We start from the raw sequence: 72089 nt of genomic DNA, 5'->3' as shown, positions 1-72089 counted from the left end.
TTGAATTTTACATTACAATTGTCCCTTTTTAATCCACCCCCAAACTCATTTCTTTATATACTTGGGTGGTAAATTTTTTTTTTTTTTCGCAACATGATATGATTGCTAGCCAATTTTATGTTAGTACTTCTCCCACTTGATTGTTATATACCTTTTTTTTTTTTGCATATCTATCACTTAAACAAATTATTCTCAAGAAGGGTAGGTAAGTATTTAGGTTTATGGCTAGGTAAATTATGGGTGACAAGGAAATAAGGGGTATAAAAGAAGGCTCAAATTGGTTTCAAAGGAAAATTTTTAAAGTGAGGTTGGTTAAGGCTAAAAATGTGGGTTTAAAATTCGAAAAATGCCTTAATCATTTCTCTTTTCAAGTGAATGCTAAAATTTCACCTCGAAAGGTCTAGAAGACTTGTTCTAGGATTGGTGAGACACAATTAGTTATTTCTTACTCTAGAGTTTTCTTTAAGCACTCAAAACTCAATGTAAATAATTGGGTGGCTCTTGGCTAATAAGATATAAACCTAGATAAGAATCTTATAACCTCATACCAATCCGGAACTTTCAATCCATCAAACCCATCTAGAGGCAAGCTCAATTGCTTTTCAAAATGATTCTCAATCATTTAAGAATTAGGTAAAAATTTATTTATGCATGATTCCTAAAATGAATGCAAAAATTAAATAAAAATAAAAATAAAAAATGAAATAAAAACTATACGTGATCTATAAGATGTTTATATGCAAGTGTATATATTTACATGGTGTAGGTGTATGGTGTAAGTGAACTAAGTAATTAAGTGTAAGTGAAATGTAATTTAAGTAATGTAAATAAAAAGGATTAAAAATTTTACAAAAATTTTGCCCTCCCCCAAACTCAAATTAGACAATGTCCTCATTGACTTAATCAAAGTGGCAGAAATATCAATGAAATCAATAAATGATAACTTGGAGAGATATAAACTAAGAAAGAGTGGAACGGAGTTACCATATAGAACGTACATGCCTAGTGCTGAATGATCAGAATATGTACATGAGGCATGTGAATTATAAGTATTGGGAGCATGAGGCATGTTAATCAAAAAGCATGAGGCGTGTTGAAGTAAAGGTAAATTAGCATGCCCTGTGCCAACTACTAAGGAACTAATATGGGGTATCAACATGGGGCATGTTATGCTCCATGAATATTTCGGTGGGTTCAAAAATTTTGAAAATTTGAAGTAGTGCAAATAGCTAATAGGGGAGCATGGTCTTTAACATGAGGCATGTTGAAGTAAAGCAGTGTCAACATGTGGCATATGAATGTCGAGAAGTTACCTTAGAGGCAGAATTGAGAAGGCTAAGGGAATAGCAGTTGCTGTATTGTCAATAATTTAGTTATATGACTATTAAAAAGCAATATTAGTAATGCTATTACAATAGTCAATTGAAACTGAAATTAAAGAGAATGATCAATTTAGTAGGAATCTGGATAACAAAGATAGTGCAAGTATCACAGCAGAAGAAACCAAAGTAGCCAGCAATAATGAATAAGCCAACGTAAAATTCATGAAACAAATAGAATTAAAAGAAACAAAAATTAAATCCTTTACAAATATATAAAACATATAAAAGTTCCAATAACCAAGGAAATTAACAGTTGGAAAAATAAAGCAGACTGACCAATGTGCGCAATTAAAAACTAAAGTTACAGAAACTAACTAAAATTAACAATAAACAAAATTCTAAAACTAGACAGCTGGTTGGTCTTCTTCATTGGTGGATGGCCCTGGCTCATTTGTTGTTGCAAGTACTTGTTCAGTAGATTTCTTAGAAGCAGTATCTAGGTTTTCTACCATAGCCTTCATTTCTTTAAAAATGTCTTGGCCCCAATTATACAGCTGGTTAAAAGAGGCTGCCAACTTGTTGTAAATGTCAATCATTTCTTTGTCATGGATTTTCTGCTTTTTCTTGAATGCAGAAAACTTCTTTTTATTCTTTTTCTCAAGCTTGGCTTGCTTCTGACCAAGGGTATCAATCTTAACTTCTAAAGCTTTTAACGCAATCACAATATCAGAATTAGCATCAGAAATAGGCTGCTGTGCTGCACTCATTCTATCAATTTGCTTCCAAATCCTTAAGAAAAATAAGCAAGTCTAATTGTCCAGCAGTAGGTGGGTATGAGCTAAAAGGACCAACATCAATATGTTGTCCTATACCCTGTGACTGCTGTTGCTCTGTACCCTCATGTTTCCCATTTACCAGCACATAAACATCACCCCTTTTTACACAAATTTTCATTTGAGTCATAGTAATTCTATCTAGAAAAGACTGACCAACCATAGACACCCTAGCATATTGGTCAGGGTTAAAACTAAATGATTTTGCAATTACAGTCACCATCCCTCCAATAACTATACTGCCAGCTGAATGCTTAGAGACTATATGTTCCATATGAGAGCAAAGAAAATAAGCACCATTCATTTTTTTCTTCTCTTTCATGCACCATAAAAAGAATAAATCATTCTTTCCTACAACCCCATTACTGTACCCTCTACCTTGTATAGTGTAAGGCATAAATCTTTGTAAGTATCTCAGGGAAGGGTCTTGAATAGCTGAGGCCTTAGCAGAACTAGTGTTGTAGTACCTCCCATATGGTGCAATGGACTTCCAAAATGTAAGGGGATCATAGATGGTTCTTTGCCACTCTATCACTTTTTCTCCATCATTACAAAAACCAAATAGAGCATTTACTTGAACAGTGTCAAGTTCTCTGTCCTGACCCAAATAGCTAAAGGAAATGGTGTCCCTATGGTTACTTTGCATAGGCTGGAAGTCCAATTGCAATGAGCTTAAAAATTCAATTGTCAATTCCCTATAAGCAGGTTCTTGAATCCTAGTAAAATCACTCCAACCTATATTTTCCAAATATTCACTAACAGATTCATAGAGCCCTATCTCCCTTAGGCTGTGTGCATCAATGTACTTAGTGGCTAAAATTTTCTTTTTAGCAAGGGCCTCATAATTTTTCCTCATTTCAAAATCCCTAAAAGTCCATGGGTAAGATGAGGTTACTTGACTTCCAGATGGAGGAATAGCTGGAGAGGTTTGAGACATTGTTAGTGAATGATGCGGGGGTGATTGGACCCTAATTGGAGTAGAAAAATCTTGTGGTGAGATAGGATTTTGGGTAGTAGAGTGGGTTCTGGAGCTAACTGTTCTTAGGGAGTCAACTCTAGGTTGTTTTGATGGAGCAGATGAGGGAAGAGTTAATTTCTTTCTTTTTTGTGTTTCATATACTACTAAAGGGGTGTCTTTGTTGGGTTGTTGGGAGGGAGGTGTGGCATCTTGGGTGGCATTGTCGGGATTAGGGGTGGGTTGAGAGGATTGGCGAGGTGGAGAGCTAGGCTTCGTATCGGGAATTTGGGGATTTAAGGACGAAATGGGTGTTTCGGGTTGAGCATTGGGTGGTGTAGGGTTTGGTGTTGGGTTTGAAGAGTTACTGTTGGCAGCCATTTTCATGGCTCGCAGCTTGGGTATGTGAGTGGATGGCTGTTTGGTGCGCACCATGGAAGGAATAGTGAAGGTTTAGGTCGTGTGATTGATGAAATGAAATGGGATAGAATGGCTAGGGTAAAGGTTTAAATAGTGTTATACCTAGTGTCTAACATGAGGCATGTTAAGAATAGTGAGGGGTGACATGCCCTTTGTGATTTGGTGTAAGATGAATAACATGAGGCATGTTGGAATAAAAGGGAAAAATGACATGCCTCGTGTGATTTTACATGAAGTGCTACATGAGGCATGTTGGACCCCTTGAAACTCTCGGCAGGTTTTACATTTTCAGCAGTTTAAAGTGCCCAGAACAGGTTCTGGTGGTAACACTACCCTCAGCATACATCATGTTGAACCTAGTATTAAATGATCTGATGAAAATCCCAGAAATGTGACCCAAAACACACTAAAACCAAACCCAAAACACAATTTGCGCAGAAATTTCACTCAAAATTGAATTGAAACCCAATTAATTTCTAAGAACAATTAAAATCTATCAATCCACCAAACACAAACTGAAACATTATTCAAGTAATATTCACATTAATAATCACACTACAAGTAATAACATCCAAATTCAACCCCAAACTCATCATTAAAAATTCATGAAAGTTGAATAAAATTTTGCTGCAGACACTGTTTACATGAGTAAATTTCTGTAGAATTGTATTATGAAATTTCACAAAATATACAATGGCAAATATGTCAATTTCAGTACACTACATCAAAATTAATTACCTAAAAAGTAAAATCAAAAGCATATTGCTATTGATTACCATGAAAGTTCCTATATTTCTCACCAATTTCCTCAAAATGCTGCAACTCAAATGGCCTTTCACTCCACCATGTTGCTGCAATCAGACATACAGCTTAAATTAGTTCATATTTGACTTTGTTGAAAACAATATTCATCATGGAAGACAAATATAAGGTTCAACAACTTCTCAGACATTAATTCTTTCAATTCAGCATACAAATTTGCTTGAAAATCTTCACTAACCAGCAGAAAGAAATTTTAATGTCAAATTTGAGTTCAATGGGATATAAAATGAAACAAAATAAAAGAAAAATTAAGTATAAGGAAAAATTTTGGAGGTGCCTCCCAAAGAGTGCTAATTTTAGGTCATTAGCTTGACCCTCTTTAATTCAGTGAATTGGTGGATCATCAAGAAAACAACTTATTCCCTTCTCAATGGGCTAGCCTGTGAGATAAATCTTGAGCCTTTGACCATTAACTTTAAAAAGACCAAAATTTTCACTCCAAATATCCGCAGCTCCATGTGGATAAACCTTGATGACCTTGAAAGGACCAGACCATATTGATTTCAATTTTCTAGGAAAGAGTCTAAGTCTAGAATTATACAATAAAACTATATCACCTTCTGATGTGGCCCACCCGCAAGTGCACGGGTCGTACAAGTAATATAGAAAAGATATCGTTCCCACGAGGAGTTGTGTTAATGATTGAATTTTTGATATAAAAAGTTGACTAAATTGAACTATTCTTGAAATTAAAGTAATAAATTGATGGGTATTTGAGTATGAAATCTATATATACAAAATTAATAATCTATCCAACAATGTATTAATTAAACTAAAATTGCATCAATTTGAAATAAGCAAGTTGAAATCTATATGGCAAAATTAAAATGGCAAGCAATTAAATTCGATTAAAAATTAACAATTATGAAAAGGCGATTCCGGAGTTCGGGATTTCATATTCGAGCTATTTTGGGATTTTAAATTAGTTATCCAATCTTGTGGAACTTACGAGTTTTAAGGAGATTAATTCTTAAATCCTTTGAATACCCTTTCGAGTGAGACAAAGAGTGCCTTAATCAATCTAATCCTACTTTCGTGGAGTTAGAGTTAATTAAGACCCATTAAGTTCTTTAATTAATCTGTAAATCCTCTTAATCCTTAGTCTATTTCTAGAGCTAAGTTAATTAAGTCCAATTTCTTGATTATCTATCACAAGGCCTTCTCCTTTCGGTGCCTCAACCATGGATTAAGAACATTACTCAATGAGATCCTACACTAAGCATGTCATTAAGCACACAAGAAATGAATAAAACTCATTAAGACCTGAAAATATGGATTACCCAATTAAAATCCACAAAATATCTCAAATATTACAACCCTTACTCCAGAATCTAATTAAAACTACTCACTATCCATAATGCTTACAAGATATATTGAGTTTAAATGGAAATAAAGCTTTAATCTAAGCTAAGAAACAAGAAACTAAACATTAGAAATGTAGGAAAAATGTAAGAAAGGAAGAAATCTGCAAATATTGGTTAAAAATGGTGTGGAAGGTGAAAATGACTCTTCAGCTGCTGCCTCTCCTCTTTCTTTCCTTTTCTGCTCCCTTCTCTCCCTTTCTAAAATGGGAAATGGGACTATTTATAGCATTTTCTGACATGGAGCCCTAAAATAGTGTGTTTGAGGAGGGATTTTTGAGGGAATCTTACGCGACTCATTAATGAACTCTTTATGGGATGCATAAGTGGATCGCATAAGTCATGCAGTCCCTTATGCGATTTTACTGTTTCTGGTTCACTTATGCGAAACTGCATGACTTGGTGCATAGGTTATGCACAATTCCGTGAAAGTGCATAAGGGAGGCGTGAATGTGCATAAGCTATGCAGTCTCCTTATGCAGATTTCGGCAGGTATTGGAACAATGGTTTTTCTCCTTATGCAGATCTGCATAGCTTATGCAGCAAGTTATGCACAATTTGGTCAATGCATATTTCAGCTTGAAAACTTGTTTTTGACATCTTTGGCTGTAGAAGTCACTCCTCAATGGCAAAATTTCTCTTCAGTCCTTCACAAACACCATTTTTCCTACAAAACAAAGTAAAAATTACAAATTAATGCAAAATTGACAACTATGAAAAACTAACTAAATAACTAATGAAATTAGCTAAAAATGACTAATAATAAAATAAAATGGCTATGAAATTAGACCTAAATGACTATGCAAAATGTATGCATCAAATACCCCCAAACTCAAGCTTTTGCTTGTCCTCAAGCAAACTTTAAAATGTGATGCAAATTTTAGGGGTGCCTTATCCAAAGAGCTATGAAAATCACTATTAAAGTAACTTAACACACCTTTAGCCACACCAACAATCCATATACCCATCCTTCAAAATGCAAAGAATCTAATGCTTATCCAAGCTTTCACCGCTTAGCCATCAAGTCAATTATCGTTCAAAATCCCCAAACCAACCAATCAAAAGAGAGAGTCATGCTCAAAAGGAATTCTAGGACAATCAATAGGCAAAGTGTCTCTATATAGAATGATGGAATTAAATGAATGAATGGATAATTTTCCAATCCCATAGGCAAATTCCCTACTCCTATCTCCACTAATGTAACAAGTACTATCAAGAGATCAAAGGTCTTTTTAGGGATGTAATGAGGCCATGGGGTTCAAAATGAGGCTAAGAAGAAAGATGGGTAAAAAAGATTCAAAGCATGAGAATATTTTCAATCTTGACAACAAAAGGTAAACTTCTTATTTTATTATATTTTTTTTTCTCTTTTTTTTTTTATATATGGAGGAGAGAAATACACAATGAGAATTGTCAAGTGCTAGCATAGTTTACAAAACACATAAAAATGGAGGGACATTTTGATACTTTAAACTTGTATCTTGCATTTTCTTTTGATGATTGTCCCTAAAAATGCCACCCCCAAACTCATTTCTTTTAATACTTTGGGTGGATTTCTTTCATTTTGAATGACAATGGTAAAAAGCACATATACTAGCACCTTTTTTACAAGATGACAAGCATTTCTTCTCCCTTTTATTGTATTTTTTCTTTTCTCTTTTTTTTTTTATGTACCTAATATTATGAATAGTTATTCTCATGAAAAGGGTTGGAGTGTTTGGTTCATTGGCTAGGTAGTAATAAGGATTTCAAGAAAAATTAGGGATAAAAAAAAAAAGCTCAAAGGGGTTTGCAAGGGTAAATTTTAATTGGGAAAAAGGGCTAAAGGTTTAAAATAAGAAGGTTTTAAATCAAAGAATGCCTAATCATCTCTCTCTTCAAGTACAAGCTGGTATTTCGCCTTGAAAGGTTTAGAAAATTTGTTCTAGGATTGGTGAGACATCATTTGACTACCTTATATCCAATAATTCCCTCTAAACACTTCCATCTCCAAATGACTAGTTGGGTGGCTTTTTGGCTAAGAAGATATAGGCAAGGGATAGACACTTCAAAACCTTGCACCTCTTAGGAAACTTTCAATCCACAAACTCAACTAAAGGTAAGTCAAATCACTCTCATAGGCAACTTTTCAATACTCAAGGGATTTGGCAAAAAATTTTAATGCATGATGCATGATTCCTAAAAAATGAGTAATGCATTAACTAAATGGAGGAAATCTATTTGTCTATTTGTGTGCAATGTGTATAATTCTAAGTTGTGTATAATGTGTGTGTAAATGTGTAATGTATATGTATGTATGGATGTATATGTAAAATATTTACAGTATATGTAAATGGAATGGGATGAGATGCTCTTATACTCAAAATGTGAAAACTGAAGCAAAAATCAAAATGCACACCCCCAAACTCAAAATTGGACATTGTCCTCAATGTCTCAAGCAATGCAATATCAAAACTCAAAGCAAAGGGAATAACCAGGATTAGTGAAAATTAAGAGCAAAAAGAAAGAGTTACCTGGTATGGAGCAGAGGAGAATTCAAGATATAAAGGGATGCATAAGAAGCTGCACAGGTTATGCAGAGTAAAGTGCTGTCCAGAATATGTGCATAAGTAGGGTGCATAAGCCTTGCGGTTCTGCATAAATGGCAATAAGGGCTGCATAGGCTATGCAGGACATTTGCATAAGGGGATTACAGCCTGTGCAGTTCTGCATAAGTGGCATAAAAGGGCTGCACAGGCTATGCAAAATATTTACATAAGGGAATTCACAGCCTGTGCAGTATATTCAAAAGCTGCTGCATGATGCTGAGCAAGGACAAATGTGCAACCACCAGTAGAAGCATGCAAATATAGACAGAATATGGACAAATATGCACAAAAAGGGCAATAAGTGCAATGAAAATCAAAGAAACTAATGTAATAGCTATCCAATAAAACTTTAAGAAAAACAGAATTCAAAACAAACTAATTCAAAACAAACAAACATAATTCAAAACAAACTACAATTGTTTGAACATATTTACAAAGAAAAGGTCCTACAAGTTTGAACAAAAGTAAAACAAAAACTAGTCTAGTTCTATTGTTTTGCCCTTGTCCATAGATGTTGCTAAGGGGCTGGTTGCATCTGGCTACTGTCGAAATGATGGTGCTGGAGGAGGGGATGGAGGTGGAGGTGGCATTCCCAGAAAAATCATGAGTTTCTTCATCATATCCTTCAATTCTTTCTGCTTATCCCTGGTTTCCATGACAAGGTCAAATAGGTGATCATAACGATCCTTGAGAGTATCAAGACCAGTGTCAAGCTTCCTATCCACAAAGTATATATCATCACTAAGCCTTTCAAGATAGGTGAATAAGGCTTTAGTGTTGAATGCAGGAGGGGCTGTGGATGAGGAGGGTTCAGCTGTAGGAGGGGGTGGGGTAGGTTCAGTAGAGTGCTGTGGGACTGATGGGACAGGTTGGGCTTCTGGTTGTGCAGTGGGTTCAGTTTCTGCTGCTGGTTGTGCAATATCAGAATGTGGCAAGCGAAACTGTTTTGGATAAGTGTGCAGCATCAAAATATAAGGTGTCCACAAGTGCTGGTATTGGGTGCTCTTCAGGATTAAAACCAAAATGCTTGGCTATAACAGTTATGAGCCCACCCAAAACAATGTCACCTATGGATTTGGTGGCAATATGCAGCACATGCTCACAAAAGAAATAACCAGGAGAAACCTTGACCTTGTGAAATGCACACCATAACATAAATAATTCAGATTTCCCCACAGCACCAGAACTAGTCCCTCTGCCCAAAATAGTGCTAGCAATCAGCCTATGAATAAACCTAAGTGCAGGGTCAAGTATTTGAGAGGTTTTTGATCTGCCAGCAGAAAAAGTCTGAGGTTGGTTTGTGATAATTCTCCAAAATTGAGCAGCATTCCAAATACCCTTGTTTGCTACCTCTACCCCTGTATATGGCACTCTAAATAGCCCATCAATTGCAAAACCAAGAATGCTATGAAATTGATCCAATGATAACTCTCTATTTTGCCCCAAACATCTAAATTTCATAGTTGGCTTAAAATCTACATCATGCAATTTCAGGGTGGCAGAGAATGAGGAAATAAATTCCAAAACTAAAGCTGGGTAAACAATTTCTTGCTTGTGCACAAATTCCATCCAACCCATACCATCAAGATAGGCAACTACATTGTCAAATAAACCAAGTGACTGGAGAGAGTCCACAGAAATATACCTAGTGGGTTGCACCTTCCTTTCCTTAAGTCGTTTAAATGTTGCTTTGTGAGTTGCATCAGGAAGGGACCAAGGGAGTTTTGAGACCTGTGAGGTTGCTGACAATTGCTTTCTACTGGAAGAGGGTGTGGAGGCTGAAGTTTTTGGCTTTTTGGGTGGAGGCTCTGACCTTGGGGTGGTGGGTGGTTCGTTGCGCTTTGAGAGAGGAGGTGCAGAGGACATGGGCCTGGTTGATTTCGACCTGATTTTTCATTTATACGTGGCTGTGGAGGGTGGTGGGGGTGTTTCTTGTGGAGGGGAATTAGGGTTAGGAGGTCGCATCGACAATGGCGAGACCTCGAGAGGAGAAGCTGGAGGAGAGTGAGGAGGCGACTCCATGGTTCCCGATGGTGAAGATGGAGAAGGTGAGGGAGAAAAGAAAAATATGCACGGGGTAGTTAGGGCTAGGGCGACGGAAATGGGTGTGGAGAAGAAGGGAAGGAGGAAAATGTCGGGAGAAATGGAGGGGAACGGACGGTTGTGAACAGAAAAGACTGGAGGCGGGAGAAATGGGTGCCGACGAAAATTTTTGGATTTGGTTGTGTAAGACTGCATAAGGGGATTAATGGGTGTGCATAACTTATGCACCCTGCTTAATCATATTTCAACTTGTTTTGGACTTCAGAGAAATAGCTCATACACAAGTGCATAAGTCATGCACTGTCCTTATGCACTATTCGGCAAGTTTTGGGATTTTGGGTTGGTGATCATGCAGTTGTGCATAAGCTATGCACTCTGCTTATGCACCTCTCGGTGGGTTTTGGTTTTCAGAGTTTTCGATTATGCAGTAGTGCATAGGTTATGCACTCTGCTTATGCAGGTCTCGGCAGCTTTTGGTGTTTGGAAAATGTGGTCATGCAGTTGTGCATAAGCTATGCACTCTGCTTATGCACCTCTCGGTGGGTTTTGGTTTTCAGAGTTTTCGGTCATGCAGTAGTGCATAGGTTATGCACTCTCCTTATGCACCTCTCGGCAACTTTTGATTTTTGGAGTTTCTGGTTATGCAGAAGTGCATAAGTCATGCATCCTCCTTATGCAGACTTCGGCAGAGAGAGAAAATGCAGAATTTGAAGTTATGCAAACGTGCATAAGTCATGCACTCACCTTATGCAAGTTTTGACAGATATGAAATTTGACAAAATGAGGTTATGCAGAATTGCATAGGCTATGCACTCTCCTTATGCACTTGCAATAAAGGTGAAAAATGGCAAGAATTGTGGTTATGCAGGATTACATAAGCTATGCAGTTGCTTATGCACAATTCAACAAGATTGAGATTGCAATGGAAAATAATTTGCAAGTGTGAAAAATACCCTAGAATGAAGAAATATAATTCTATTAAGCATAAATCATGAGAAATTCTCACCAAAAACACATCAATATATATACAAAATCCATTAAAATTACATCACACATGCTTGTAAAAGTGAATCCTGCATAAAAGGTATTTGTGACCCATTCCATATTGACTCAAATTCTGCAAATCAACAATTGGCACATAAAACTCCATAAAATCTGCATAAAGTTGCATCTATTCACAAATGATGAAATGAACTTTCCAAGTTATGCCAAGAAAAATGCAGCATTTCCACCTTGAATTCCACAACCCAAATAAGCTCAAAACAACAAAGGTGACTCACTTACCACCATATTAACATTATAAGCACATATACTAAAAAGTTACACACCCAACCTCACCAAGAATATAAGCCATCTACTGCAGACCCTTCTTTGCTGCAGAATTTCTTCTTCCTCTCTGCATAAACTAGGTAATGACCCACACGCAGTTATGCAGCAAAAACCAATCAGTTTTTGGGAGAGTTTGAAGGACAAAATTTTCAAGTTAAGAATCACTCCCCAGCAGTTCACCAACCTTCCTCCATTGAAATACATCTACAAGGGATAAAATTCAACAATGTCAAAAATTGAATTTGGGGAGATTCAAGATAAAAACAAAAGTAATGAAAGTAAAAGTAAATCAGCAAAAGCAAAATAAAAGGACGTAGGATGCCTCCCAAGAGGGCTAATTTATAGTCCTTAGCTGGACTTTTCATGCATTTCAGTGAAAAGAGGTGAGGGATTGGAGAGCTTGTAACAGCTTGCTCCCTTTATTGGGTCTCCAGTTATGTAATGTTTCAATCTATGCCCATTGACCTTAAAATTCCCAGATTTTTCACTCCAAATTTCAATTGCTCCATAAGGGAAAACCTTAGAAACTCTATATGGACCAGTCCACCTTGATTTAAGTTTTCCAGGGAACAATTTCAATCTTGAGTTGAACAATAAAACTAAATCACCTTCTTTGAATTCCTTTTTCCAAAGATGCTTATCATGCCAAACTTTAGTTCTTTCTTTGTAAATACGGGCACTTTCATAAGCATCCATCCTCAATTCTTCAAGCTCATTAAGTTGCAATAATCTCTTTTCACCAGCTTGCTTAAGATCAAAATTCAAGGTCTGAATGGCCCAATATGCTCTATGTTCCAGCTCCACAGGTAAATGACAAGACTTACTATACACCAACCTAAATGGAGTAGTTCCTATAGGGGTTTTGTAAGCTGTCCTATATGCCCATAAAGCATCATCTAATTTGATAGACCAATCTTTCTGAGAATTGTTCACTGTTTTCTCCAAGATATGTTTGAGCTCTCTGTTAGAAATTTCAACTTGTCCTGAAGTTTGAGGGTGGTATGGGGTAGCTATCTTGTGCACTACACCATACTTCCTAATTAAGCTCTCAAATTGCTTATTACAAAAATGTGAACCCCCATCACTAATTACAGCCCTGGGAGCTCCAAATCTACTCAAGACAAATTTCTTCAAAAATTTCACTACCACTCTAGCATCATTAGTTGGAGTTGCAATAGCTTCCACCCACTTTGACACATAGTCAACTCTAACTAGAATGTATTTATTACCAAATGAAGGAGGAAATGGCCCCATAAAATCTATTCCCCAGACATCAAATAATTCTACTTCAAGAATACCATTTAGGGGCATTTGATCTCTTTTTGACAAGTTTCCACTCCTTTGACATTTATCACATTCCAACACAAATTTCTTCACATCCTTAAAAAGATTTGGCCAAAAGAAACCAGCTTGCAAAATTTTGCTAGCTGTTTTAGAGATTCCAAAATGTCCTCCATAATCAGAAGCATGGCAATGATGCATAATACTCTGTGTTTCCTCATCAGGAATACATCTCCTTATTAAACCATCACAGCATCTCCTAAAGAGTAAAGGATCATCCCATCTATAAAATTTTACCTCATGCAAAAACTTTTTCTTTTGTTGCCATGTCATACCTAGAGGTAAAACTCCACAAGATAGATAATTCACAAAGTCTGCATACCAAGGTAGTTTAGCAACAAGAGAGAAAAGTTGTTTATCCAAGAAAAACTCATCAATAGGGATTTCATCCAATTCTTCATCATCCAATTTCAGCCTACTAAGATTATCTGCAACTACATTTTCAGCTCCCTTCTTATCTCTAATCTCCAAATCAAACTCTTGTAGCATCAGAATCCACCTAATGAGCCTAGGTTTAGCCTCCTTTTTACGGAGTAAATACCTGATGGCTGCATGATCTGAAAATATAACCACCTTTGAGTCAATAATGTAAGGTCTGAACTTTTCCAATGCAAAGACAATTGCTAAAAATTCCTTTTCAGTTGTTGCATAATTTGTTTGAGCCTCATCCAGTGTTCTACTAGCATAGTAAATAGCATAAGCCTTTTTGTCCTTTCTTTGACCAAGAACAGCTCCAATTGCATAGCTGCTAGCATCACACATAATTTCAAAAGGTAGGCTCCAATCAGGTGGTTGCATGATTGGTGCAGTGATAAGAGCTTGCTTCAACCTGCAAAAGGCATCCAAACACTCTTGGTCAAATACAAATGGTGTGTCATTACTTAACAAATTAGACAAAGGTTTGGCTATTTTAGAAAAATCCTTGATAAAGCGTCTGTAGAACCCGGCATGTCCTAGAAAACTTCGAATTCCTTTGACATTGGTAGGAGGAGCCATCTTCTCTATCACTTCAACCTTGGCTTTATCAACCTCATTCCTCTGTTAGACACCAAATGTCCAAGCACTATCCCTTCCTGAACCATGAAATGACACTTTTCCCAGTTTAACACAAGGTCAGTATCCGCACATCTCTGCAAAACTTTAGAAAGGTTAGCCAAGCATATGTCAAATGAAGATCCATAAACAGAAAAATCATCCATAAAAACCTCCATTATATCTTCAATGAAATCTGAGAAGATTGCCATCATGCACCTTTGAAAAGTGGCTGGTGCATTACACAACCCAAATGGCATCCTCCTATAAGCAAAGGTTCCATATGGACAAGTGAAAGTGGTTTTCTCTTGATCATTTGGATGGATAGGGATTTGAAAAAAACCTGAGTATCCATCTAAATAGCAAAAATAAGAATGCCTAGCCAGTCTTTCTAACATCTGATCAATGAAGGGAAGTGGAAAATGATCTTTTCTAGTGGCAACATTTAATTTTCTGTAATCTATGCACATTCGCCAACTAGTCACTGTTCTGGTGGGAATTAATTCATTATTTTCATTTTTGACCACTGTCATTCCACCCTTTTTTGGGACAACATGTACTGGGCTCACCCAAGTACTGTCTGAGATAGGATATATGATCCCTGCATCAAGCAACTTCAAAATTTCCTTTTTAACAACTTCTTTCATATTTGGGTTCAACCTTCTCTGATGTTCAATAGATGGCTTACAATTTTCTTCCAAAATAATTCTGTGCATGCAAAAGTGTGGGCTTATTCCCTTAATGTCATCTATGGTGTATCCTAAAACTTTTCTGAATTGCCTCAACACTCTTAACAACTTATCAGCCTCTAAGGTACTCAAGTTTGCATTTACAATTACTGGATAAGTGTTATCGGTGCCAAGAAATTCATACCTGAGCTGAGAAGGAAGTTGCTTAAGTTCTACCTTAGGTGCATCCTCTTCCTTGAATGATGGTTGCTTAGATTCTGCTTTTTCCTTTTGTGTGAGTTGAAAAACTGGAGCAGAAATGAATGGTGGACTACCCTGTAAATGTTGAGCACATACAGCCACATGAGGGTTGTCATAGTCTATGCCTCCTCCATGAACCAAACAATTTTCAAGTGGATCTTCTGGATATCTTTTTCTGAAGTGTTTTTCAACCAGCTCATCAATGATATCAACTCTTAAGCAAGTATCAGCTTCAGAATGATGTTTCTTCATAGTGTTATTAATGTTGAAAACCTACTGATCTTCACCAACTCTAAGAGTCAATTTTTCTCCCTTAACATCAATTAATGCTCCTGCTGTAGCTAGAAAGGGTCTTCCCATGATAATTGGAATATTAGAATCTTCCTCCATGTCTAAGATGACAAAGTCAATAGGTATATAAAACTTTCCAACCTTCAGAGGCACATTCTCCAAAATCCCTTCAGGATACTTAATTGATCTGTCAGCTAACTGAAGAGAAATGTGGGTTGGCTTAAGATCTCCCATGTTGAGCTTCTCATAAATGGAAAGGGGCATAAGGCTAACACTAGCCCCTAAATCACATAAAGCTTTTGTAGAACATGATTCCCCAATGTGGCATGGAATTGAAAAACTCCCTGGATCCTTGAGCTTTGGAGGAAGTTTCCTTTGGAGGATAGCACTACATTCTTCTGTCAAAGCTACAGTTCCATGGTCTTCAATTCTCCTCTTATTTGAGAGAATCTCTTTTAAGAATTTTGCACAAGAGGGCATTTGTGAAAGAGCATCAACAAAAGGCACATTGATGTAAAGCTTCTTCAAAACCTCTAAAAACTTCCCAAATTGCTTATCAAGCTTGGCTTTTTGAAATCTTTGTGGAAAGGGAAGCTGTGGCTTATAAGGCTCAGGAGGTATATACTTCTCTTCCTTCTCTTCAATTTTCTCTTTACATTTTTCTGCACTCTCTTGTCTTTCACTCTCATGTTTTTCATTCTCATCAATTTCTTTCTCATTTTCTCTCTTCTCACTATTTTCACTTTTCTCATCTTTTTCACTCTTCTCATTATTTACAACCTTCCCACTTCTTAAAGTAATAGCTTGACACTGCTCTCTTGGGTTTTCTGGTTGACTTGGAAGTTTTCCAAAAGACTTGGTACTTGAGGAAGATGCTTGTTGTGCAATCTGATTTTCCAGCATTATGTTATGTGTTTGCATCTGTTCTAGCCTTGCTTTCATCTCTCTCATCTCTTCATCATGCTTAGTTTGGTTAGCAAGAATCTGTTGCAATAAAGCTTCTGTGGTGGAAGTTTGTTCTTGCTGTTTTGGTGGAGGATTCATATTTTTCTGCTGAAAATTAGGCAATGGTTGCCTATTTTGCTGATATGGAATTCCTTGTTGCTGTTGTGGTTGAAAATTCTGATTTGGAACTTGACTTTGCTGATTTCCCCATGAAAAGTTGGGATGATTACTCCAAGTTGGATTATAGGTTTGAGAGTAAGGATTCCCCATTTGTTTGTTTTCATAATTACCAACATATGCTGCTTGCTCTCCATAGTCTACTCCACAGCTGGTAGTTCCCTCTTCATAAGCCACTTGTTGTGAACTTCCAGATGATGATGATGAACTAACCAACATACTTAAATCTTCCATCTTCTTAGCCAAAACATTTGTAAGTGCATCAAACTTTGCATTAATCATGTTGAACGGATCAAGATCATACATTCCAGCAGCTTGCCTCCTTTGAGTTGGAGCTGGTCCTCTTGGACTACTCCAAAGATGAGTATTCTTTGCAATCATGCTTCATAATAAATTCTCCTCCTGTTTGAGCATCAATAATCCCTCTAATTACAAGAGTGACATTTTTATAAAAATTATGATTTATCATCCATTTTGGAATGGCATGATGTGGGCATTGTCTCTCTAATTCCTTCCATCTCATCCATGACTCATATAGAGTTTCATCTTCTCTTGGTCTGAAAGCTGTCATTTGATTCCTCAGTTCTTGAGTTTTTCCAGGTGGAAAATATTGTGCAAGAAATGCATCAGTGAGTTGCTCCCAATTTGTAATGGAGTTGTGAGGTAAAGAATCAAGCCAATCCAATGCTCTATCTTTCAAAGAGAATGGGAATAGCTTCAATCTTGCTGCATCATCAGACACTCCAGGTTGTTTTTGCATGTCACAGATCATAGCAAACTTCTTCAGATGTGTGTGTGGATTTTCGGAAGGATGTCCTCCAAATTGAGAATTTTGAATCATTTGAAGAACTCCAAAATCCATCTTGTAGCTATTTGCATCAATCCTTGGTCTTGCTATGCTTTCTCTCAAGTCATCAAAACGAGGAAAAGCATGATCCATCATACTTCCCCTAGGCACATTAGCATTAACAACTTCTTCACCTTGGGCTACATTTTCATTGTTTCGATCATTTCCAGCATTACCACCAATTCTAATTCTTTCATCAGCCATGTGTGCTTCTAATTCAGTTTCTCTCAATGCTTCTTTTCTTTTTCTGGTTTCTTTCTTGTTGGCTTTGCAAAATTTCTCAATTTTAGGATTGAACAATAAGGATGTGTCACTTGTGCTTCTAGCTCTTCTCATAAAAGATTAAAAGTACCTGAAAAAGAATAAACAAACACAAAAATGAAAAGATAACAAAAATAAAATTAAAAACAACTAAAATAATCAAGAATTCAATCTTAAACAAACAACTCCCCGGCAACGGCGCCAAAAACTTGATGTGGCCCAACCGCAAGTGCACGGGTCATACAAGTAATATAGAAAAGATATCGTTCCCACGAGGAGTTGTGTTAATGATTGAATTTTTGATATAAAAAGTTGACTAAATTGAACTATTCTTGAAATTAAAGTAATAAATTGATGGGTATTTGAGTATGAAATCTATATGTGCAAAATTAATAATCTATCCAACAATGTATTAATTAAACTAAAATTGCATCAATTTGAAATAAGCAAGTTGAAATCTATATGGCAAAATTAAAATGGCAAGCAATTAAATTCGATTAAAAATTAACAATTATGAAAAGGCGATTCCAGAGTTCGGGATTTCATATTCGAGCTATTTTGGGATTTTAAATTGGTTATCCAATCTTGTGGAACTTACGGGTTTTAAGGAGATTAATTCTTAAATCCTTTAAATACCCTTTCGAGTGAGACAAAGAGTGCCTTAATCAATCTAATCCTACTTTCATGGAGTTAGAGTTAATTAAGACCCATTAAGTTCTTTAATTAATCTGTAAATCCTCTTAATCCTTAGTCTATTTCTAGAGCTAAGTTAATTAAGTCCAATTTTTTGAGTATCTATTACAAGGCCTTCTCCTTTCGGTGCCTCAACCATGGATTAAGAATATTACTCAATGGGATCCTACACTAAGCATGTCATTAAGCACACAAGAAATGAATAAAACTCATTAAGACCTGAAAATATGGATTACCCAATTAAAATCCACAAAATATCTCAAATATTACAACCCTTACTCCAGAATCTAATTAAAACTACTCACTATCCATAATGCTTACAAGATATATTGAGTTTAAATGGAAATAAAGCTTTAATCTAAGCTAAGAAACAAGAAACTAAACACTAGAAATGTAGGAAAAATGTAAGAAAGGAAGAAATCTGTAAATCTTGGTTAAAAATGGTGTGGAAGGTGAAAATGACTCTTCAGCTGCTGCCTCTTCTCTTTCTTTCCTTTTCTGCTCCCTTCTCTCCCTTTCTAAAATGGGAAATGGGACTATTTATAGCATTTTCTGACATGGAGCCCTAAAATGGTGTGTTTGAGGAGGGATTTTCTGAGGGAATCTTCTGCCAGCTCATTAATGAACTCTTTATGGGACTGCATAAGTGGACTGCATAAGTCATGCAGTCCCTTATGCAGTTTTCGGCTGGTTTCTGGTTCACTTATGCGAAACTGCATAACTTTGTGCATAGGTTATGCACAATTCCGTGAAAGTGTATAAGGGAGGCGTGAATGTGCATAAGCTATGCAGTCTCCTTATGCAGATTTCGGCAGGTATTGGAACAGTGATTTTTCTCCTTATGCAGATCTACATAGCTTATGCAGCAAGTTATGCACAATTTGGTCAATGCATATTTCAGCTTGAAAACTTGTTTTTGACATCTTTGGCTGTAGAAGTCACTCCTCAATGGCAAAATTTCTCTTCAGTCCTTCACAAACACCATTTTTCCTACAAAACAAAGTAAAAATTACAAATTAATGCAAAATTGACAACTATGAAAAACTAACTAAATAACTAATGAAATTAGCTAAAAATGACTAATAATAAAATAAAATAAAATGGCTATGAAATTAGACCTAAATGACTATGCAAAATGTATGCATCACCTTCTTTAATTTCCTTTCTTTTAATGTACTTATCATGCCAAAATCTAGTCATTTCCTTAAAAATCCTAGCATTTCCATATGCATCCAACCTTATCTCTTCAAGTTCATTTAATTGAAGTAACCTTTTCTCTCCAGCATTGTTTAAGTCAAAATTCAAAGTTCGGATTGCCCAATATGCTTTGTGCTCCAAATCAACTAGCAAATGACATGATTTCCCATAGACTAGCTTAAAAGGTGTAGTTCCAATGGGTGTCTTGTAAGCTGTTCTGTACGCCCATAATGCATTATCTAGCCTCAATGACCAATCTTTCCTTGAATGATTAACAGTTTTTTCTAGGATTCTCTTTAATTCCCTATTAGATACTTCAACTTGCCCACTAGTCTGGGGATGATAAGGTGTAGCTACCTTATGAGTAACCCCATATTTCTTCAAAAGATTTTCAAACTGTTTATTGCATAAATGAGATCCACCATCACTGATTCTAGCTCTTGGAGCTCTAAATCTAGTGAAAATAAACTTTTTCAAAAATTTCACTACTACCCTTGCTTCATTTGTAGGGGAAGCAATGGCCTCAACTCATTTAGACACATAATCCACACCTGCCAAAATGTATTTATTCCCAAAAGATGATGGGAATGGTCCAATGAAATCTATACCCCAAACATCAAATAACTCAATCTCCAAAATTCCTTGTTGCGGCATTCATTTTTCCTTGAAATATTCCCCACTATTTGACATCTGTCACATCTCAAAATAAATTCTCTCACAATTTTAAACATGTGTGGCTAATAAAATCCAGCTTGAAGTATTTTACCCACTGTTTTATCCACACTAAAATGACCTCCATAGTCAGAAGAATGACAGTGTTCTAGATTGTTTCCTATTTCCTCTTCAAGCATGCACCTTCTAACTAGGCCATCATTACATCTCTTGAATAACAATGGATCCTCCCATGTATAAAATTTCACATCATGCAAAAATTTCTTTTTCTGTTAATAGCTCAAATCTGGTGGGAGAACTCCACAAGACAGGTAATTGACAAAATCTGCAAACCACGGTAATGCAGCAATAACGACTAGCAATTACTCATTTGAGAAAAAGTCATCAATTGGCAATTCCTCTTCATTTTCGTCCTTACTTTCTTACTTAATTCTTGATAGATGGTGTGCCACAACATTTTCAGCTCCTTTTTTGTCTTTAATTTGTAAATCAAACTCCTGTAGCAATAGAACCCATCTTATCAGTCTTGGCTTTGCTTATTTTTTATTCATCAAATATCTTATGGCTGCATGGTCTGTATAGACAATCACTTTCGATCCAACCAAATATGATCTGAACTTTTGCACAACAAATACCACAGTTAAAAATCTTTCTCAGTGGTGGCATAATTTACTTGAGCATCATCTAGAGTTTTTCTGGCATAATAAATTACATAAGACCTCTTCTCTTTCTTCTGACCAAGTACAGCTCCCACAGCAAAGTCACTAGCATCACACATAATTTCAAATGGCAATGACTAATCCGGAGGTTGCATGATAGGGGCTATTGTTAGAGCTTCCTTCAACCTATTAAAAGAATCAAAACAAGTGTGGTCAAAATTAAAAGGAACATCATGATTTAACAAATTAGTAAGAGGTTTAGCAATTTTTCAAAAATCTTTTATAAATCACCAGTAGAACTCAACATGCCCAAGAAAACTTCTAATTCCTTTCACTGAAATTGGTGGAGGCATTTTCTCAATCACTTCTACTTTGGCCTTCTCCACTTCAATTCCTCTATGTGATACCAAATGTCCAAGCACAATGCCTTCTTGCACCATAAAATGACATTTCTCCCAATTTAGCACCGAATCTGTGTCTTCACATCTTTTAAGCACTTTAGAGAGGTTAGATAGACAGTTATCAAAAGAAAAATCATATACAGAAAAATCGTCTATGAAAACTTCCATAATTTCCTTAATAAAATCAGAAAAAATGGCCATCATACACCGCTGAAAAGTAGCTGGTGCATTACATAAGCCAAAAGGCATCCTTCTATATGCAAATGTGCCATATGGACATGTGAATGTGGTTTTCTCTTGATCACTAGGATGTATTGGGATTTGGAAAAAACCAGAATACCCATCCAAATAACAAAAATATGAATGTTTTGCTAACCTCTAACATTTGATCAATAAAAGGCAAGGGAAAATGATCTTTCCTGGTGGCACTATTGAGCTTCCTGTAATCTATACACATCCTCCACCCTATGACAATTCTAGTAGGTTTCAATTCATTATTTTCATTTTTCACAACAGTCACACCTCCTTTCATAGGAACCACATGAATTGGGCTAACCCAACTACTATCAGAAATAGGATAAATGATCCCAGCTTCAAGCAGTTTCAAGACTTCTTTCTTCACCACCTCTTTCATATTAGGATTTAGCCTTCTTTGATGTTCTATGGTAGCCTTAAAATTATCTTCTAAAAGAATCCTATGCATGCACAAGGTGGGATTTATACCTTTTATGTCATCAATGGTGTAACCAATGACTTTCCTATGTGCTCTTAACTCTCTCAACAATTTTTCAACTTGTACATCACTCAAATTTGCATTAATAATGACAGGATAAATTGAATTAGGTCCAAGAAAAGCATAACTTAATGTAGATGGAAGTGGTTTGAGGTCTACTTATGGTGCGTCCTTCTCATCTAGCAAAGATGGTTTTGCAACTTCATATTTCAATTCTTCAACTTGCAAAACTTGATCTCCTACAATTTCTTGAGTAGCTTCCAAGATTTGAGCAAAAGCTGATACTTCAGGATTTTCATCCTTTGTTGTTCTACTATGTACCAAACAATTCTCCAAAGGGTCCTCAGGATATCTTTCCTTAAATTCTGCTTCCACAATTTCATCAATAACATCCACCCTTAAATAAGGATCAACTCCGTGATGTTTCTTTAAAGTCTGATTCAAATTAAATTCCACCTCCTCTTCTCTAACTTTTAATGTCAATTTGCCATTCTTTGCATCAATTATAGCCCGTGCTGTGGCTAAAAATGGCCTTCCCAAAATGATAGGTATGTGAATATCCTCTTCCATTTCAAGAACCACAAAATCCACAGGAATAAAAATTTTCTAACCTTCAATGGCACATTCTCCAAAATTTTCACTGGATATTTGATAGATCTATCAGCTAGTTGCAAAGAAATGGTGGTGGGCTTCAAATTTCCTACCTTCAGCTTTTCACAGATGGAGAGTGGCATCAAGCTTACACTAGCTTCAAGATCACACAATGCTTTTTCAATACTAGTATCCCCAATGTGACAAGGAATAGAGAAACTTCCTGGATCCTTCAATTTTGGTGGAAGTTTATTCTGTAAGAGAGCACTACACTCCACTGTTAATGCCACAGTTTTATAATCTTCTAATCTCCTCTTATTTGACAAAATTTCTTTTAGGAATTTAGCATATGAGGGCATTTGAGAAATTTCATCTGTAAATGGAATGTTGATGTATAACTTCTTCAAAACTTCCAAAAATTTCCCAAACTGCTTATCTAGCTTAGCTTTCTGAAACCTCTGAGGATATGGCAATGGTGGCTTGTATGGTGGTGGAGGCACATACTTTTCCTCTTCTTCTTTTTCAACTTCCTTCTTCTTGTTTGCTTCCTCATTAACTTGCTTGTTTTCCTCTTCTATCTCATCTTTCTCTTCTTCTCCCACAATTTTCCCACTCCTTAGGATCACTGCCTTGCCATGTTCTCTAGGATTCTCTAGTTGACTTGGAAGTTTTTCTTGTACTTTGCTGGAAGAGCTTGCTTGTTGAGCTATTTGGTTTTCCAACATCCTGTTATGAGTGGCAAGCTAGTCTATCCTTGAAGTTAATTGTTTAATCATTTCTCCTTATTTCTGTTGAGCAGTTAAGAAATTCTCCGTCATAGACTTAAAAACTGAATCTTGGTCTGAAGACTGAACTGGTGGTTGTGGAATAGGTTCATTTTGATTCCTTTGTGGTGGAAATCTAGGTGGTACTCTGTTTTGCTGAAAATTCTGCTGTTGTTGCTAAAAAATAGGAGGTTGTTGATAATTCTGTTACTACCCTTGTCGACCTTCCTAAGAAAAGTTAGGGTGATTCCTCCATGCTAGATTATATGTAGTAGAAAAAGGATTACCAACTGGTTTCTGATTGTAGTTCCCAACAAAATCAACTTGCTCATTTCCAAACTCTTGCCCATAGGAAGGAAAATCATTGATACAATGCATATTTCCTGCACCAACATCTTCTGTATGACTAGATCCTCCAATTGATGAGTCAACCTTCATGCTTAACTTATCCATTTTTCTCGTCAAAGCATCAAATTTGGCATTGAACATACTCATGGCATCTAATTCATATACACCAGCTGGTGGCTTCTTCATTTCATTTCTTTCACAGCTCCATTGATAATTATTGTAAGCAATTTTATCCAATGCTGAATAAGCTTCATCTTCTGACTTTTTCATAAGATCACCTCCTGAAGATGCATCAATTATACTTCTAATTGCTAGAGAAACACCATTGTAGAAATGTTGAACTAGCATCCATTTAGGGATTCCATGATGTGGACATCTCCCTTGAAGATCCTTATATCTCTCCCAAGCTTCATAGAGACTCTCATCATCCCTTAGTCTGAAAGAAGTTAATTCATTTCTCAATTTTGCAGTTTTGGTAGGAAGAAAGTATCGAGCTAAGAAAGCTTGTGACAACTTATCTCAAGTAGTTATTGAACCTAGAGGTAATGAATGGAACCATTCCCTAGCACGATCCTTCAAAGAAAAAGGAAATAATCTCAATCAAATGGCATCACCTGACACTCCATTTATCTTCAGCATGTCACTACTCTCAAGAAAATGTGCAAGGTGCACATGTGGACTCTCAGTAGGACCTCCCCCAAACTGTGATTGTTGAACCATTTGACAAAGTGAGGTGCTTCAACTCAAAGTTGTTTGCTTCCACTCTAGGCCTTGTAATACTCGGTCTAAAATCTCCAAAATTAGGAAAAGCATGATCCTTAACTGATCGGTTGTTGTTTGCCATAGCTTCTATTACTTGTTGCTCTTGATGTTGCTCTTACTGTCTTTGAATTCTGAGTTCAGCTTTTCTTCTTTTTGACTCTACCTTTAAAGCTTTAGCTATCTTTTCAATCTCAGGATCAAAAATTAAATCAATTTCTGCACTTTTTATTCTTCTCATATAAAAGATATGTACCTGAAAAACCAAAATAAGAAAATCTCAAAGTAAAATGATAAAGAAAAGAAATTAAAATAAGAAATAAAATGCCCAAATTAACCAAACAATCAATCATCTAATATCGCAACGGTGTCAAAAACTTATTTGTGAACTCCGCAAGTGTATGAGTCGTTCAAGTAGTAAATAAAAGATATCGTCCCACAAAGATTTGTTGTTTGAGTACCAAACTATAAAAGTCATGATTATTTGGGCTATCGATAATTTGTGCCAAAAATAGAGTAAGAGATGCAGCAAATTAAATTGGAAAATAAGGAAATTATAATAAATTAAGCAATTAAAGTTCTAAGCACTATACTAATTTACTAAAATTTCAGCAAGTAACAAAAGATTTAATTAATTAATGGTAAAAATTGATTCCAGAGTTCATGAAGTAAATTTCATTGGGATTTAGATAGGCAAAGCTAAGATTAAGGGAAATACAAGTTTGAAGGAAGTTGATTCTGATTTCCTTTAATTTCTCTTTAAAGCAAACTAAATAGTATTTTAAAGGAAACTAAACCCCATTCTCAAGCGATATTTAATTACCCAAAACTCTTTAAGCATTTTAATCAACTTAAAATTCCTCTTAACCCACTAGTTTATTTCTAACACTAGGTGATTAAGTTCATTATCTTGATTATCCATCATAGATTTTCACCTCTCGGTTCTTCAATCTAAGATTAAGAACAAAACCCAAAGGGTACCAACAATGGGTATGTAAATAAGTACACAAGATAAGAATCAAAGCTTATATATACTAAAATCTGGTTAAAACCAGTCCAAATCCATAAATAAAACTTAAATCATTACACCAAACTCTGAAATCTTAAATATCTACTCACTAATGCTTATATTTACAAATAGAAAATATGAAATAGAGTAAGAAAATATGAAAATAAAACTAAAAATAAAAGAACCCAGAAGAAGAAGATTCAAATCTCTGAAAATGGAAGCTAGAAAACGTCACTCTGTAGGTATTCTCCTCCAAAAATGGCGTGATTCCCTCTTTCCTCTCTCTTTTTGATTTTTCTCTCTCTTTCTCCTTATGGTAAAAATGAGAATATGATGCTTTTATATCTCTTCAAGGGTTGCCCTAAAAATAGTCTCTAAAGGGATAAGGACAAAAGGTATAAAAGGTGTGAAAAGAGAAAATTTTTCTATATCAGCAAATTTGCCAGCACCATCCCACATGCCTCATGTTAATTTAAGCTATTTTCCACATGCCTCATGTTGATTTAGAGGAGGAGTCTTTAGATCTGCACGACCAGCTACACAGGGCATGTGGGAGTCTCTGAAAGTCTCGACGTGTTTTGCTCCAAAATCTTTATTTACACGACCCGCCACACGGGGCATGTTAAAGCCCATGAAAATTTCGGCGTGTTTTCCTCCGAAGTCTCTGTTTATATGACTCAGTGTGAATTTACATGCCTTATGTGGATTTTTGCTGGGTAACTCTTATCTTCACACGACCTTCAACACGGGGCATGTGGAGGTCCTTGAAAGTTTCGGCTGGTCTTCTCCTTTAGGCGAGTTTTCTTCTCCTTTTACTCTACTTTAAGCTTCTAAATTACTTTGAATTTCTTCTATATGGACCTTTTTGCCTTTAAACCTTGTTAAAACCTATCAAAAATATTAAAATTCTAAAAATCAAATATAATGAAACTAAAATTAATAAATTAACTAAAATAAGCATTAAAAGCATAAAATTACTAAACTAGAAAGGCAAAATGGATGCAAAATTACCCTAAAATATCTATATAAAATGGGTTTATCAACTAATATAAAATTTAACATTAATTGTAAGATATATGATTTATGTTATAATAACTAATTAATTAAAGTCGAGAAAATTCAAAAAGATGCATTCAACTACTACAAACAAATAAACACAATAATTATTTTTTAAAAATATTTTGAGAAGAATTATATATACAATTTTCTTAAAATGTTATTATAATTAAGATTATTAATGTCTATATATTTTTTAATTTTTCACGTTCATTAAAAAGTAATTTTTCTCAACCATTCATAAAATGATGAAAGTTAAATTCAGAATAATTGCTACCTCTAACATTCAATGCCTCCTCGTACTACTTTTACAAATTGGAAATTAGATTTATAAATAATTTTATAATTAAAAAATGATATAATTGAATATAGTAAATCATAAACGGTTAAAAATCTTATATTGAAAAAATATAAAGTAAAAAAGTCAATTTATAAGTAATTAATTGTCACATTAAAATTAACGTAAAATAACTTAGTTACTTATATAAATTCATATTAATAATGAATTTAAATGACTCGTAAAATTAAGTTCAATTTGACTAGCAAATTAAGTACATAAACTTCTTTTTTTTTTTAAAAAAAAATGATATCTTAATTTAAAAACAACACACAAGTAAATTAACCAGAAATTTTTTATACAAAACAAATTAATGAATAATTCAAATCAATCTATAACCCTAAATGACTTGACTCAGCTTCTGCTAAAAATAAATCAAATGACACATCAAGTACACCAAATGGACAAATATCAATGAACACCCAAATTCAAGTTGTATCTGTAATGGCTATGTAGACTTGTTGGTGTTATTTTTCCCTTTAATCATCAAGTAGATATAGACTGGTTCGTTTTTGTTGAAATATCAAAGATGTTCTCCAAAAAAAAAACGCCCATATAGAGTTCATTTCTGACATCTTTTTCATAAGTTTGTTTGATTCTCTTTTCTATTCAGATATGCAAAGCAAAATGCCTGCCTTTAATTTCTCTTATACTTTTATTTTCAATCTCTTGATTCTATTTTACGCTATCTATTGCTTATTGAAGTGTAAAATAAAATTATAATTATACATTGACAGCAAATGCAAATAAATAATAGATAAATAAGAGGAAAAGAAAATAAAATTATGGAAATGTTAATTAATGTGCACATTTACAAGTATGAATATACTTAATTTGATTGTTGGATTATACCCAGCGTTAATTAATTCTCACTTAAAAAATCATTTAATTTGCACATTGGCAAGAAACATGATGATTATTTTCTTTAAAAAAAAATTGATTATTTTACTATTGAAAAAGGAATATTATTAATGAATTTAATTAATGATATTGAAGTTATTTGTGAGTGTAATTAGAGCATATTGTAAAAAAAAATTAAAAAAAGAAATTCCTTAGCAAAAACAAAATGTTAAACAAAAGTGATAAATTCTGTCTCGACTTGAATCATTTGATCAAAGTGACCGATCATAATTTATTTTTTACACATATAAAATCTGAAATAATTTAAACTTAGCAGACTATTAAAAGTCAATGAAAAAATGCTTCACTCAGTAGTAAAAATGCTTCACTCAGTAGTAAAAAGAAAAAATTAATCACTAGTGAAAATAATCATCAATGGCCACCTAAAAAATTCACAAAGAGAAAAAGAAGAGAGAAAGAAAAATGGGAGAAGTGGCTAGAGTTCATCAACGTAAATTTTAACTTAATAAAGAAATAGATAAAAATTTATTTTTTAAAAAAAATCAACATTTCGACTAAAAAATAAATAGAAATTTTTATATTGCCCTAAAAAATTAATTTAAATATTTTACAACCCAAAATAATTTAAATTTAAATGATTTGAATCGGCCAATCTAACCCATTTGTCATCTCTAGTTGAATGGGAACAAAGCAAAATGAATGGAAGTGGCAGCTCCATTATTTGACGATACATTATGCATCAGAATTATATGTAAGGATAAAACACTGGCCCAAAAAGAGTGAATTGTACTGATGTTCGAATATAAAATAAGTTAATTAAAAAAAAAAGTAAGTGAATGGCCAAAGCCAGAGAATGTCAGTTTTTTTGGGTTGATTCAGATGAACATTGAAACTTGAAACCAAGAAAATTCATATTATATTGTCAAGTCATCACGTGCACGCTCTCTCCACCCCTTACGGTATGATTTGGAACTTTGATGGATAGGAACGAAAATAAAAGATGAAAAATAAGAAAAGAAAATAAAAATTATTTTAAATTATTTTTTTATTTAGATATTAAAAAAAAATAAAGAGAGAAAGTTATTTTTTAAATAATAAAATATTTATTTTATTTTTTTATTTAAAATTAAAGTAAATAATTATATAAATAAAAAAATAATTTTATTTATTTTTTATTTGCTTTATCTATAAAATAGAGAAAAAATAGATAATTATATTCATTTGTTATAATTTATTGTTATTTTTATTTTTCTAAATTTTCTCTCTTTTCTAAATAGAACAGGAGATAAAATAATTTTATTTTTTTATAATTTTTCTTTCTCTTTTATTTTTCTCCGATTTAATTATAGTATTAAATTCTTGCATATCTATAATTATTATTTTTGTGACTTTAAATTTTGGGATATATATTTTTCATGGACTTAAATTGTGACATAAAACAAAAGTTTCGCGTTGAGATCCGATTTGAAATAAAAAGTGAGATATGTGATAGTATCGGCCTGGGCCCAAAACTTACCACTGATCTCCTTAGGAGTAGAGATAATGCCCCCACGGTATAGATCAGTATAAATATTATAATATTCTATCATTTACGGTGGAGTTATGAGATATTTGAAAAATACACTGGGATTAGAGTTTAAGAGTTCTGATTGTATCTTACTCTTTTCATTATAATTGAACTTTTTTCCTTTTTCTTTTTTCTCTTGTCTTATCCGTGAACGTAGACTTTATGATTGAACTGCATTAAATCCTGTATTTATTTTTTTTCTCTTTTTAATACTATGTGATTGTGTAATTTATATATGTACCTTAGATTTTCGTGCTTGTTATAACAATAATCTATTTGTTTATTTCTCTATTTTAGATTTTTCAATATTTAATTTGATGTAGGCGGATCGCCAGTCAATTATTTAATTCTTTTTTTGAAAAACTGTATATATACAGGGGAGGGGGAGACCCCAAGAGAAACAAGCTCACAAGCTACATAGAACCACCTAGGCAGCACCACACCTTGCATATCCAATCTCAACAAATCACGAACCATCAAAGAAAATAAATGAGAAATAAATAAATTTAAGATAAAAACTTTTTATTTTCTACATTTATTAAAAAAATAATGAAAAAAGAGTAATTGGTCAATTTTAATACAAAAGAAAGACACAGAATTTGTGCATATCCTGCTAAGATATTCTGAAGCTAGGAACTACACATGAGCTTTTTGTATTAAATGGAAAAAGAAGCAGAAATTGTTGACATGTATTGTTAGAACCTTTCCAAATATTGCCAAGCACTTGGGAACTTACCATATTTGGAAATACATATACACGTTTTTTCAAAAGGGTTTATGGGGTATAAAGCAAACTCCACCATATAATAAAGAATTCTTGTGCTTTGTGTCATTTCCTGTAAAAGAGGTTCAGTTGGGCTCACTTGTCTACTAAAATTGGCAAAATCAAGAAACTGGGTTGCCATAAATGGAAGCTGAAGAATTCCTTTTCTTCATCATCCACTTTGGATGCCTCTGATACTTAGTGTAAGCAACTGACTTCTTGCCCTCCCTTTTTATTTTTTTTTTCCTTCCCATTCTTTTAACAGCTTTTCCAATATATGCGTGCATTTCAAAGCCAATGCATGCATGCTTTTGTGTGTACAGCAAATTGATTCCTCCATTTACTTTTCTGTTAGGCATTTTCAATGTTTGCTAATGTTTAATATATATATATATATATATATATATATATATATATATTAGCCTGGCTAGGCAAATTTTTTTATTCAATGGCTCTACATATTATGTATCCATGTTCATTTTTTTGATTAATTTCTTCCAGAAATCACTGTAGTTCACTAGTTCTTGTCACTGAATCAGTACATTATTATAATTTTCTCAAATACAGAGAGCCCATCTCTCTCTCTCTCTCTCTCTATTTCTCTCTCTCTCTCCACATATATATATATATATATATATATATATATATATATATATATATATATATATAAAATAAATGCATCTTTCCTTTTTCTTTATGACCATATAAAAGGTCAAAAAAAATTCCAAGCTAATAGATGCCAGTTTGCCTCAAATTTCCTATTAAATAATGTTAAACATTCCGTTCTATTGTACGTCTTAATTAACCTTTATTCCTTTAATTTATATATTAAGTGAAAGAAAAATTTACAACTCAACTCAGTTTTTATCTTAAAAATTTATTGGGGTCGGCTATATAGATTCTTTTTTTTCACTCTAAATAATTTTGGGTTAAATCCTTGAAAATATGTAATACTTCTAGATCATGTCGTACTACTCTTACCTAAATCAGTTTAGGTCTACCTCTTCTTTTTTTTTTATCCTCTAATCCAATGTGCAAGTTATAAATTTACCCTGTGAAAATATTTCCGCCCCACGCACCTCCTTTTCTTTGTGACCATTTATTAGGGAGTTTGAATTTTGAAGCTAAAATGTGATGGTTAATAATTGGGGAAGGGAATTACTTAATTATAACTTGCTTTTCTTGATTCCAGGCTAAGGCCAAGGGTTGAAATTGTAGAGCTACACCAATATACAATGGCTACTCATCATAGAAACCAAGCCTTCTTTCCTTTTTATGTCTCACTTGGTTGTCCCCTCTACTTTATAGCCATTATTCCTTACAAGAGAGTATTATCTAGGAGCGGATGCAGGATTAAATATGAAAAGAGTTAAAATTAGAGAGTCATATAATTATTATAATTAATAAAGATTTATAAATTAATGAAGCCTTTATCAAACAATATATATAATCTACATTCATTGGATTGGTTTTTAATTTGGAGCTATGATTAAGAATAATTGAATTATTGTACAAAATTGAAGCTTTTGATTAAAACAATTGTTATTTCTTTTTTAATTTTTGAAAATACATTCACTTTAATCTTCTCTTTAGCCTATAATTCATCTGAGCAAAATAAAATTGTTAGACACCCAATTTTTCAATAACCTTTTAAATTTTTGGAAATTAAAATTATTCAATTTGGTATTTTTTTTTTTTATGAGTGAAATTCAATTAAAAATATCTAATTGAAATTTAAATTTGAGCAATAAAAACCTTTTGTAGTAATCATTTTGGTCCTGCCCACAAGGAATAATAAATAAACTCTTTTATATTTTACTCCCATCTATGCTCTTCTATTTAAGCTTTTACTTATTGGAGGCCCAATTAGGCCTAGTTTATATTTAGTTAGGCCCATTACAGTTGGTCTCCAAATTCATATAATTGGCCCAATCATTTCTGCAGCCATAGGATAGGATTCAACTCTAAAAACTGTTTTATCATGGGGAATGAATTTTTTTTTTTTTTTTTTTGTAAAAAAAAAAAAGAAATGGGTGCAAGTGACTGTCTCTCTATGTATATATTAGAAATTTTTAAAGAAAATGGATTGTCAAAGATTTAGATTTTTAACTTTAGATATTAATGAATTTTAATTTAGTAATGTCCAACTCGTTTTTAAAACTATAATATATTGAATTTTAAAAAAAATTACAAATATTGATATCTATTTGAAAATGGTATGTTGAAAATTTCATGTAACATGTTTAAAATATGGCATATATAAATTTTTTTTTATATAAACAGTAATCGATTTGAAAATGTTCTAAAAAAGAAATGATTCACAGAAAATATTTTTAAAAAAAATATTTTATTGATTAATTATAATATTAAATTAATAAAAATTTAGAAAATATAATTATCAAGTCTATAAAATGTGAAAAAATATTTTTAAGAAAATGACAGAGCCTCGATTTATCATGTATATAAATATATATGACGTCCACTACACCTCATGTATCAAAGATTCAATTCGAGGAATCGATGATGGCGGGAGGATCTTACTTTGCACTCCAACGTAGCCATTGTCAACCGTAATGTGAGGGTGGAAGAATATGCTAGTGAATGCATCGAAAATGTTGCGTATTCAAATGCTATACGGTTTGCTTTTATTTTATTTTACTTTGAAAATATCAGTAGGGAACTGTAATAAGTCACCATCTGAATTTGCGGATCAAATTCTCTGATGGGTCCTTTTATTTGTCTTGTAGGAGTAAATGTGTAAAACTTGCTCTTTCTTAAGTGGAAAATGCAAGTGGATCACCCAAGAAGATGTCAGCTACATCAGCAAGAAGTCGCACTAGGTCTCATCTAGCTCTTCTCCACTTCCTTACAGTAGGTTTTCTCTCTCCCTTTTTTTTTAACACTGTCTTCTGGTTTGAATCTTGATTCCCGTTAGTGGGTTGTGTTTCTTTCCTTTAGTTTCGGTTCTGGTTATTGGGTTTCTTTCTTTTTGGCTTTTGCTGTTTGATGAATTTAGATATCTAGGAATCTTTTATGTGCAAATAGTATGAATAATTTGGCTTAGTAATGATTGATGAGTTTCTCAGGTATCTGTGGTCTTCATTTGGCTTCAGCAATGGTGAATTTGATTTGATGAAGTCAAGTTTGGATTGAGATTTTCATGCTTTTGTAAAATTGAATATTCTGTATTGGGGAAAGAATATAGTAATACATAAATTAGTTCAATGAAAGTTCGCTTGATTTGTATTGCAATTTTCTAGAAAAGAAAAAAAAAAAAACCCCACTTACAATCTATGCTTCTGAAAATCCAGTTTTGGTGAAATTCATTGAAGATTTTTTATTGATTTGTTGTGCCTTAGAGCTATGCTGCTGGAATGCAGTTTGTTTTTGCTTTGATCTTTGTCTCCCAATCAGGAATAGATCCACCTTTTAACCAAACACATTAGATATTCAAAATCAACATTTCTTAGAATTGTCTTGAATGTTTTGAATTCCAATTATATTGGGGGAGATCTTTTACTACTAGTTTAATATTGCTTCAGTTTTGTAGCTAACATGTTGGATCTTTTTCCAGATGCTTGCACCGATTGCAGTAGCTGTATCTGCGGGTCTTCTGGGTTGGGTTTATCAGGCACTGAAGCCTCCTCATCCGAAGATATGTGGATCGCCCGGTGGTCCTCCAGTCACTTCACCCAGAGTCAAACTCAGCGATGGTAGGCATTTGGCCTACAGGGAGATGGGAGTTCCTAAGGAAGAAGCCAAGCACAAAATTATAGTCATTCATGGCTTTGACAGTTCGAAGGATCTAAATTTACCTGTGTCTCAGGTACATTCACTTCTTAATTTAGTTTCGGTGCACATAAGTTGATTTGAGGATACCCTAACTGTAAATACCAAAAAAAAAAAAAAAAAAATCTTGCATCGCTTGTACAAAATCATCTTCCACTTTTATTGAGAGACATCGCCTGTTTTAAGAGCTTTCACATGTTTTGCTCAGGAGAATGCTACCAAGATACACACAGTACATATTTTGACTGTCTCAATATATAAAGATAATGCACTGTTGTATATCTGTGTGTGTTTTTTTGAATATCCATTCTAATCCTGGTAAATAAACAAAACTAAATATGCATTTGGCAGATGCATCAGTCGTTGTATGTTTGCTTCATATATTGTTTTGATACATTATAATAATCGAGCTAGGATATCTTTGTCAAAGAGAAAAAGATAGTATAACATGTAACAATGCTGTGTTTCATCTGCTGAAAGAGGTATTCATTCATCGGTGTGCTTTGATCCTCAGGAACTTATTGAGGAGCTGAGCATGTATTTCCTTTTCTTCGATAGAGCAGGGTATGGAGAAAGTGATCCATTTCCAAAGCGTACAGTGAAGAGTGAAGCATACGATATTCAAGAACTAGCAGACAAGTTGCAGATTGGACCAAAATTTTACATAATTGGAGTCTCAATGGGAGCCTACCCCATATATGGTTGCCTAAAATACATACCACATAGGCATAATACTTCAACTTCTAGCTTCTTGTTTTCATACTTCTGAAATTCTCGAATGCTTATGTTTCAGTTGTACCAAAATCTTCTTATTTACAGGTTGGCTGGAGCTTCACTTGTAGTTCCATTTGTACACTACTGGTGGCCTTGTCTCCCGGCCAATGTATCCAGAGAGGGCTTCCAAAGGCTTCAGAAATGTGATCAATGGACATTTCGAATTGCACATCGTGCACCTTGGTTATTCTACTGGTGGATGACCCAGAAATGGTTCCCTTCATTAAGTATTATGGCAGGAAATATGGCAATCTTTTGCCCCCAAGATTTGGAGATGATTAAAAAGTTATCAGAAACTCCAAGTGTTGGTCTGGTAGCTACATTGGTCTATGCATTAGTTTCTAATACTGGGAATTCTTATGTTGTTTAATTTCTACTGTAGAGCACATTTGGTGGCAATATTCCAACAATCTGTTATGTTTACAGGAAAAGGTTCGGCAACAAGGTGTTCAGGAATCTCTGCATCGGGACATAATCGCAGGGTATGCGAAATGGGAATTTGATCCCCTGGACATAAGTAATCCTTTCCCTAACAATGAAGGCTCAGTCCACATTTGGCAAGGTTATGAGGACAGAATCATTCCTTATCAAATAAATCGTTACATATCAGAGAAGCTTCCATGGATTCGCTACCATGAAGTTCCTGATACTGGACACTTGTTGATCTTCAGGAGTGAGCTATGTGAAGAAATTTTTAGGTCACTTTTGGTTAGATGAGTTAGTTCTATCATTATAGGGCTACTATATATAGTCTATACTGCATCTGTTTGTGAAACTGTTCAATGCTATTCCCTGCAAATAAAATTTCTCATATTGTCCCTGTTATAGTAGGTACGTAAATCTAAGGCGCGCATACAATTACACAATCACACAGTATAAGAAAAGAGAAAAAGAATAATACATGATTTACGTGGTTCGATCGTAAGGTCTACGTCCACGGCCACGGCCAAGATAAGGGAAAAATTACACTATGATGAGAAAAGAGCAAGATGCAATCATTTAGAACCTTCAAACCCTAATCCTAACGTGTTTCCTGAATATCCCACAACTCTACCGCAAGAGGCATAATATTACAATATTTATACCAGTTCATGCTGTGGGGGCCTATCGGCCTGAGCCTTCCGCTACTATCATAAATCTCACTTTTATTTTAATCGGATCGCAGCGTAAAAGTTTCGTATTGGGTCACAATTTGAATCCATGAAAGGCATATCCAAAATTTAGTCACAATTCGAATTCATGAAAGACATATTCAAAATTTAAGCCATATAAAAATAACTGTTTCTGTTGTGCTGTATATGTCAGATTAGAAATTTGCTCATGTAATAATCATGCAATTGTATAATTAAAGCTTCATACTTGATTTATAGATATGGTTTTGCAGTAAGAAACTGTTCAATGCTATGATGTCTGAAAACTCATCTATCAGATAAGCTAGTTAAGTTCTTAACTAATATTACTTGCCAGTAGGAATTTGCAGAACTCAATTAGCTGAGTCTGTTTCACCTAACTTGGAATTTTAGATGGAAGTTTCAAGTTGCTGTGGTCAAATTTGAGACAAGTTGGTGCAGGTCCAAAGAAGATCAGATACTTAAAGACCAACTATAAGTCAAATTTGAGAATTGTTGTTACAATAACACTCAAAACACATCCTTTAAAGCTTTAAGAAATTCCAACAACAAAGTAGAGCTCACTCAAAACACATACCAATTACTAGTCTACGGATAAGTCAAAATTTAAGGTTCGTTTCGGAGAGTAGAGCTCCGTCATCTGATCATCTCTGTTAACATTAATTGCTTTTCTTAGTTAGTGATAATGAATGTGAGATAGTTTTATTCTTTTATTTTTATCTTCTGCATTCTTAGGGATGTTTGCGGCGGCAGCAGCGGTACTAGCGGTGTGTGTAGTAGCCTTGGGATACAAAAGAATAAAGCCTCCCCCTCCAAAGGTTTGTGGTTCTCCAAATGGTCCTCCTATTACTTCACCAAGAATCAAGCTCAGTGACGGAAGGCATTTATCTTATAGAGAGAGGGGTGTTCCAAAAGAAATTGCTAAGTACAAGGTTATTCTCGTCCATGGCTTTGACAGCTCCAAGGACATATATTTGCCACTATCTCAAGTATGATTCTATACCCAGATTTCTTCCCTGGTGTTGTTATATATTATTTAATCATGTATTTTAAGTGGAAATTTTTTGCATAATTCAAATTTATCTCCAGAATTTTAATAATTGATGTAAAAGCCAATTACTTCGGGGAGTGCAGGAGGTGATGGAAGAGCTGAGTGTATATGTCCTGACCTTTGACAGAGCAGGATATGGAGAAAGTGATCCAAACCCAAAAAGATCAGTGAAGAGTGAAGCATTTGACATTCAAGAACTAGCTGATCAATTACATCTAGGACCCAAGTTTCATGTGATTGGAGTTTCCATTGGAACCCATTCCATTTGGGCTTGCCTCAAATATATCCCACACAGGCACGTCACTGCTCTCCCATTAATTACATCTCCACTGCCTTTCTTTCTTTCTTTCTTACTTTTTCCATTTGGTTCTGAATGAGAGAAATTTGAGACCTCACATCTCTGGATACGACAACAGGATCACTAATTTAAATTAATTGCCTTTCTTTTTTCCTATGTCAAGAAGTAAAAATTTACCATTTTGTTTAACACTTGCTGCAGGCTAGCAGGTGTGACTCTAGTAGTTCCAGTCATAAATTTCTGGTGGCCTTCTTTCCCTCCTAAACTAGCAAAAGAGGTCTTTAGGAAGCAACTCAAGAGGGATCAAGTCAAACTGAGCATTGCACACTACATCCCTACACTTGTATACTGGTGGATGACTCAGAAGCTCTTCCCTTACTCTTCTATCATGCAGAGACACCCAATTCTACTAAACAGAAGAGATTTAGAAACTATAAAGCAAATGTCTCAAGTGCCAAATCCTGATGAGGTAGAATAGCTCAAATCTTTTATTTTCTAATTTCTGACCTCCAGCACTACGAGTCAGACACTTAACTACTGAGCTAGTAGCCTAATGACAGTAACTTGATCTTATACTAGAGTAGATGATAAGATGGGTAATGACAGGGTTTTGTTTTGTAAATACAGCACAAGGTTAGGCAGCAAGGAGTCCATGAATCACTGCATAGAGACATGATTGTGCATTTTGGGAAATGGGAATTTGATCCAATGAAGCTAAAGAATCCATTTCCTGATAATGAGGCTTGTGTTTACCTGTGGGAAGGTCATGAAGACAAGTTGGTGCCATTTGAATTGCAGAGATATGTTGCTCAGAAGCTGCCATGGATCAAATATCATGAAGTTCCTGATGGTGGTCATTTGATGATTCATGAGAAGGGTTTGTGTGAGGCTATATTCAGGGAACTTTTGCTTGGAGAAGAACCCTCCTTTTGATCTGCAAGAAACTATTCAGGGCTGCTATTCTGCATGAAAATTCCTACATTTTGGGTTACCATTAGATACATTTAAAGGCATAAATAATTTTTCATATATCAAATTGATAACCAAAATTTTGCTTGTAGTTTCCTGGTTTACTTGGCATTTGGCATTTGCTTCTGTGCAAATGTAAATGCGCATGTGAATTTGGCCCAATATATATAGTGAGATAATAATTTGGCCCAATTTAACTTTGCCTATTTGGATGCTTTCTTGTAACCAATTTGATTTAGTTCAATTTCAAACTAAATTTGAGTTTTTTTTTCCCCTTGAAAAAAAATTTACTCATTGAATTTGATCAAAACCACAAACAGTGGCCCAAGATATGAGCATAAAGCTTGAATGATATAATATATAGTTGCAATGCCAGACTAAGGTTTTTTTTTTCCTTAGCCTAGTCTCGCCTCACTTGATTTAGTGATTAAAAGTATATTCAAGTTTGAGTCCCACTCTCTCAATTCCCCAGTTAAAAACAATATAAAGTTTTTTGCCTTAAAACACAACACCACCTGACTTTTATATTAGTTAAAAAAAAAAAAAACATAACTTTCACATTGAATTAAGGAATTTTTACATTTTTTATTTTATTACAATAAAATGATATATATATATATTAAATTCAATTTTATAATTTTGCCACAATCATATATTTCAAATCCTAATCCTAATAAAGTGATGTTGATTGGGATTCTTGAGCCGAAATCGGATCAAATTCTATTTGAAATCAGAGAGAAAAGGTAAGGTCGGTGGCCTGAGTCAACTACTCTGACGCTTAAGTCAATAAATGTTAAGAGAGCAAATACCAATTAGAAAGAGTATAAAGAACTGTACACCTTAACCATTGACATGCAGTGTATTTATAAAGTGAAAGATAACACATTTTCCACTTTAATCAGGATTTCCCTTCGTATTTTGCGAAGGTGTCATCTATCATGCCCGATATTCCCGGTGATAATATAAAACATACCTTACTCATGTAACCAACTTTAACCACTCTTCCTTAATTGAAAATCTTGTAGCTAGTCCGAACACTCATTTGCCTAAGCATTCGAACACTCAGCATATTCAGTCACCTTGTACTCCATCCGAACATCTTATACTCCGTCCAAATACTCAATTTGTCCAATATCCTTGTATTCAAGACTCTCAATCTTTTTCTTATATTCAAAACTCCCAACCATTTACCATCTAGTTCAGAAATTAGGAGTTACTATATCATAGAGAAAATAAGAACTATTTTTTTTTTAACTAATGAGTATTTTTATTTCGTCAATGTACATGCGTACAAATGCATAGAATATCTTATCATATAAATATGAAGGTATTATCAAAATTTTAAATAAAAATTAAATATTAATTTATGTATTAAACCTATAAAAATAAATGGAATTCATGTGAGAGTATATGCATTATGCTCATCCAACAATTTCCAAATTGAAATATATAAAAAAAATCCAACGTTGAATATCCTTTTCTAGGAAACTTATTAGGACAAGTATAGCAATCATTTTAAAGTATTATAATCCCAGCAAGAAAGTATAGGAATATTCTTACTCTAAAGTATAAACCAAAAGCCTATGATGTCACTGTGGGAGCCATTAATGTTCAAACATCATTTTGGCAAAGCTTATGCGATGAGGGGAGGATGGAGATTCACATTATTTGAACTTTTGACTCAAATATTATGAAGTATATACTCAATTATTAGGCTACCAAATGACACCTTATTTATTTCATAATTCTATGTATATTATATAATTATATTAACTCAAGAAAAACTTTTACTTAGACCCGATAAGATTCATATATAAAATAAGTAAAACTCATATACTATATTTTGAATTCATAATAAATTTAATTTATATAATTTTTTTTATTTTGCAATATATATATATATATATATATATAACTATCATCAGGTAATCTCCACGTTTGTTGTGACTTTTTTTTTTTAATATTGAAATATTTCAGGAAAAAAAGTTCATTTCTTCAAATCCTATTAAATTTAATTTTTATCTATTGTGATATTAGATATTTACTTTTTTTTTTTTAGTTGTGCTATCAAATTCGAGAATATTTTGGAAACATAAATAAAATTTTTAAAATTTGAAATGAATTTTTATTTCTTTAAATATGCAACCCTGCTCAATGTAGCAGTTAGAACATGCGTGTACTGCAGAGAATAATTTCGGGAACATAAATAATAAATAATTCATATTTTCATCATTAAAATTGAAATTAAATTAAAAATTAATTGATTCAATTTTAAATTAAATTAATTTTTTTAAAAAAATAAAAAATTAAACCATTAATTTTGAGTAAATAAAAAAAGGAAATTAAACATAAATTATCAATTTCAAACTAATTTCAATTTGATTCAGCCCATGAATAAATATGTGTACCCCATCACATGAATTCTTTATTTATTTTTTTTCCTTTCCAATTTCCATTCAAAATCATCATAGGAAATAAATTTTAAGCCTTACACGGTGTAAGGAATATCATAAATTTGTAATAATTAAATAGCCTGTAATAAATTACTTGTCAGAATGAAGTTTGCCCAAACTGACTAACCAGCCAAGCAATCTGTTACTTGTCACGTTTTTTCAAAAAAACATTATCTGTCGGCCACCTATGACCAATCGACCATCTTACAATTTCTTTTTAAAATTTTTTTTATAATAAGATAAAAGAAAGATAACAAAAATTTTAATTCTTTTCTCTAAAAATGGCAATTTTTAATTTCATTCATTAATTCAATGTGAAATTAAATCAAATAAACAACATGCAATCCGAAATAATCTAAATTTAAACTCACCTGTTTATCAGCTCTATTTACCTTGCAAAATTGATAATCTAATTCAAATAGTTTTAGCATACCATCTTAAATGGTAATGCATCGAAGGAATATCCAAATACTTTTGCATATGGAAGGAATATCCAATTATCCAAAAAAAGGCATAAGGAATAAGGCATACCTCTCAAACAAGATGGAGACATCATCACAACTGTTAATAACGGTAGCATTAGCAGCAATAGAAAGCTAAGTCAGTAAAGGGCCAATAATCTTTTTTAAAAAAAGAAAAGGAAAAAAATCCATATTCAAGTACCCATATGGGATATCTAAGCAAGTTGAAATTTTTAACCAAACAAAAATTGTACAGGCTCACAGTTCCAAGAGATCAAAATTGCTGCTGCCGTTGGCTATCTGCTGATATATTAGGCTCCAAGGTTCAAAATACATCGGAAAAGAAAATCACACATCACCTCAACCGCTGGATTCCTCAAACTCAGTACAACATTCCTAAGATTCAGCCAGGTGAGTGAGTTCAAAATCTTCCATTTCCTTCTTTTTGGGTTATTGATGTTACTGCTGAAATTCTTGTACTGCGTCAGCTAGATCTATCTTTCTTTATTCATTTAGGGATGGTTTCAAGAACAGCAGTTGTCTTGATGATTGGTCTTCTGGGAATGGTTTACCAGGCCACACAGCTTCCTCCACCTCAGAGGGATATTCCTCATGTGAATTCTCCAAGAATTAGACTCAGTGATGGAAGATATCTGGCTTACAGAGAGAAGGGAGTCCCCAAGAACAAATCCAAGTATAAGATCATTATTGTTCATGGCTTTGGGAGCTCAAAAGAAATGAACTTTCTGGCACCTCAAGTACAAGCATAAATCTCTCTTCTATAGCTATCTTTCTTTCTATTGATCTGAAAATTTAGACATTATCATTTGTGATTATATCTAACTAGAGCATGGGTGACTAAGAAGATGTGACACGGGAAGGGAACTCGACCTAGTAGGTGGTATCGGACAAACAATCTGGAGTGAATCAGAAATTTATGAAAAAGCTGTTTGAATTGATAGAGATTTCCCATAGATTTTGCATAATTGCATATTTACTGAACTATATATGAGCTCAATGAATCAAGAAAATCCTCATTTCAACAGAATTTAGATTTTTTGGTTTTGATGATATGAATATGTTTGTTGGACTTCTAGAGATGCTTTTAGTCAAAGTGATGTAAACAAAATGCTGGGGAAGTTATTTTGATCACACATATGGGCACATGTTGGTGGGTCTCATATCAAAATATGCCTCTAGAGATCCTAGTCTGATACGAGTGATCTTTTACAAGAAAATTTGGTACTTCTTCCAGTTATGAAGAACTAACTACTGGTTTGAAATTGCAAGTGTACAAGTAAAGTGAATTTCACAGTACTTTAGTTTTCAGGAACTCATAGAGGAGCTGGGGATGTATTTTCTGCTGTTTGATCGAGCTGGGTATGGAGAAAGTGATCCAAACCCAAAGCGAACTGTAAAGAGTGAAGCACTTGACATTGAAGAACTTGCTGATCAGCTGCAGATAGGATCCAAGTTTTATGTGATAGGAGTCTCAATGGGATCATACCCAATCTGGAGTTGCCTCAAATATATACCACACAGGTAAAATCAATAAAAAAAAATAAAAAAAATAAAAAAAATAAAAACAACTGCATAGCTTTTGCACTTGAATTTTGTTTTAAGATTTCGGAACTTACCTCAAAAATATTTGTGCAGGCTAGCGGGTGCATCACTAATAGTTCCAGTTGTCAATTATAGATGGCCTTCTCTTCCTCAAAATTTGATAAGAGAGGACTATAGAAGGAAACTTGTCCAGTGGGCGCTCTGGTTTTCAAAGTATGCCCCTGGACTACTACACTGGTGGGTTACTCAGCAATGGATCCCTTCAACTTCTGTCCTGGAAAGGAACCCACTATTTTTTAGCACTGAAGATATAGAGATCTTGAAGAAGATACCAGGTTTCCCAATGTTAAGCAAGGTAACTGCATGCTCCATATGCATGAAAAGAATGAAAGGAAGCTATTAATAAAATAAAATAATAAAATTTGTTCTACTAGGTTGTATTTTTACATGTCAAAATACGTTATTTTTTTTGTTTCCACCTACAGGATAGATTACAACAACAAGATGTTTTTGATACTCTCCGTCATGATTTTATGGTTGGCTTTGGAGATTGGGACTTTGATCCAATTCAGCTAAGAAATCCATTTCCTCAAAATGAAAGCTCTGTTCACATCTGGCAAGGTTATGAAGATAAGGTTGTGCCATTTCAACTTCAAAGATATATTTCAGGAAAGCTACCCTGGATTCGATATCATGAAGTTCCTCGTGGTGGACATCTAATTGTGCATTATAGTGGTTTATGTGAGGCTGTTTTGAAAGCACTTTTACTTGGAGAAGAACCTCTTAAATTAGAACAAGTGCATCCATAATTGCTTGTTAATTTATCACATAGACATTCCATTATTCAAAATGTTTTTCATGTAAGTAGATTGAATTTTAGAGAATGTACACATGTGTCAAATTACATTTTCAAAATGTTTTTCATGTAAGTAGATTGATTTATAGAGAATGTAAACATGTGTTAAATTACATTTGTCATTTGAAACGTTGAAATGGATATAATTCTTTCTTTTGTGTGTGTATTCATAGATATAAAACTTTTACCTTTAACCACCAATTTATATAAATCTGGTTTTTATACGTGGGTATGGGAGTAGAGACAAACAATGCAGGTCAAATGAGTTCTCTTAAAATTTTAGCCAAAATCTTACTTTCCCTTTCTCAGTAATGAGTTTGAACTAATAACTAGGAATTTTACGAGACTAGATGGAAGCTGCATCTTGCACCTTGTGAGTTGAAGGGCAGAAAACACAAGGTTCATATGACAAAGACTTTGCTTTAAGGTGCATGTAAAATTGACCAATCTTTCAAGTAATAGCCAATCAATGTATTAACTATAACGGAAACATTAGAAGGTAAACGTATATGCTCTGTTTCGCAGAAAAATGATGACTATAAGAGGAAATTGTTGGAGAAGTACATTGCACTCTTATGTGCAACACAGAAAGGAAAGAGGCGGCAGCAACTTGGTTTTTGAACCTTAATTACCTACAATTCAATTAACTTAGACAAGAGGAGTTCTAGCTCTTCATCACTTGATTAGTTTCAGAACTATATTTATTAAGTTAATCAAATTAGCATATGTTTACTACAAAGAATTTTCAAAAAAGGAAAATAAAAGTAGTTCTTCAGCAGTGCTAGTAAAAATAGTAGGTATACCACTTTACCAATAATTACCAGTCAGAAAGTTTCAAAGAAGCTAATTTTAGAGCATACAAATATCACCAAGGAAATGACCTTTCAATAATAGGTGTACACAATAATCTTTCTAAAACCTGTTCCAATTGCAAGGAGCCATTTAAAATAATTTGTGAAGCAAACTTCAAAGACAAGGCAAAATGATAATGGAGGAGTAGTTTCCCCTAGCCTTAATATTTTGATTGAGCAAAGATGGACCAATCTTGCATCAGATTGGTTCATAGTTTGTCCCTAGTGGCATTGCTCAATTTAACTCTCATTGCGCTCACAGTTTTGTCCTCTAGGAAAGGCCCTTGAGGGAGAGGGGGGTGCATTTGGTCCCCTTTAGTTCTAACTGACATCACAAGTCCATAATATATTTGTATATAGAGATATGTCAATGATGATGAAGCAAAACTGCATCATTTCTTTACTCCAACCATATAATAGCAGCAAATGAATGTCTCAGAGCATGCATGTTTAACAATATAATAATGTTTGGTTTTGTAGGTGCCTAATCGATGATAACATTGAGATATGTACACAAAAGTTCAGAAGCCAACAGTTGTTGATTCTTGTATGCAGAAATTTTGACGAATGAAGCCTGATTGTGATTTCTTGAAAGAAGGGATAATCCACTTGAATCAACCTATCAGAACATAGAAGTCTCCGAAGCTACAAGAACAGAACAAACAGAAAAAGAAAAAAAAAATGTCATAGACTTTTTCAAGTACAATACTCAGTTTTCCATGCAGTTGCTTATGACCTATTTGGTCAGCGACATCTGCAGTTAGACCTTTCAATAACGGCATATAAAAAGGGGAAGAGCCCCTTAAATTTAAGGAATGACATTAGCTAAGATGGTTTACCAGCTTTGGCCAAGGTTTGGTAGGATTCTAAAGCACCCAAAAGTGATTTCATCAACAGGGCAACATCCATTTTCTCAATGTCAACTTTCCAAATTCACCAAGGCTAGATTTGCCCTTAAGATTGTCTATGAGAGCACTTAATCTCAATGTGTGTATGCTGGCCGAAGATATCCCGACTCCAAGGACCAAAAAAAAAAAGAAAATAAAAAAAAAACAAGACTAGACCTTGCCAAGTTTAACAAGGACCTCAAGGATGGGCAGCCTTGATCCTTGTCACCCCAGAATCATAACAAGACACCATAGAAAGCATAAACTATATGCTATCCCAACTGGGTAACCACCTAGACAACTGGGCTACCACTCATGATATTGTCTAGCAACCCACAAATTTTGTCTAAGCATTTTGTCAATTACCTTGCAGACCGAAGACAAATTTGATAATGATACCAAACACCAAACACAATTCACAATATATACATTGAAACTTGCAGACAAAATGTCATAGAGTAATATAGACCAAGTGGATGTAATACCACCTAACTACAATACAATATGTATATAATCTCTGTGTCTGCAAAAACAAGCCAAGGATATAACATACAAAAAGGAAAGACCCATATCTTGATCTTGAATATCTGAAATAGCTACCAAACAAAAATTATAGCAAATATAAGATTATTGTTAATCTCACTCAGATGGTCAAGGCCGGTAGCGTTCTGCAATCTCACCCAGAAGTTTTGCTTGTAAACTAGTCTGGCTTTTGAGTGTGGTGAAGCGGGCACTTCATCAAATATCACAAATCGTTGCCTAACTTTAACTAATATCTTAGAAAGAGATGTAGTAGAAACTATCACTATTAATCAGAATTGAATTTACCGAAATGTACTTTAAAATTATTTAAAAATTTTAAATATATCAAATTTTTTATCTTAAAATTATTTAAAAAAATTTTAATTTTAATTTTAATATATGTAAGTTAACTTTTAAAAATAATGTATTAAAACGATATTAAATTTTTGTAAAATGATATTTTTTAGTCATTAATTACAAAAATATTATTAATTTAATAAAAATAAAATTTATTCAATATCTTAAGTTATCATATTTTCTTTAACATCTTATATTTTAATTAAAATCATAGATTTTAAATGTGAAATACTAAATAAGTATACCTTATTTTATGTTATTTATAATTAATTATTATTATTAAAAAATATTGTATGTGTTTTTGTTAATAAAGAAATTTTATTTTTTTATTAAATTAATAAATTTTTTACAATTAATTATTTTTAAAAAAATGTATCATTTTAAAAAAATAGTTATACATTTATATTAAATCAGCTTATTTTCTATAAGAAAGTAATTTTATTTTGTATTAAATCAAATAAGTGATGTAGTGTAAATATAATATTTGTTTTAATTAACTTATTTTAGGTGAAAATTTGCTAATGCTATGTTTGGATCGAGGAATTTTACTGATGGATTTGGATTAAATATGTTATTAATAGTAGACATTATTATAGCCAAACAAAAGAATTTTAAATTTATAAATTTTAAATTCTAAATTTTAAATTAAATATTTGAAATCCAAATTTTAAAATCTAAACACAACCTAAATAGTGTTTAATATAAATGAATTTTATAAAATTTTATAAAATTTATTTATAAATCTATAATTTTAGTATTTGATTTAAATGAAAATTCATTTAGAATTCTTAATAATCAATTTTATGAAATTTATTATAACAAAATCAAATTTCATAAAAATTAATAAAATTTGTGGATGAATTCTAAATTTAAAATCAGAAATATTTCAAGTGATAAAATTATTTTCTTATTATATATAATTTTTTAAATTTTATTTATTCTAAACATAAAATTATTTTATTTGAAATGAATTCCATATTTAGACTTCGTTTGTTTCACGAAAAAGATTTTCCTGAAAAATGTTTTTTGTATTTTCTGATATTTGGGCACTCAAAAAAATTAATCAACGGAAAATACTTTTCTAATCAAAGGAAAATTAAGTTACTTTTAAGAAAAATAATTTTCATTTTTTTAAAATAGGAAGTCATTTTTCATTTTCTAAATTTTAAAAATCTTATTAAAATATAAACATATTTGTACATATATGAAATAAATAAATATTATTCATTTAACATTACAACTAAACAACGAAAAATATTTTCATAGCACATATTTTTTTGAAAAATATTTTTCATACATAAGTTATTTTTTGTAAAATAAACAGAGTCTTAATATAAAATATACAAAAAAAAATTATTTATAAATAAATTTTATTATGAAATTCATTCATAAATAAAATGAATTTTATTATATAATTAAATCAAACAAATCCTAAGGAATTTAAAAAATTGAGAAAGTGAAGTATTTAGGGTGAACTAAAAAGTCTTTAATTAAAGCATAAAATTCATGCCCAAACCGTGAAGGTAGGAACATTTCATCCTCGGGGCATGATCCTTGCGCGCAAGCAAGTGAAGAAAAATTGAAGAGTTGAAGAAGAAAACCATCAAAGAAGGCACACGGCCTGAACGTGAGAATTTCAAGTAGCACATTTGCTCCCCTTAACGACTTCGACATTGCACATATGGATGAGAATCTAGTGATTTTCTCTGCGCTTGAAGCTTTCATTCTCACCCATTCCTTAGAATCCTAATCTTCCAGACACTCTTTAAAACTATTCTTCTTCCTTTTCTTTGTTATTTTCTTTTTCATTGAAAACCCTTTTTTTTTTTATGTTTAGTTTTAATTTCATTAATTTTGTTTTGGTTTTTAATACTATGAGTGGTTAAGTTGCTTAGTTAGTAACTTGACCTTAATTTCATTAACTTAAATATTAATTTACTTGAATTAAATATTAATGAAATTACATATATTTTGATACTTAAAGATAATCATTGTAGAAATAATACTCTATTATGAACCGTATTACTTATATAAATTCATGTAGTTTTCAAACTAAATATTAGTAATTATATTTAAAAATAATAATAATAATAATTTCCATAGGCCATAAATTTGTCCTAGAAGTAAAAGAAAAAACTATGTTATTACTCAAAAATTTATAAAAGAAAACTGCGTTTCTATTAAAACTAAAAGAAAATGGGAAATTAGATGGCCTAAGGGCATTGGGTTTAAAAGAAAAAGTCTTATGTAAAATATAAAAACCGGTTTCTATTTAATTAAAAGAATAGAAAATGGGAAATTAATTTTCTAATCTACGATTAGGGGTGTGCATTATTCGGTTATAATCAAATAATCGAACCGAACTGATAAAATTCAGTTAGTTTAATAAGAGTAAATTCAGTTCGATTCATTTTTTTATTAGTAATAATAAAAATTTTTAATTTTCAGTTATCGGTTTGATTATCTTTGATTTGGTAACTAAATTAATCAAAATAACTTAATTTTAATTAATTAATATATTAATTATAATTTATTAATATTATATTATTATAATTATTATTTTTATGAGTTATAATAATATTTAATTTATAATTATTATCTTATTAATATTAAATCATATTTATTATTTTTTATTAATATTTTATTAAATAATTAATGATATAAAATATATATTTTATTTGCTTGGTTAATTTGATTATAACCAATAACCAACCAAATATTTTCGATCTCTGTTAATTTCAGTTTTCTTTTAATTTTGGTTCAGTTTGATTAATATTTTTAGAGTCAGTTTATAATTCAGTTAATTAAAAATTTAGATCGATTTGATTCGGTTAACCGAATGCTCACCCCTATCTACAATAAAATAAGTTGTATCTATTCAAATTGGTTAATTCTTATAAATTTTTTGTAATAATTTGATTCTTAAATTAAATTTAAATTTTATTAATAAATTAGACAAATTATATTTTAATTTATAATTTATTAATAAAATTAAAATTTGAAAATTAAATTATTATTAAAATTATATTAAAAATTAATTTATGAGTTTTATCATATCTCAATAATTTGATTAGAAATTATAAAAAAAAATGATGTTAGTAAATATGCAAGCATGCAATTGGCATAATATGGTATGTCAAAAAAAATATGATGTCCATTTGGCAAGTGAAAGAGGTGGCCATTACTGAAATAAGTGCATGTTTGCAAGGTGTCAAATCCAAGGCAACAATTGTAGCTCCATAAATAAGCATTAGAAATCTTCCATTTTTCAGCTTTGAATAATATGTGGGAAATTATTAAGTGTATTTAATGTATATGTATTTTTTTTTTATGAATATAAATTTTATTTTTTTATAAATAAAAAATTTATTTTATTATATTTAAGAAAATATTATTTTTTAATATTTGTAATATATCTAATAATTAGTTATAATAAGTCTTATTTTGCATGTGTAATATATAATAGATTTTATTTTTAGCTTATTTCATTCTTTTGAGTTTTTATTAAAAGGGAACGAAAATAATAGTAATTATTTTTTATAATTTTAAGAAAATTAATTTTAATATTATTAAATTAAAATTTATTTATAAATAATAGTATTTATTAATTTTAAAGAGAATAATGGGTGTATTTTTTTTATAAATATAAATTTTATTTTTTTATAAATAAAAAAATTATTTTATTATATTTAAGGGAATATTATTTTTTAATATTTTTAATATATCTAATAATTAGTTATAATAAGTCTCATTTTGCATGTGTAATATATAATAGATTATATTTTTAGCTTATTTCATTCTTTTGAGTTTTTATTAAAAAATAATAGTAATTATTTTTTATAATTTTAAGAAATTAATTTTAATATTATTAAATTAAAATTTATTTATAAATAATAGTATCTATCAATTTTAAAGAGAATAATGGGTTTGAGAATGCAACTGCAAATTTGAAATTTTGAGTAAAAAAAATAAGAAAAAAAAAGGGCGTGCAAATGCAGAGAAAAGGAAGGATCTTTTTAAGGCAGAAAAAAGGAGGCAAGTGGCAGAAACGTGTCAATAAAAACTGAACACAAAAGGCGGGGACCACATTTGCCATGTATTAGGGGTGTGGCCATGGCTGTTACAGACTCTGTTTTCTCATTCTTCTTCTTCTTCTCTTTGCTTTGCTTTGTTTTCATCGATCCCTATTCACTGCTCTAATGCCTCTGCTCTTCACTTTCATCAGGTGATTTCTCTTCTCTTCAACCCATTTCTTTCCAAATGAACGCTCTCTCATATATCAGTTCCTTTCTTTCTTTGTGTTTCATTGTGTTCGATCAGTTTCAGTCATCATATATATGCATGCAAGTTCTTCATTCCCATCTTTCTTTTCTTTTATAATTTATGGCTGCATTTAATCTCTCAACTTCAGTCCCATGTTTCATATGTTTATATTTGACCATATAGTGCTTTTGTAGGCCCCAACAACAATTTTTTATTTTATTTTATTTTATTTAGAATAAGGTTGTTGGGTTTTTCAGAAAATTATAAGATGCACAATTTTATCATTATTTTAATACTTGATATTCATAAAATAAAAGAATTCAATTTGATTTTGAGGCTTTTGATGAGTGTATAGAAGAGTGAAAGATGATGTCAGTTGCTTTTCTTTTCTTGGTATTAGACAAATTGGGTTATATGGGTTATAATTAATTAATGTTTTAATTTTTGTTTTTTCAATTCAGGGATTAATTGATACAAAACCATTTATAAGTATCCATCACACAAGAAGATGGTACTTTCTGAATCAGAAAATATTGCCTATGGCGGAAAAGGAAATAAACCAAATTCACCACATCCTTCTTCTCAACAAGATCAAGATTCACTGAAGGAAACCTCATCATTTTCTCCTTTAGCAGGAGCAGGAGCAGGAGGAGGGGGACAGAATTCTTCTTCTCTCCTGTCACTTACTCTCAATGAAATTCAACACAAGAGTGGCAAGACTTTTGGCTCCATGAACATGGATGAATTTCTTTCTAATTTGTGGAGTGTAGATGAAAATCAAGATTCATCACAACCAAACCAACACCAACCCACCAAAGATAATAATAATAACAATACTAATAATAGTTCTAATAATGGCATACCAAACCAACCCCTATTGGCTCGACAAGGTTCCTTCTCTATTCCTTCACCTCTCTGCAAAAAAACTGTGGATGAAGTGTGGTTTGAGATACAAAAAGATAGTCCCCAACACCAAAACCCTACCAATATTGGTCCTCAAGGACCTCCTCAACGCCAACTAACCCTTGGAGAAATGACCCTTGAAGATTTCTTGATAAAAGCTGGGGTTGTACAAGAAGCACCAGGGTCTAGTTCATCCCAGCAAAAAATGGTAATTCCTAGTATTCAAAATATAAGCTCATGTGCTTTGGATGCAACATTTGGAATGGGGCAAGAGGTAGGAATTGGATTTTCCGCTGCCCACCACCAAACTATTGGAAACAATTTCTCTGCTGCTAATGGTTTTACACCATACAAAATGTTCCCACCACAAACCAAAGGCTATAGTAGTGTAGGGGAAGTTTCAAGTAAGGGTAAAAATGATCAAGGTCTTTTCGAGTTGAATGCGCAGGCGCAGCAGCAGCAGCAAAACAAGAAGAGGATAATTGATGGTCCCCCGGAGGTGGTCGTCGAGCGAAGGCAGCGGAGGATGATCAAGAATAGAGAGTCAGCTGCACGATCTCGGGCTAGGAAGCAGGTCTTGTTCTCATTCTTATAGATCACATCATCCGTCTCCATATATTTATATATATATACACACACAACACACACACACACACAGAATTCGATATATGGTCTCAAGAAACTACCTATTATATGGTTTAATTCAATATAAAATCCCTTGTGATGTAGGCATATACTGTGGAGTTGGAGCTAGAGTTGAATCAACTTAAAGAAGAGAATGCTAAGCTAAAGCAACTTGTGGTAAATATTTATCTTCATCTTCATCTCTTCTCTTCATTTATATATACAAACACTGATGATATCTTTTCCTCCTCTCCTTTTTCTTTAAATTTAATATGAAATGAACAGGAGGAAATCGAGCAGAACCGAAAGGAAGAGGTAACTCACTGCTCCCACTTGAAATTAATTGATTTGGGTAGCTAATTCTATAATCTTTATGGGGTTATGCATATAAAAATGACAGGTTATGAAAAGGAAACCATCAATACTGCCATTCAAGAAAGGTGATAAACTGAAGAGCTTAAGGAGGACAGTGAGCTTGACTTGGTGAATGCGAAGAAGAAAGGATAACGAAACTGCATGATAAAAGGCAGTTTGGCTTGTGAATATATACATATATAGTGATAAATATAAATGTGTAAAAACCATATACATATATATATTAGTTATTTTCAACAATAAGTGAGGATATATACAGCAAGTATTAATTTGTAAAGCTTCTTTTTGCTTTCTCATGGTAGGTTGCGTTTAGCATTTCAATTTCTCTCATTATCAATAAGATGTGCTCTCATCTAGCTAGGTCTATTTAAAATATTGCCAAGAGGTGGTGATCCAAGTTCAGAGAATGCAATTATATGGTTTTCTTTGTTAGGATAAATAATACGTTCTCAAACAATCTCATATTGTTCTTTCTTGAAATGTGTTTTTAGAAATTTTATAGTTTTTATAATTAAAATATATTAAATTTAATATAAAAATACATTTTAATAATTTTTAATTAATATATTTAAGATCCTTTTACAATAAAAAATTTAAATAATAATATTAAGCAGGCCATAACGAAAAAAATATTATACCATTTTATATGGCTTTGATTTTTTTTTTAATTAAATTTTGATTGAAAATTTAAAGTTTTATAATTTTGAAAATAAATTTAATATTAATAATTTAGGAGATCTTTTATTTAAACAATATATAAATAACTAATATATTTCAATACTAAAATGAGTATGCCTATATTTAAATATTTCTGACTTTATTTTTTTCATAAGAGTGAATTAATCTTTAGTACCGTTAGGTAGCACTTATCATGTATAAATTAATGATTTTTTTTCTGTTTAAACTCTATTTACTATGAACTAAGATATAAGATATATAATGAGATCTACCTGTTAAATATATGGTTTAACATGTCTATGTCTTGAGACCAATGTAAGAAAGAATTTCTCAAAGAAATTATTTCTTTTATAATTAATTATTATTGCCATTTATATTAGGTATTTAATTTTTTAAAATTTTTTAATTATTTTTTTACTGCCATTATTACTTCATTTTTCATAATTTAAAAAATATTTTTTCTTGGAGTTGTGTTGCCACATTACGCTTACTATGTAGAGATTAATTTTTTTATAATTAATAGTTATTATCATTTATATTAAATATTTAATTTTTTTTAATTTCTTTAATTTTCTCTTAATTATCTTTTTTTATTGTTACTATCGCTTCAATTTTCATAATTTAAAAAATAATTAAATATTTAATTTTTTTTTAATTTCTTTAATTTTCTCTTAATTATCTTTTTTTTTTATTGTTACTATCGCTTCAATTTTCATAATTTAAAAGATAATTTTTTTCAAGTTGCCACGTGGCACTTATCCTTAATGCTATCCTATGACACTTACCATGTATAGATTAATCAACATCTATATATAAAGTAAGGATGTATTTCAAAAAAAAAAAAATAACACGTGACACTTTATTTGAAAAGCGTGCTACGTATCACATTCCATAAATACTCTCATTTGTATTAATTATTATTTAATTATCATTATTATTTACAATACTACATTAATATTTATTATTTAAATTATTATTTTTTTAAATTTAATTTTTAAAAATTAAAATCTTTTATAATTAAATATAATATTTAAAATTATTTATACTATTTTATAAATACTAATTCTTATTTAATTTTTTATTTCTCTTTTAATCATCATTATTATTTACAATACTATCTGAACATTTACCATTTAAATTTTCATTTTCTTTAAAATTTGATTTTTAAAAATTAAGACGTTTTTATGAATAAATGCAATATTTAAAAATTATTTATATTACTTTTTTATAAATATATTTATGCAAAAATATTATTTGTCACATGTTATCCTCAATAATAATAATAATAATAATAATAATAATAATAATAATAATAAAGGTCATTGATGGCTATTAGTTTAAAGAAAATTAATCATTAGTTTAAAAAATTTGACTATTAATTTATGCCTTCATAATCAATCACAAATACTCTCATTTATACTAATTATTATTTAAAATTTTTATTTTTCTTTTAATTATCATTGTTATTTATAATTCTACTTTAACATTTATAATATAAATTATTATTTTCTTTAAAAATTTAATTTTTAAAAATTAAGACGCTTTGTAATTAAATACAATATTTAAAAATAATTTATATTATTTTATAAATACTAATTATTAGTTAATTTTTTTATTTCTTTTTTAATTATCATTATTATTTACAATACTACCTTAATATTTATGATTTAAATTATTATTATCGCACCTTATCCCTTTATAAGGCATAACATGATCCTATAGTATACCTAATAAATTATGTCACTTTGTCTACCGATAACTCATTAAATATACTACAAAGAATTTTAAACAAATTCAATTCATTTTAGAGTGAAAAGTGATGTTAAAACATTATAAAAAAGCTTTTAGTTGGAGTTTATGTTATAAGCAAATATTTTGATAAATTTGATTTTTTACAAATTTTATAAAAACTTCAGCAGAGTGCTGGCTGTAATTTGAAAAAACAGTTCTTCAAAACCTGAAAAAAAAAACATTTCCAATAAAATTTTTCCCAATCTCAACTTCAATATTCTTCCATTCAACACAATCTCAATATATTTTCAATATCCATCAATTTTCAATTCAACACAATTTAAAATAAATATCAATTTTATATAATGTATCCAATATAAACGCAAAAGTATAAATTTTATAGAAAAAAAAAATAAAAATAATATAATTACATATTATACTGTATAACTGCTCAACTGGTACAAAAGATACATATGAACAAAAATATTTATATCAAACTAAATTACAAAGGATATAAATAATATACTCGCGGCAAAATCCTCAAACGATGCTTTCCTATTACCAGAATAGCTCACTTTGCTACTTTGACCTTTCCCCTATCTACAACAGTAATAAAAAGCCATCGCTAAGCAAACATTCAGTGGTGCACATTAAAATTTTAAAATAGCTGAACATAAAAAGCATACATCGATAAACATATTTTTAAATCCTTTCACAGTCACACTTCATGAAATTGATATCAACTTTTACAAAACCATTTTATCAAAATAATTTATAAATCACAGTGTTGCCATTCAAATACACAACTTAGGTCATGACACAAAATTTTCAATCAATGCCGTGTTGTACACTACGACAAAGCAATCTTAACCTCACTAATTGAAATCAATGAGGGAGGTAGCTAGCTAGCTATATGAGTACTCATCCAATCGCAACCTCAAACTGGCAAGCTAGAGAGGTAGGAATATAACCAATCTCAACGCCATAAATGGAGGAGGAACATAGTGATATTGCCATGCCAAGTGTAAATCCAAAACCAAAATTATAGTATTCAAACATTTCATACAAAGCACTAATAAATTTTCATTTCAAATTTTCATGTACAAAATAGGCAAAACCACATTTCTCAAAGCTATAATAAACATAAATTACTCATAATACATGTTCAAATAAATTTTCAAGTAGAAAATGAGAAATAAAAAATTATTGTGCACAAACCTCTAATGAGTCACCTTTCTGCCTTGACTCGCTTGTTCCTTATCTTTTCTAGCATCTTTTTCTACTGAAATACACAATTTAAAGCACTTCAATATTCATTCAACTCATTTCCCATAATTGATTCAACAATTAAATTTATGCACACTAAATTTTCCTTATAAGTTTCCTCTAAGGGTTGAATTCTTTGTATGTGGTATGTTCATGGTTACTATTTATTTGACCAATTGGTCAAAATATTAACTTTTTCATACTAGATAGTTATACTAATTTTAATTGCATCCACATATCACATTTTGGGTTACAATTATGTTGTCATTGATTGCCAATTGAAATTCCAAATTCCCTAAGTGAAATTCCAAAATTTCATATTTGGATCTCTTGGTTCTACTGTTCCCTTGGATATTTTACAGTGAAAATTTGGCCAACTTTCCTTCATTAAAGTTGTTCCTTATTATCTTAGCTTTAATTCTCTTTTTGAATCACTCAATTTGAAGTTTTGTAGCTCAAGTTATGGCCATTTAACCATAACTGGCCGGATTAATCAATTCCAAAATTCTGAGTAAATTTTAGGTTTTGACAGATTTGGTGAGCCAAATTTAGTTGGCAAATTGACTAGGTTGTAGCCAGAATTTGAGTTAGTGTTCTTCACAAAAATTGTTCTACTATGTCTAAGCTTTCCATTAATATGAAAATCAAGTCATTTGGACCTTTCTACACCAAGTTATGACCATTTGAATAAGTACTATTCATATGGTCAATTCTGTAAAGGGGCAGGATACCTAACCAGATTCAACCCAATTTTTCACTAACTTGTAGTCAGTTTTAGGGTAAGATTTCTACATGAAAATTGTAACTTTGGGTCTTAATTTTCATCTTCAATTGGCCTCACACCAATTGGAGCAACAAAATTTCAATGATAATCATTTGAATAGGTATAGGTCAAGCTGCCAGAATTGACCCTTACACATACACCATTCAATCTTAGTTTCAATCATTCAATCACAATCCAATTCACACCAATTAACTAATTTAAGCCTCAATTAGGTCAATTTGCATTAATTCACCAAATTCCCAAATTTTTTCCCAATTTCTCATTGCTCAAGAACCCTAATTATGCAATTGCTTATTTCATACAAATTCAAATATACCAACAACACCTACTCACTCAATTGAACTTGTGTACATGATTGATTAAACTCAAACACATCATTTCCTCCAAATCCCCATGGCTGCCAAATTCTATAAAGTCCCATATATGCATGATTTTTCATGTTTTCCAATCAATTCTCACTTATTCAGCCTCAATTCTACAGATATAACTCAATTGAAGCTAAAAAAAATACTTACCTTAAGTGAGTAGAATTTGTGTCCCCAAATCTTCAAGTTTTCTTGATTTATTTACTCACAATCTTCTTATCAAGTCTAATTTAGAGGTTTTAGTGAAGAAACTACAAAAATTATGGTAAAATTTTGGGAGTTTAGAAGTTTTGAGTGGCTTAGTAATGGTGGAAAATGGAAGAGAAATGAGAGAGAGTGGACGACATCAAGGTGGGAAGAAGAAGACTAATTATTTTCTTTTTAATTTGTTCTTATCTCTTTTTAATTTGTCTCTAAATAATGTAATTAATTAATAAATTTCTTTATTACATCATGCTTATATAAGGTGATGTCATAAAGCTTTTTCTTTTTGAATTTTTTATTTCTTTTTCCTTTTCCTTCCATTCACCTCTTCAATGTGAATCTATTTTTCACAATTTTAATTTTTTACATTTTAATGGACATTTAGGCCAAAAGTCACATCTAAATGTGAATTGACTAAATTGCCCTTTACTGTCTAATCCGTTTTACCGATAGCACTACATTACTTCCGAAACCCTGATTCAATTTTTCGAACTGATTCTTGGTTCATTTATGTGGTTTTCATATTATCATTAGCTTCACAATAATTCTTAGGCCTGGAGTGTCATAAAGTCCCACTCAAAAATAAGACAGCGACTGACTTCGCAATCATTTTCCGGTTCGATCATTCATCACTTTAGCCTTGGCTCATTTAACCCATTATGCCTTGTTTTCTTCATTTGCATTTAACCTTCATGTGATTGCTATTAATTTTTGTTTGTGAATTTTCTAGGTTATATAAATATGATTTTACACATCCCGACTGTCCGGGTAGACATTAGTCACTAGAACAGTGAAATGTACGAAACTACTGAACATAGGGGTGTTACAATTATTTTCTTTGAAATTTGATTTTAAAAATTAAGACATTTTTATGATTAAATGTAATATTTAAAAATTATTCATATTATTTTTTTTATAAATTTATTTATGCAAAAATATTATTTGCCACATGTTATCCTTAATAATAATAATAATAATAATAATAATAATAATAATAATAATAATAAAATGTCATTAAATACCATTAATTTAAAGAAAATTTGCTATTAATTTATAATCTCATAATCAACAATCATATAATTTAATCAACCTTAAATTATTTCATATATTTAATGAATATTTTTATTATATTGTTATATTTTCTATTATTTTTATTATGAAATATTTGTTAAAAAAATTGAGAGACAACAAATGTAGTCTAAATAAAAAGTTACAAAAATAAAATATAGAGATTTGACTTATTTTGTCACGACCCAACCCATGGGCCGGACCGGCACTAGGACCTGGGCCAGCCTAAAGCCCCCAAGGCCCGTAGTAAGCCTAACTGTTCATTAACCCAACTCTAAGGCCCATTTGGGCCCAAATTCAAGAAACCAAACGGACAGAGTCCGGCCATAAAATGGACTTTCCAACGGGGAGTTTTCGACTCACCCGACCTGTAAACACAATAAATACTTAATTGGGGAGCTCAGCTCACCCTCCACATACTCATCAGCATAAATATAAATGGGAGCTCAGCTCCCTCATCCAATCCATCAAACATGCATAGAATATTCAGTTTACAGGTCCAAAATAATAATTTAGGTTACAGACCCAAATCAAATAAACATTTCTAACACATGCAGAAATTCTAAGATTTAACAAGTTTATACAAACACTAGTAATCGACCTGCGAGGGAGAAAGCAGGTTAACCTCAAAAATATCCTCCTGTGGCCTGGAAAAATTTTTGAACAGCAGTGAGCGTTCGACTCAGAGAGTAAAATATCAATTTTAACCATAATCTCTATAACTATCTAAAACTAATGCACCCTGTAGAGTGAAATGCAACATCAACAACATTTTCACATCATAACATCAAAAAGGTAATTTGGAGCACTCACGCACCCTGTAACATCAATCATAATATATGGGAGCTGATCCCCTATACAGCTCTCTTAAATCCAACCTGGCGCCAGCGAAGAACTCAGCTCGGACTTCCACTTAATAACCAAATCGGGGTCCCAGCAAAGAACTCAAGCCGTGTCTACCCCGAAGGACCGGGTCCCAGCGAAGATCTAAAGCCGTGTCTACCCATCCTATCCATAGTCCACACCACATCATACGCACACCAACGCACGCACACTGCTCCAAATTACCACAACAACATCCATGGCACGCTAACAGTTATGAATGCAACATAAATCGTGCCTAGAGTTTAACTACATAAATATATGCATATAAGTGATGCATGAGCATGCTTGAACATATAATAATATCGAAATTACAATTAAAATTAATATTTTACTCACAGACTTAACAACGGTCACTGTGGCGGCTGGGCGGAGGAAGAAGGCTGTCCCGGCTCACCTGACAATTACATTACATTTATTTAATACAAATGACTCAATAGAAATCAAGAAAAGACCAATTACGTCCTAAGTCGTGCCGAAAATCCGGCAGAGTCTCCCCTATACCTAGGACTTACCCAACCTGCAAAAGGGCTCAAAACACACTTCTATACTCACAATCCATATATCCACAACTCAATCACATCACATAGCCCCTCCTGGGCCCATCAAATCAGTCATCCATCACAATATGTAAAATTTCAATTTAGTCCTTATAATTGATCATTTTTGCAAAAACTGCCCAAACAAGTTCTAAAAATTCTAAAACTTTGCCCCGCGGTCCTTAGCAATATTACTAGGCTATTGCAAAAAGAATCATAATTTTTTAAGCTACCACGAATATTTTATGGATTTTTAATCCTATTTAAGCACTAGAAAATTACGAAAAAGCAAGATTTGGGTTTACCTTTGCCGATTCCGACTTCGAGGACGCGCTCGGCACGTCTGAAAATGGGGGGGTAGCCAAAACCTCGATCCAATTCGGGGACTTTTCCGGTAACGGGTCTGTCTGGTCGGAAATTCACAGACCCGGACAACTGTAGAATTTTCGTGAATTGAGGATACCTACATGAAGCCCATAACACGGGGGTTAGTACATAAATTTTTCAGAATTTTCTAAGCTCATTAAATGCTCGGAAAAACACTGTGAAGTTCCGTGGGACCCACCGAAAAACGGTGTCGGAAAAATTCGAAATTTATGTCGCCGCGAAGCTCTCGACGAGTGGAGCGTGCTGGTACCCTCGGTTTTCTCTTGGGATTCACGGTTTTCGAGAAATCTAGCCTAAAAGTCGAAATGGGCTAAAAACTTCCCGAGGAAAAATCGGACAAACCGCTCTATGGATTTCGGTGTTCTTGTTGTCTATGGAAAGCTCTCGTCGATTAGATGATTTTAGACACAAGACCCGGTCCAATTGGTGGCCGGATCGGCCGGATTTTGGCCGGGGAAGTCGAAACGCCGCGCGTGCGAGGGAGGGAGTTCGCGCTGCTTTCCGCCGCTTGGGGGCGCGGTACCGGCCGGGAGGTGGGAGGCGCGCCGGCTGGGGTGGCAGGGGGAGGTGGCTGGCCGGCGACAGGGGCAGGAGGAGAGAGAAAAGAGAGAGAGAAGGGAGAGAGGTCGACGCGCGCGGGGAAGGGAAGAAGAAAAAGAAAAAGGCCGGTCCGATTCAAGATACAAAATTTTGAATTTTTACTCTGCATCGGGACCGCAAACGAGGTCCAAAAATTCCGAAAAAATTCCAGAAAACTCAGAAAAATACGTAGACTTCAAATATATTTTTAGTTTTGCCACGTGGTCTTTAAATTAATTTTTAAAAATCATCAAAGTTTATATTTTCGAAAAATCGAACCCGATTTTTAAAATCCGAAAAATCTCAAAAAAATTCCTAAAATTTAAATAAAATTAAAATACCAAAAATGCTCATAAAATTTAAAATTTTGAGGTGTTACATATTTATAATTAGTATATATTATTTTTTATGTTAATAATTTAGTATTATTTTTATTTTACTTTCCTAAAATTAATTAATGCTTATTATTATTATTATTATTATTATTATTATTATTATTATTATTATTATTATTGTCAACTTATAGTCATTTAATTGAAACGTTTAAGTAATTAGAAAATATTCTATTATTATAAAAATTGAATTTGAATGCTTTTGTTATCATTTTTTAATTAAATAATATTTAATTATAAATTAATTTTTTATTTAAATAGTTTTCATTTTTTTGTCTATATATAATATATCATATAGACATTTGATATACATTAAATATTTTTCTCTATTAAGTATTTTTATTTCACATAAATACTCTTAAATCTTTTTTTGATTTACACTTTTTATTATTATTATTATTTCTTTCAAAGGTTATTAGTTATTATTCTTAAAATTTATTTATTTAAATATATTGAATTAATATTTATTTTATTATTAATTTTTTATAAATTTCTTATTTAATATTTCTTAAACTTTTGAATATTTATTATATTACAATTATATATTGAATGCAATTATAACTAATATTTGATTATACATATTTTATTATCATTAATTTTCAATTATTTTTAAATTTTAATTAAATATCTATATTTTTATACATAAAATATCTCTCAATTATATTTTTATATAGAAGTAAAATTTTAAAGATAAATTACAAATATAATTGCATTGAAAATTTAGCTACAAATAAAAATAAAAAAAAATTAAAGTTGCAGTATTAAAATTATAGAAACTGTCTTTTGAAAAATAATATATATTTTTAATATTTATTATATTAATAGAAAATGATAATATTTTAAAATTTTAATTTTTTATGAAATGTATTTATTTTATATTATAAATTTATGTAAAATGATAACTATTTTTGTCAAATAATTATTTTATAAAAAATATATCATATTAATTGTCGACACCATATTTTGGCCGACCCCTAGAATCAATAAAAATTCTTCTTTGAACAACTAATCACGTTTCCGATCCCTCTTTGATAGGCGGTCACATTTCCGATCTCTCCTCACAAAGGATTGGATCAATGCTAAGTCCTCACATTCATCAAAGCCTCGCCGATCTCTCAAATCATTTACCGACCTCTCAAACCCGTTGTCGAATTTCCGGACCTGTCAAGTATATTCCTGATCTCTGTTGATAAATAAAATGAACTGGCACTAGATCTTTTCCTACCAGTTTTATTGCCGACCTCCTTTCCGAAAGTTTAAGAGCTAAAGTTTTGGTTCGATTTAATGAGGATTCCGATCTTAAGTGTTCGAGTTAAATTTTCAATCAAGTTCCGTTCAGCATTTCTTCCCTACCGATCTCATGCTTAAAGTGCTTTCCGATCTCTCATACTTAGATTAATAATCACGTTTAGTTTTTGTTTTGCTGTGCTCATACAATCAAATACTCAGACAAACAATGGTTTAAAATTTTCCGATCACAATCATTCATTGAACAAAGAGGCATTCCATTTCATGTCATAATCAGTAGTTATTCTACCGGGGATCACCCCGGCTTGATCTACATTTGGATCACTCTCCTCTCTCCTCACCTTCGGCTTCCTCCTCACTATCTTCGCCGCCGCCTCGGGAGCCAGGTCATCCATCCAGGAGAAGTCCTCTTCAGGGTAGCGCTTTTGGAGTTCGGCCAAGAGATCCTTATGAGCATTCACATAGGCTCCGGCTATTCCTGACACCATCTCTTCATCTTTTTCCTTAAGCTCTTTGTCTTTCTCTGTAAGCTCCTTATCCTTCGCGTTAAGCTCCTCTATAAGTTGAGCGACCTGAGCGGCTTCGTTGGCCCAAGTGCCCGGACTTCTCTCGAGAGCCCGCTCTCTTTCAGCCAGGTCACGAGACTTTTCGGCCAGCTTGTCTTCATGGTACTTCGCCCGTCCCTCGACTTGAGATATATAATCCCGAGCGGATGAGAGTTGGGATCGGAGGGAAGCCAATTCCTGATTTTTCTTCCCGACCTCCTTACCCAGACGCTGAATCTTTTCCCGAACCATGGTCCGGTTCACTGACACTCCACATTCAAGCTCATGGATCGAGTCAAGATATCATCGAGACCATTCCGGGATAGCCTGTCCCGATCCTCCTGAAAGAAGATGGTAGACCCCAGGACCTTGGCAAAATCGGGGTTCTCCCTAACAGTCCGGTTATCCTTCAAGGAGTCGATCAGTATCTGAGCGCCACGAGAAGAGGTCCTCCCAGAAGATTGAGAAGGACCCCTGTCTGTACTTGGAACAATTGGGAGAGGTGGAGGCTGCTCTTCCGATCTAGGAGGTGATCGGACAGCTTCAGCGGTCGGCAGATCCAAAGGTTGAGGCGGGTCTCTTTGTATCTCCTGTGTTCGTGGACCGGTGTTTGAAGTCGTTCCGAACGCTTCATCTCCTTTATCTTCCGGGAGATCTCTCTTTCTTTCTTTCGTTTCCTAGAACCTTCACCACCCGCCATACCTGCACAGAAAAGAGGTTAGTGAGATCGCTAAGGTCCTGAGAACTGAGATATAGAAAATACCAATGCCGAGGTCAGAGAGCGGAAGTTCGCGATCTTGGCCGGTGATCGCTGCATGGTCCAATGGTGCGATTCGGCAGCCACCGCATTTGGACAGAATATTTTAGAGTGGCGGCCCGACTCTTCACTCCATCACTATTAAGCTTTCCTCTTGACTCGTGGTAATGTGCTTCTAGGGGCCTCGGTACCACCACCACGAGGAAAGTCCTCAAAGCAATTCGGATCTTTACTCCTCGTAATGAAGAACCTGCTTCTTCCAATTCTTAAGGGATGAGGGCAGATCGGAAAAGAGTCCGCAATGAGGCTTCACTGAAAGAACCAAAGTGTTCGCCATCCTTTCGACGAGTTAGTCTGCAGGCTGGCGAACACCTTAGCCGTAGGTCTGAGTCCCTTAGCTCGGCATAGACCTCAGAAAGCTACCAAGATCCGCCACGAGTTGGGGTGAATTTGAACAATGGATGCTCGGTGAAGTTTTAGGATCTCCTTATAGAAATCGTCTAGAGGGAACCTCGCATCGCCTTTAACTGCTCGTACACCATAACCATGTCATTCTCTTCAAAAGAGTGATCGACACGAAGATCGCCATGGCACTTGATCACCATATGAATCAGACAAATATTGTATTCTTGAACAAACGATTGCAGATCGGATTCTCGAAGAACCGACGGAAGCTCGTCTATAGGAAGGGTCTCTCTCCTTGAAGAAGGTGCGAGCCTCGATGGTATGACCCGCCCCCGAGTTGGAGCGGAGGCCCTGGGAGGTTCTTGTTGAACGCTTGGCCCGACTGCCTCTTCTTCATCGGAAGACCATGAGAACTGAATGGAAGGAGGGCTCGCCGCTCTCTGACCTTCGGCACCGCTCATTTTCAAAAGAAACAAAGAACTTAAACTAAAAAGAAGATCAAAGCCCTTACCGAGTCCGATCGGCGCCTAAGAACTTGAGAAAACGAGAGCTTCAAGTTGTGAGCAGGGATTGAAAATGGAATGAGAGAACAACGCTAACCCTCCCACCCCTATTTATACTAGTCCGAGCATTTAATGCTCGCGAGGTTCTAGGCAACAGATCGATTGGTGGGACTCGACAAATGTTTCGACACTTCTCTCAAATATCCGAATGTTCAGAGATCGGTTAATTGGAGATCGGCATAATAAGTTAAATATTTTGAATAAAGGATCAGTTAAGTGTCATTCAGGTAAAGAACCAGATCGGATAACCACATTAGAGATCGGAAAAATAATCAATGCAAAAATAATAAGATGATAACTGATGAAATAAAGTCTTTATTTTTAAAAGATCGGATTACATCATTTGGGCGATCTCTAGGGATCGGATTACACTAACATTGGATCACATCATTTCTGTGATCTCTAGAGATCGGATTGCATTAAAAATAAAATACATCATTTGGGCGATCTCTAGGGATCGGACTACAATAAAGGTCTAACTACATCATTTGGGCGATCTCTAGAGATCTGATTACATTTTAGGATTACATCATTTGGGCGATCTCTAGAGACCGGTGGAACATCCTATCTAAAAGGCCTATGTCAAAGCCTAGTCTTGTGGTCAATCAAAAGATGTGTTTGACCAGAGACCGGCCGTTGGCATCGGATAGATGTGCAAATCGGATGGGGTGACTATGACTCCCATGAAGACGAGAGACATCGCCACCGATGTTACCACCAAACCGACTACCGCCGAACACCCAATGTGGAGGAAAACCGCCGGAACACTCAATGTGATGAGAATCAATGAACTCGCTTGAGCGACTCGAGATCGCTACAACTAAGGTCCGCAATACAGATCGGTCAAATCCAGTCCTCTCACCATCGCCGCTAAGGTCATTCGATCACCGGATCGTGAATTTTCAGTCGTTGAGTAAAGAAGTCCATCGGAAAAGATCAAAGCCACGCTTATAGCCGTAACTTCCACCGGCAAATAGAACAGGAAAGTAAGAAAGGAAGAGAGGAAAATCGATGAAAGAAATGTCTCACAACAGGAGTATATATAGGGGAAAATGAGCATTTATTGTCGAGCGTAAAACGGCTTAACGCTCGGAATCGAGGGACAATTAATACTTTGACCGACCGGACATGAAGAAGGGAAAAGATCTAATAATAGATCTAAGGTGGGAGACCAGCATGAAAGGTCGGAAAGAACATGTGAAGGAGATCGAAAGAGGAGGGATCGGTAGGCAAAAGGAATAAGACAAATTCCAATAACCGCCGCCGAATCGTGAGCCGAGGTAGTTAAGGCGCTGCGCAGAGATCTCCACCGCACGCCTAAGAATCGCCTCGCACGCCGACAGTGCCGGGTATGTCATGACAAATCAGACATCCCAATCTCCACCCTTGATCCCACTTGTAAGGACAAACCCGAACCCTTAGATCAAGAGAGAAGACGACAATACCAAATGCCTTTCGCTCTTAGCCCCTGATCGTTCCGACAAGGAAATTTGGACCGCTGATGGAAAGAAGAAAATGACAAATATTATGAAGAGTGATCTCAACCATTCATTTTGATTCTCTTTAATTCTGAACCTCCGATCATGTCCTTCAAATCTTGACCCCATCTCCTCAAAATAAATCCCGACCTTCACGAAGAGCACCCGATTCCTATAAATACCGCATAAAACTGCTCAAGGGACTGACGGGCAAGAAAAATAGACAAGAGGTCATATTATAGCAGAGGAACTCAAATTTCATTTAGTTTACTACTCGCTACTTAGGAGTGTCAATCAAAAAGACTTTTGAAACAAGTTTTCAAGTGTTTTTCTTGAAAAGATTCTCAATACTGGAACTCTACATTTCCAGCTTGTTCATTATCCGTCACACTCTCACTTTCTCGCTTTTATCATTTCTCACCAAGCTCAACTTCATTCTATTCGGTTCTTTTCATCTTGATCTGATCGCATTTTAGCTAATCACCCTCCAGCCACGAGGAACACCACCCTCGTGCCAATCAATCCTTGCCTTATCACTATTTGGCCCCATAGTTATTTTAGTAGCTTTGGCTCCTCACGGTAAGAGCTCATACTACTGCTTTATTAAATGCTTACATTTACTTTCAGATTTTCTTTGTTCTTCTCACATCCGTGACTTTCTACTTTTGCACAAACGATCCCCAAAGAATGTTACCGTAAGAGCTCATATCACTGCTTTATCGAGTGTCTACATTTACTTTCTGCATTTTCTTTGTTCTTCTCACATCCGTGACTTTCTACGCTTGCACAAACGATCCCCAAAGAATGACACTCTCAAATCATCTATTTAGTGATCATCATTTTTATTAATCTTCATTCTTTTTGAAAGTAAGTTTTCTAACTCCTAGTAGTATGTAAGTGGTTGGGTAAACGTAGGTAACTGCAACTTAGGGGTCTCTTTTTAAAAGAGAGAACATGAATAACACGTCAGGAAGATAGCCAAACTATTAGGCTGACGAAAACAAAGAATTCGGCAAGACGTCATAAAGCAAAATAGAACCAAAGTAAACATAATGTAATAGATCGGATGTTAATAGATATTGGTAAAATGACTACATGAAAAGGTCGTTGAATCAAGTCTAGTGTTCTCTGCTCAGCCACAGGGTATCCAGAAACCTTATCCCCAGCATTTTTGAATGCCAGAATTCTTAGTTTTAGGTTCTTAGGACCCGTAGCTATGGTTAAATTTTTAAAGGTTGGAAAAGTCTTTGTCCGAGTCCCGTCAAAATAGAAGAGGTCGGAAGAGTCCTTATCCTATCCTTGCCTAAAAGTTTTAAATAACTCTAAAAGAGATCGGAGGAGGGTTCTTATCCGGTCTCCCTTCAAAATTTTAATAAACATTAAATAGTGATCTGAGGAGAGTTCTTATCCTGTCTCAACTCAACACATTTATAAATAACTCTAAAAGAGATCGGAGGAGGGTTCTTATCCGGTCTCCCTTCAAAATTTTAATAAACATTAAATAGGGATCGGAGGAGAGTTCTTATCCGGTCTCAACTCAAAACATTAATAAATAACTCTAAAAGAGATCGGAGGAGGGTTCTTATCCGGTCTCCCTTCAAAATTTTAATAAACATTAAATAGGGATCGGAGGAGAGTTCTTATCCGGTCTCAACCCAAAACATTAATAAATAACTCTAAAAGAGATCGGAGGAGGGTTCTTATCCGGTCTCCCTTCAAAATTTTAATAAACATTAAATAGGGATCGGAGGAGAGTTCTTATCCTGTCTCAACTCAAAACATTATTAAATAACTCTAAAAGTTGTCTGAGGAGGGTTATTATCCGGTCTCCCCTCACACTTTTTATAAACAACTTAACAGAGATCGGAGGAGAGTTCTTATCCGCGTCTCACACCCGGTCACTAAGGTTGTCTCATTTACTTATGTATCTGGGTGATCCAAATTTATTGAAAAATCAAATATTCCTTCTACCAAAAGGATTAACATTGCCGCCTAAGCCCTCCTAACTAATTTATAAAGGACGCAATTAAATCTACTTACCCTTATTAAGGGACGAGGTGGGGTGCCTAACACCTTCCCCACCCGCTTACGGACCGAACTTAGAATCTCTGCTTTGAAGTGGTTTCATTTTTAATTTAACTTCTCAAATGGTTTTCTTTAGTTTCCTCAAAACTAAGGTGGCGACTCCTCACTTTTTCCCACTTCGTGAGTGATCGCCCAGCGACCGCAAAATCCCATTGCATGACTTACGACTCCACTGGGAAACCCGACTTAACCCTGGTCTAGTGGTCCAAAATTAGATTTAATTTTTGTCCGATCAAATTATAGTTAGATGGGCTCACTCACGATGTCTTATATGTTAATTATTATTGTCGCTAACTATTTTGTTTTGCCTGTTCTATCTTTCACAGTGCTCCTCATTTCAAAAAGGAAGAAAAAGGGAAAAAATGGGAAAATAAAATCCCCCTGAATTGGAAAGAGGTAAAGATGTCCCTTCACACACTGAACACTCACGCAATGTCCTCACACACTATGGTCCTAACCCGGGCTTTTTTACCCTTTTAGGAAAGTAGGAGGGGGTCATGTAAGTGTGCGTGGGTTTTACCCGTTAGTATCCGTGAAGGCTTCTCGCCAAATTGAAACTCGTTCTATCCACTGTGATACTCGTGGAATTTTCCCGATAATATCATGGGGGTAGAATGGGGCTCTACTGTTTACAGTAGGGGCAATTTGGGAACCTGTGGCTTTTAGAAAATTAGATCCTGAGCTAAACTATCACAATAGTTGAAAGCCGTAGTAAACTACCTCATAAGATAGAACTATCCGTAGGTAGCGCCACCCTGTTAGGAGTCTCCTACTATAGGACAAAAGGGGCATACTTACTCTTACCCTATGCGCTTTAATTTCCTTTTGTTCATTTTTTTGAGGGTAATCTTGAATCCTACTAGAACACCTACACATTTTCCTACTTTGATAAATGTGTACGTGTCACCCTCACAAGATGATTCAAAATTACCCTAATTTGTCTTACTAACGAATTTTCTCACAGCATTACCAAACCAAGAGTCCACAAAGGATAGGCATCATTTTTTATCATGGCATCCTCGAGTCGGGCAGAAAAGGTTCGTAATGTTAAACTTTGGTCCGAATCACCATAGTCCGCACTTCGCAAAATGATGCTTCCGAGGCACCCGCTAGCTCGCTACCTTCGCTAGATCTCAATAAAATAGAGGTCGAATGAACAGCTGTAGAGGGTCCGTCTAACGGGTGGAGGTCGCTTCCGATCGTGCCAAGGCACGCTTTGAAGAGAAGTACGAGGATTGCAACCTTAATGCAAGTCAAGGTCCAAATCCCGCATTAAAAGCCATGTTGTCGGTTTGGAATCCTAAGGCACGGTATTCTCTTTCAATGACATTGATACGGTCCCCACTATGGAAGAATATCGTGCATTGTCGGGATCCCATACTCATTGCAAAACCGGATCTACTTACACCTCGAGCATAGGCAAACCTGGAAACGGCTGGCACATATGTTGGGTTCTCCCCCAGAGGAAGTAAAGTCCAAAGAAACTGCTAAGGGAAAAACACATGGTTGGTATTGGACATATCTCCAGAAATGTTTAGATCAATGCCTCCAAGAGAAACAGTGGGACCGGCCGTGAGCTCTCGCTTGGGAATCTACGGCCGATTCTCGCTCTCTGACCATTGGGAATCATAACTTGTAACACGGTGGAAGTGTTCGACTGGAAAGGCAGCAGATTAATCCAATACCGCAATCCTTGCGGAGACTTTATTAACCCTTACCTACCGCATAACAGGCGTAGGATCCCTTAAGTGTTGTTCTCAACTGTTATACCTCTGGACTATCAGTCACATGTGTCCTGTGGAGACAAAAGGATTGACTTGGTACCTTGACCAGCCTCCCATTGAGAAGATGATCCGGTTAGTGATCAGCCCGAAAAATGAAAAACAGTGGTGGGAACGGATTTTGAGGTTCAATAGCCATGATTATCGTTGGAGGAAGTCGTGGACGCCAAGCCAACCCGCTTTGATCGGCACAGGGGTATTCACGGCTTCGATCGGAGTAACCGGATGCACAAGTTACACTCCGCATTGGTAATGAGGCGCTCGCTCAACATACCGTGATCAACATTGAAGAATACCACCAAGGTCGCTTCTACCACGAGCTCAAAGGAGAAGAAGGGTTGAAAAGGCTCGCGAATCTTGGGAAAACGCCACTGATGGAGAAATCGCCTAAGGGCCCAAGCACCTCGCGATTATCTTAAATGGAGAGCCGACAGGACAGAGAACATTCAACTGTGAAATTCGAAGACAGTAACACACTCAGAGATGTCATATTAGAAGAAACGAATGGCCATCAGGATGACTCACTACGAGAGGCTAATGCTGAGAACTCACAACTGCAGGAACAAATAAGACAAATTAAGGACCAACAGTAAACTTAAAAGGAGAGTAAGAAGACTTAAGGAAGAGGTAAGGGCCGAAAGGATGGGGTTCGAGGAGCAAGAGGTACAAAGTGGGAAAGGGAAAGAGACTCTCTCCAAGCTGAGGTAAATGTAGAGAAAGTACATAATAGCAAGTTTCATGAAAAAATGATATAACAATAGGTACTCGCCGAAGATTTTTTGCAAGAAAGTAAGAAGTAGAAGCTTGAATTAATAGAACAAGCACTACTCATCAACGATATCTTGAAAGAGTGTGCTAAAGAAAGGAAAGAGAAAGAAAACAAGTCGCTTCTCTATTAAGGACTCAAAGAGAATGTTGACCACTGGAGAGAACAATAGCACAGTGGAAAACAAGAACTATTACCGAATCCGAGTATGCCCTAAAAGCATTCGATCCTCGCCAGCAAGAAGAAAGGTTATATGAGTATCTCGTAAAATGTCATCTTATTATAAAGAACCTTCCAGAGCCTAGGCCAATGTAAAAGATACGATGTACAAATTACTCGCTTAATGAAGTGATTTTTGGACCATTGTTTAGCAAAATTTGTGAATGAATAGTATGACTCGTAGGAACTTCCTCGCTAGGGTTATGTGAAAATTGAAATGCGCCATATGAACAGTATCATAAATGCGCATTCAATCCCGTCATTCACTGGCCGACTATCGAACGATGCCATGATAAAGCCGAGGCGATTATCCTTTTTACGATTTCAACCTCGCTCTCAAATGCCATCAGATCCTTCGCCCGCACTCAGACTTTTAGTTTCTTTGCAAAATTCAAGTTTATTTAAAATTTTCTTTTTACTCCTCACAGAAATCAATATTGCTTCTAACAACGCAAGTCCCACTCAAGCACACTGCTCAACCTCAAATGAGTGTACTTAACAAGATCTCGAACAAGAAAACTAATGGAAGACCAGAACAAGTACAGAACCTACAGGGCAAGTGTCCGAACTAAAAGACTGTGTTTCGAACTTATGAAGATGATGAGGAGATGTCCCAAAATAGGCCCACTTGCACCCTAACCTACCATTACCTCCCCACCTCCTACAACGGTTGATTCTCACTACGCTCAACCTCCTTCACTTTCCACCATCAATCCCTGACCGACCACATCACAATCCGGTGACCATAAATAATGACCTACCTTTTTCCTATTACCCGGCTATCTCAAATGCCGAGCCTCACCCTTCAATCCCGATCCTCCAGCTTTACTCCACCCTCGCCTCCCAGCTGGAGGAGCGCATCATACGGTGGAAGGAGAACATAGGGCGAGAGAAAACGAGAAACTATCGGCTCTAGAAGAAAGATCGAGGGCAATAGAGGGGCTGAACATGTATGGTTCACTGATGTGTCACACCGAGATTGGTGCCGATGTGGTGGTACCACCCAAATTTAAGGTTCCTGATTTCACAAGTACACCGAAACTCAGATCCTCGATCCACTTGGCAACCTACATTGCCAAAATGTCCGCTTTAACAGAAGACGATAGACTTCTCATTCACTTCTTTCACGAGAGCCTCCGAGCAAACGAGATGGTGTATACAATTGACAGAGCAAGTCGCACTCCTGGAAGGATTTAGCCGATACCTTTCTAAAGCAAGATAAATTCAATTGTGATGCGGCACCCACAAGGAGGGACCTCTGCAACTGCAGAAAGACCGGAAGGTTTCAAGCAAGATGCCCAATGATGGAGGGAGAAGGTCGCAAGTATATCCTCC

At 33.8% G+C, this 72089-nt stretch overlaps 4 protein-coding genes and 2 non-coding genes across 12 annotated transcripts; all 6 read left to right on the top strand.

The window, feature by feature from the left end:
* Positions 1-16867: 16867 nt before the first annotated feature.
* On the top strand, positions 16868-16974 carry LOC131169758 (small nucleolar RNA R71). The gene has a single exon (XR_009140665.1). It is a non-coding gene; the product is annotated as a small nucleolar RNA R71 (small nucleolar RNA).
* Positions 16975-23912: 6938 nt separating this feature from the next.
* Positions 23913-24019, top strand: LOC131170245 (small nucleolar RNA R71). The gene has a single exon (XR_009141148.1). It is a non-coding gene; the product is annotated as a small nucleolar RNA R71 (small nucleolar RNA).
* An 8505-nt stretch (positions 24020-32524) lies between these two features.
* On the top strand, positions 32525-35294 carry LOC110659946 (uncharacterized). 5 transcript variants are annotated; one of them, XM_058131036.1, is made up of 6 exons: positions 32525-32543; positions 32654-32777; positions 33481-33732; positions 34210-34421; positions 34515-34782; positions 34896-35294. In XM_058131036.1, the coding sequence occupies exons 2-6, from the start codon at positions 32715-32717 to the stop codon at positions 35184-35186; spliced, it is 1086 nt and encodes a 361-aa protein (XP_057987019.1). In that variant the 5' UTR covers positions 32525-32543; positions 32654-32714; the 3' UTR covers positions 35187-35294. The 5 variants fall into 5 exon arrangements, with proteins under 5 accessions (XP_057987019.1, XP_057987122.1, XP_021673748.2 ...); XM_058131139.1 differs by lacking the exon at positions 32525-32543 and having other exon boundaries at positions 32624-32777; positions 34515-34777; positions 34896-35148; XM_021818056.2 differs by lacking the exon at positions 32525-32543 and having other exon boundaries at positions 32630-32777.
* A 789-nt stretch (positions 35295-36083) lies between these two features.
* Positions 36084-38188, top strand: LOC110659947 (uncharacterized). Its single transcript, XM_021818057.2, has 5 exons — positions 36084-36210; positions 36335-36588; positions 36734-36945; positions 37150-37417; positions 37576-38188. Exons 2-5 carry the CDS (start codon positions 36337-36339, stop codon positions 37879-37881), a joined length of 1038 nt encoding a protein of 345 aa, XP_021673749.1. The 5' UTR covers positions 36084-36210; positions 36335-36336; the 3' UTR covers positions 37882-38188.
* Positions 38189-40985: 2797 nt separating this feature from the next.
* Positions 40986-43416, top strand: LOC110659948 (uncharacterized). Of its 3 annotated transcripts, none has more exons than XM_021818059.2 (5): positions 40986-41242; positions 41348-41589; positions 42162-42373; positions 42488-42749; positions 42880-43416. In XM_021818059.2, exons 1-5 carry the CDS (start codon positions 41038-41040, stop codon positions 43201-43203), a joined length of 1245 nt encoding a protein of 414 aa, XP_021673751.2. In that variant the 5' UTR covers positions 40986-41037; the 3' UTR covers positions 43204-43416. The 3 variants fall into 3 exon arrangements, with proteins under 3 accessions (XP_021673751.2, XP_057986917.1, XP_021673752.2); XM_058130934.1 differs by having other exon boundaries at positions 41110-41242; positions 41320-41589; XM_021818060.2 differs by lacking the exon at positions 40986-41242 and having other exon boundaries at positions 41451-41589; positions 42155-42373.
* Positions 43417-49946: 6530 nt separating this feature from the next.
* LOC110659879 (ABSCISIC ACID-INSENSITIVE 5-like protein 1) lies at positions 49947-52489 on the top strand. Its single transcript, XM_058130906.1, has 5 exons — positions 49947-50092; positions 50592-51607; positions 51763-51834; positions 51943-51972; positions 52058-52489. Exons 2-5 carry the CDS (start codon positions 50639-50641, stop codon positions 52142-52144), a joined length of 1158 nt encoding a protein of 385 aa, XP_057986889.1. The 5' UTR covers positions 49947-50092; positions 50592-50638; the 3' UTR covers positions 52145-52489.
* The last annotated feature ends 19600 nt before the right edge of the window (positions 52490-72089 follow it).

The sequence above is a fragment of the Hevea brasiliensis genome, chromosome 1 (assembly GCF_030052815.1).
Source record: "Hevea brasiliensis isolate MT/VB/25A 57/8 chromosome 1, ASM3005281v1, whole genome shotgun sequence".
Classification (NCBI taxonomy): domain Eukaryota; kingdom Viridiplantae; phylum Streptophyta; class Magnoliopsida; order Malpighiales; family Euphorbiaceae; genus Hevea; species Hevea brasiliensis.
Note: the sequence above shows the minus strand (reverse complement) of the source record. Positions and strands in the feature narration are given on the sequence as shown.

What these genes read in the sequence shown, in the direction of transcription:
- LOC110659946 (XM_058131036.1), top strand. Translation starts at nt 32,715, where the DNA reads ATGTCAGCTACATCAGCAAGAAGTCGCACTAGGTCTCATCTAGCTCTT. An exon ending in CTCTTCTCCACTTCCTTACA is followed by an intron (nt 32,778 to 33,480) that starts GTAGGTTTTCTC and finishes ATCTTTTTCCAG; the next exon opens with ATGCTTGCACCGATTGCAGT. An exon ending in AAACTCCAAGTGTTGGTCTG is followed by an intron (nt 34,783 to 34,895) that starts GTAGCTACATTG and finishes TTATGTTTACAG; the next exon opens with GAAAAGGTTCGGCAACAAGG.
- LOC110659947 (XM_021818057.2), top strand. Translation starts at nt 36,337, where the DNA reads ATGTTTGCGGCGGCAGCAGCGGTACTAGCGGTGTGTGTAGTAGCCTTG. An exon ending in TATATTTGCCACTATCTCAA is followed by an intron (nt 36,589 to 36,733) that starts GTATGATTCTAT and finishes CGGGGAGTGCAG; the next exon opens with GAGGTGATGGAAGAGCTGAG. An exon ending in AAGTGCCAAATCCTGATGAG is followed by an intron (nt 37,418 to 37,575) that starts GTAGAATAGCTC and finishes TTGTAAATACAG; the next exon opens with CACAAGGTTAGGCAGCAAGG.
- LOC110659948 (XM_021818059.2), top strand. Translation starts at nt 41,038, where the DNA reads ATGGGATATCTAAGCAAGTTGAAATTTTTAACCAAACAAAAATTGTAC. An exon ending in TGAACTTTCTGGCACCTCAA is followed by an intron (nt 41,590 to 42,161) that starts GTACAAGCATAA and finishes TTTAGTTTTCAG; the next exon opens with GAACTCATAGAGGAGCTGGG. An exon ending in CTCAAATATATACCACACAG is followed by an intron (nt 42,374 to 42,487) that starts GTAAAATCAATA and finishes ATATTTGTGCAG; the next exon opens with GCTAGCGGGTGCATCACTAA.
- LOC110659879 (XM_058130906.1), top strand. Translation starts at nt 50,639, where the DNA reads ATGGTACTTTCTGAATCAGAAAATATTGCCTATGGCGGAAAAGGAAAT. An exon ending in GATCTCGGGCTAGGAAGCAG is followed by an intron (nt 51,608 to 51,762) that starts GTCTTGTTCTCA and finishes CTTGTGATGTAG; the next exon opens with GCATATACTGTGGAGTTGGA. An exon ending in AGCAGAACCGAAAGGAAGAG is followed by an intron (nt 51,973 to 52,057) that starts GTAACTCACTGC and finishes TAAAAATGACAG; the next exon opens with GTTATGAAAAGGAAACCATC.